Here is a 64,719-nt window from a genome sequence, read left to right on the forward strand (position 1 = left end):
TAATAAAGACACATGGGAATGTATTAGTATCATTTGTTTTTACAACGACCAGACATGGAATCATAAATTGTTATACGTTGGTTTAGGCACTTCTGGGAGAAATAGTAGTAGGCTGCAGGCACTTGAAGAACAATATGCTTTTGGTCCAATAAAGAATGAGGTCACACCCGAACTCAAGGTTTTTTGGCATTGGGGGACAGATAGGGGTTAGGGTTATCTATAGGTAGGACTGTCCTTGGTCAGGTAGGAGCTGTGGTGAAGGCTGGTCTTGACCCGTTTCTCTCGTTGCCGACGGTTACAGAACCAGACCCGGACCACCTCCTTCTCCAGGTGTAGCCCCTCGGCCATACGGACGATCTCCTGAGATGAGGGCTTGATCTTCTCCCCGAAACTACGCTCCAATGCCTCCTTAGCCCCCAGACTACAGGAGGAGAGGGATGCAGTGTTTAAAGAGGGAGGTGGTGTTTGATCAAACAGCTTTCAAGCATCTCTGTAATTGTAATGTGTAGTTAGTTACCTGATGGAAAAATATGTTGTAGGTATCTGATGCAGAAGAGAAAATTGCGAGGGTAGTTACCTGATAGTGGTTCTTCGTTTCCTCTTACGCTCATTCATGCCCATTTTCTCATTAAACAGAGCTGTGGAAAGAACAACATTAAGGTCACATCCTTAGTCATTCATTACTTTAAGGTCATGGCTGTCCCTCTCTCCCAGGGTAAGATCATGGTTTTCCACTCACCCCCGGCCTGCTCTGCTTCATCCAGCCACTTGGCCAGGATGGCCTTTAGCGTGCAGGCGTTCTTGAAGCTCAGCTGCAGGTTCTCAAAGCGACAGATGGTTGTCTGGCTGAACTCTGAGCCATGCACCGCAGCCAGAGCCTCTCCAACGTTAGTTTGGGTGTACCCTTTGAAACAGACACACACACACAGTCAGCCATTACATTGTGGGTGTGCGTGTGTAACTATTTTAAACAGTTCAGGACAGAAAGACAGTAGCTATCTAACTCACCCAGTTTGATCCTGCGGAGTTTGAAGTCGTTGGCAAACTTCTCCAGCTCTCGTATCTGAGGTGAGTCCATGTCGGGGGGGTCATCTGGTGGCCGGCTCCTAAGGCGGAGGTCCTTAGTGCCCCCCAGGGGCGGCTCCTCAGACAGCACGGCAGGGGGCAGTGGGGGGAAACTGTGGCTCAGAGAGCACGACCCCCCACCCAGACCATGCTCTGGAAACTTATACAGACAAGGGGCCAATGAACCTAAATAGATGGAGAAACATCAACTGTGATACCAGCTACAGCCACTAGAGGGGAGTGTAGCTGTGTAAAGGGTGTTGTGTGTGTACCTTGCAGTGTGTTTGCTCCGTTGACCATGTTGGGGTGCGGGACGCTGCAGGTCTGGAGGATTCTGGTCTGAGATATACTGGCAGACAGCATCTCCTGAGCTAGGGAGGAAACCTTTATCATCAGCAGCATCCCCATCATCATCATCCTCACCACCACCATCATCATCATCACCACCACCATCATCACTGACCTGCCATCATGCCGTAAGTGGTCTGTTGGTTGCTATAGTGACAGGGTGTGACGGGGTAGTGCAGGCCGGGGGGACCGTTGCTGAGAGCGTTGCCAAGGGTGGAGGTGGAGAGGTGCATGTGGGAACGCTTGGAGGACTGGAGGAGAGACAGACCTGACGGGACTGGAGAGAGGGTGAGGGAATGAGGGAGAGAGACCTTAGATCAGTTTAGACATGGCTTTTTGCTGTACTTGTGTAATTGTCAATGGGTGCACCTGCTTGTGGAAGAAACTGTATTGAGTGATAGCAATAGAATGGTGGTTGATTTACATTCTTTGTTGTAGAAGCTATAGTGTTGAATTAGCAATAGTGTGGGTTCCTTTCCAATGACAATGGACAGAACATTGGATCCCAGTTAGCAGGTGTGTTCTTCTGGTGAAGTCATTTCTCATGGTGAATGTGGACTGTTAATTTAGCTCTCAAACTGGACAGGCTAATAACACTCCTACTGTCCTCCATACTACAGTAATAATTCTCTACAGACAGACACAGCAGGGAGAAACTGTGAATCTTATAAGAAACTGTGCAGACAATGTTCAGATGCAGTCCAAAATCTTCATCTTCAGCTGTAAAGTAAGATGTGTGTTTGTGTGCGTGTAATAATAATTTGGTGGGTGCTATTTCATGTGTTTTTTCCATTTCCCAACTCTCCCTGAGACCCCCTTCGGAGAGTCAAGTCACGGCCAGTGTCTGCCAACGCGATCCTGGAGCAGTTCGGGTTAAGTGCCTTGCTCAAGGGCACATCGACCAATTTTTCACCTTGTCGGCTCAGGGATTCAAACTAGAAACCTGTCGGTTACTGGCCCAACGCTCTAAACGCTAGGCTACCTGCTACCTGTGCGTGTGTGTGTGCAATCGCGTGCCAGTGTGGGGGTGTTAGTTAATACATCCAGTCTGCAGCCTGGATAGCAGTGGGGGTCACACAAACACCCCACCTACGCTCTACACACACACACACACACACACACAAAACTCTATCCACCTCTGTGGAATCTCTCCAAGGCCAAGAGCTGAAGATGTTCTATCTACAAACATCTAAGAGAGATCTTCAGGGTTCAGCTATAACAGCTCTGCTAATATCCACCCACACACACACAGCAAAAAGACAGCCTTCAACGCAGTTACACCACAGAGAGCAGGGCCCAGCACAACTGTTAGAAGACTGGAAATGGTTCAGAGGGATAGAAAGAATGTGTTATCAGAGGTCAGGCATCAGAGGTTAGGGGTCGGGGTGAGACGTTACCTGCAGACACCATGTTGTGTGTGTGTGTGGAGGAGGGCAGGCAGTCGGCAGCGGAGGCGTGGTGCATGAGGAGGGGCAGGGAGTCTCCTGCTAGGGTGGTGAAGGAGTCCGCGCTGAACGCCTGGCACGACATCACAATGATCTCACAACCTCCTTCTCACCTGGACAGGATCAGGAAGATTGACCTTCTCTGCACTTAGCTGTTCTCAGGTAGACACACAGGTGCTGACTTCTTGTCGTTTCTTCCCTGGACAGGTAAAAGCTGCTGTGCTTGGCTGGTCTCCTCTCCTTCTGCTTCCCATGTGTCTGTCACCTGGCCAGTATCTACTCTGTGTTCCTCCCTGGCCTCCCTGTGAGCCCACCTGAGTGACGCCCGCCTGTCTACTGCAGGTATTTATACCCCACCCTTCTCTGCCCCCCCACCACCGCCACCTCATCCATGTTAATACCCCCACCCAACCCCCCATAGCTGTGGTTGTATCTGACCCTCTGCCTCCAGCCCTCTAGCCAGTGCCGGGAAAAGCCTGGATTAGTAGCAGAGAGAATTGGGTAACTTAATCTTCTCTCTAGGTGGGTCTCTTTCGGTCCCCCCCCCTCTCTCAATCCATTTATTTCTCTCTCTCTGGGTGTCTGTCTCTATTTCCATGCTATTTTTATGATATGGATGGATATTCTGAGCACCAGACTATAGGGAACAGATATTCCCATTTTTCAATTTCAAACTCTATGTTTATGAGAAGAAACTGTGCTAGGGTAACATGTGTAAAGACAGAATAGTCATGAGTGCTGCTGGAAAAAGAAGGCACACTACATACATCAATAGTATCGAACATTCACATCTATAGGTTTAAACTTCATTTATACTTTCTTTATGAGCTTTCTAGCAATGTCCCTCCCTGCAGAACTGAATAATAGACCAAGAAAACTTCTAGCAATACATTTTAATTAATTTAAGCTTTTTTTATGTGATTGACCTGGTTTGTAGTGAAAGAAGCAGAGTGTGTGTTTGTAAGTGTTTGTGTGTGTGTTTGTACTCTAACCATCTGTCTGGCAGGATTAGGAGGGGAATTGGAGAGGATGTGCCTGGCATTGTTTTGGCATTGTGTCTATATTGTGTTAGTATTGTATCAATTAGGTTGGTATTGTGTAAATATTGAACAAATTGGTTGGTATTGAGTGTGTATTGTGTTGGTATTGAGTGTGTATTGTGTTAGTATTGTATCAAATAGGTTGGTATTGGGTGTGTATTGTGTTAGTATTGTATCAAATAGTTTGGTATTGGGTGTGTATTGTGTTAGTATTGTATCAAATAGGTTGGTATTGGGTGTGTATTGTGTTAGTATTGTATCAAATAGGTTGGTATTGGGTGTGTATTGTGTTAGTATTGTATCAAATAGGTTGGTATTGGGTGTGTATTGTGTTAGTATTGTATCAAATAGGTTGGTATTGGGTGTGTATTGTGTTAGTATTGTATCGAATATGTTGGTATTGGGTGTGTATTGTGTTAGTATTGTATCAAATAGGTTGGTATTGGGTGTGTATTGTGTTAGTATTGTATCAAATAGTTTGGTATTGGGTGTGTATTGTGTTAGTATTGTATCAAATAGTTTGGTATTGTGTGGGCTCTATGTGTGTTAACTGTGTTCGCATGAAAGACAACAGAAGTCATCTCTGATTAGTAGTTCATCTGGAGACGCGTGCTTCCGTGAGTTTCTCTCTGGCCCTGAGTCACTCTGCTGGAGAAAGACTTCAGTCCAGCTGTTGTTTTTGTGGTGATTATAGTGAGAGTTAAACCAGTGAAGTCACACTGTTGTTTAAGAGACAATAAGCTGTAGTTGTAGGTGGGCAGCAGGTGAGCTGATGTCACCAACTAGCCAGAAGTCAGAGCATCATGTGGGCACGCTCCAACCTGCCTCACAACACCACAAGGAGTAAAAAGCCATACTGATGTACCCTAATAGATCAAATTGATTTGTAAAGCTTAGAAAACAAGCAGTGAACACACTACAATGCCCTTTTAAACCGTCAGAATTGATAAATCATGGTTTATCCCTATGCCTTTGGCAAGGTGCTTAGTTGCGGTTCAAATGTGTGTGTCTGTCCTCAGCAAGGTGCTTAGCTGTCTAACCATTTCCAGAGTAGCAGGCCCTTTAACCACAGTGAATAGTCTCTGTAATATCCCCTACTGTAAAGATTCATGTCTGGACGGAACGAGCTGGATTCTTGGAGCAGAGAGAGAGAATACTGGTACACAGGAGAGAGGAGAAGCAGGGTAGAGAGAGGGGTTAGGGAGGGTAGAGAGAGGGGTTAGGGGGGTAAGAGAGGGGTTAGGGTGGGTAAAAAGTGGGGTTAGGGAGGGTAGAGAGAGGGGCTAGGGAGGGTAGAGAGAGGGGCTAGGGAGGGTAGAGAGAGGGGCTAGGGAGGATAGAGAGAGGGGTTAGGGAGGGTAGAGAGAGGGGTTAGGGAGGGTAGAGAGAGGGGTTAGGGAGGGTAGAGAGAGGGGTTAGGGAGGGTAGAGAGAGGGGTTAGGGAGGGTAGAGAGAGGGGTTAGGGAGGGTAAAGAGTAGGGTTAGGGAGGGTAGAGAGAAGGGTTAGGGAACGTAAAGAGAGGGGTTAGGGAGAGGTTAGTGAGGGTAAAGAGAGGGGTTAGTGAGGGTAAAGAGAGGGGTTAGTGAGGGTAAAGAGAGGGGTTAGTGAGGGTAAAGAGAGGGGTTAGTGAGGGTAAAGAGAGGGGTTAGTGAGGGTAAAGAGAGGGGTTAGGGAGGGTAAAGAGGGGTTAGGGAGGGTAAAGAGTGGGGTTAGGGAGAGTAGAGAGAGGGGTTAGGAAGGGTAAAAAGTGGGGTTAGGGAGGGTAAAGAGAGGGGTTAGGGAATGTAAGGATATGGGCTAGAAAGGGTAAAGAGAGGGGTTAGGGAGTGTAGAGAGAGGTGTTAGGCAGGGTAAAGAGAGGTGTTAGGCAGGGTAAAGAGTAGGGTCAGGGAGGGTAGAGAGAGGGGTTAGGGAGGGTAGAGAGAGGGATTAGGGAGGGTAATGGGTGGAGTCAGGGTGGGTAGAGAGTGGGGTTAGGGTGGGTAGAGAGAGGGGTTAGGGAGGGTAAAGAGAGGTGTTAGGGATGGTAGAGAGAGGGGTTAGGGAGGGTAGAGAGAGGGGTTAGGGAGGGTAGAGAGAGGTGTTAGGGAGGGGAGAGAGAGGGGTTAGTCTGGGTAAAGAGAGGGGTTAGGGAGGATAGAGAGAGGGGTTAGGGAGGGTAGAGAGGGGTTAGGCAGGGAGGAGAGAGGGGTTAGCCAGGGTAAGTAGAGGGGTTAGGGAGGGCAGAGAGAGGAGTTAGGGAGGGGAGAGAGAGAGAGGGGTTAGGGAGCTGTGAAGAGGAACCTTTCCCATGGTGGAGGAACAAAGACCCTCAACCTAATTAGTGATTGGACCATGAGCCGGCAGGGACCTGTCCCCAGCACCTGCCCTGTTCCGACCCCTCACTGAGACACACACACACAGCCTGATCTACCAGAGCAGTGGGAACAGGACACATCCACGTCTTCTCACAGGTATCACATCATATACACACATGCACCCGTACAGTACTGAGGCCAGGTGATCTGTGGGTAGGTGTGTGTGTGTGTGGTTGTTTGTGTGTGGTTAAGGGTTAAGGATGTTGGTAGCTTTTATACAATTTACAATGAAGTAACATAAAATATTTTCCTGTGACGTTATAATGTCATCTCATACAGTACAGTTATATAACAGTGGAAGCGTACGTAGTTTACATAAAAGTTATACTTTCTTTACGCAAGCAGAACTGAACTGGGACATTAATGTCACCTGAAACTGAAGTGGTTTTTCCTACGAGGCCAAACAGCAGAGTCATGTTTAACTCCTGTTTCCATTATGCAAACCTGAACTATAGCAGAGCGCCTCGCCAACTGATGAATATAGAGAGCTACCCTATGCTTCCATCGTGCAGCATCTGCCCTGAGCGCTCATTGCCTCTGAGCTCTACTGCATAAACACGTAGCACCAGTGCATGAGGCTAATTTCATCAACATATTCAACAAGCTAAAGGTTAGCCTGGATATACAACTCTGCTCCATTCATCTGCTCTCATTTAGTAAATGTCACAGCCAAATGTTTTCCGGCCAAATGAGATTGCATGTTTTTGTTTGTTTGTTTGTCCCCAACTGCACAGATTACAGGAAGTGCATTGGTGGTGATTCCTTGGTCAGTTTACATGGCATTTTACTGGTGTCATATCTGTTGGATTTGTCCTTCTGTCACTATGGTAAGACTTGGACAATAAGAGGAAAAAGGTTCAAATATAGTAGAGCCACATAAAGAAAGTACTGTTTCTGGATAATTATCAATATGAAAATGTAATCTTAGCCTCTTTTTTTTGTATGTGCATCCTGCTACAGTTAGCGCATACTGTAGTTAAACAAACAAGAAGATCAATGCTCTATTGGTTACTGAGAACAGGAAATTCTCTATTACCACAGAAACCTTGTGAGCAAGGAGACGAATCAGTCATAGCCTGCTTTTAAAGAAAATTTCCCCTGGAGAAATGTAGAAAGTTATCAGAATATGACCTACCAGTCCATCAGGGCATATCTCTCTGGTCAATCTGGTTTATTTTATCTCTCTCTTTCTTTTTCTCTTTCCTTTGTAGCTACAGTTCCAGACCTCCCAGACACTGCACCTCATCAGTCTGAACACTCTCTCTGCTCCCTCTGAAATACGGCTCTGGTAGTATATATATATATCTGACTGGTAATATATATTTATCGGACTGGTAAATATATTTATCGGACTCAATGCTGAATGTTTAAAGATACATGTATTTTACTATCAATATACACCAAGAACACACCCGAGTCCCCCCTCTCTCCCTCCATAGTCATAGCTGTCTGGGTACTATACTTTACTGATAGGCTTTCTCTCTGTCGACTACATACACAGATACAGCTAACAATGATATCATGATAATGCAAAGAGTGCAGTGTAGGGTCATATATTTATATACTTTAAAATAAACATGCACAGGAAACTATTTTATCGTTTCAGACTGATTGCTTTCAGCTACCTTTATACCGTCAAAAGAAAATGAAATAACCTCAATCTTTATTTTCACTGAACAATTATGGGGAACTGAAGCAGTGCCTTTCATTTATAGTCATGGCTACGAGAGAGTGTGCACAGAGAAGGCTAGAGAGGCTAGAGAGAGAAAGAAGGCTAGAGAGAGAGAGAGAGAGCCTAGAGAGAAGGCTAGAGAGAGAGAGAGAGAGGGAGCCAGAGAAGACTGGAGAGAGAGAGAGAGAGAGAGAAGGCTAGAGAGAGAGAGAAGGCTAGAGAGAGAGAGAAGGCTAGAGAGAGAGAGGAGGCTAGAGAGAGAGAGAGAAGGCTAGAGAGAGAGAGAGAAGGCTAGAGAGAGAGAGAGAAGGCTAGAGAGAGAGAGAGAGAGAGAAGGCTAGAGAGAGAGAGAGAGAAGGCTAGAGAGAGAGAGAGAAGGCTAGAGAGAGAGAGAGAGAAGGCGAGAGAGAGGAGGCTAGAGAGAGAGAGAGAGAGGAGGCTAGAGAGAGTAGACTAGAGAGAGAGAGAGAGGAGGCTAGAGAGAGAGAGAGAGGAGGCTAGAGAGAGAGAGAGGAGGCTAGAGAGAGAGAGAGAGGAGGCTAGAGAGAGGAGGCTAGAGAGAGAGAGAGAGGAGGCTAGAGAGAGAGAGAGAGAGGAGGCTAGAGAGAGAGAGAGAGAGGAGGCTAGAGAGAGAGAGGGGGGAGGCTAGAGAGAGAGAGAGGAGGCTAGAGAGAGAGAGAGGAGGCTAGAGAGAGAGAGAGGAGGCTAGAGAGAGAGAGAAGGCTAGAGAGAGAGAGAAGGCTAGTGAGAGAGCGAGAGAAGGCTAGTGAGAGAGAGAGAGAAGGCTAGAGAAGGCTAACAAGAGAGATAATTCTAGAGAGAGAGAAGGCTAGTGAGAGAGAGAGAGAGAGAGAGCGAGAGAGAGAAGGCTAGTGAGAGAGAGAGAGAAGGCTAGTGAGAGAGAGAGAGAAGGCTAGAGAAGGCTAACAAGAGAGATAAGGCTAGTGAGAGAGAAGGCTAGTGAGAGAGAGAGAGAAGGGTAGTGAGAGAGAGAATGGTAGTGAGAGAGAGAGAAGGCTAGTGAGAGAGAGAGAGAGAGAGAAGGCTAGAGAGAGAACAGAGAGAGTCTCTAGAGATGGTTTGTATGTACTTTTTAAGAGCTTTCCAGATATGCAGCTGAAACATACCATGGTGTATGTAGTACAGGGGTGGGCAACTCCAGTCCTCGGGGGCCTGATAGTAGATTGTAGCTAAGCAACAGGCGCTCTAGGGAAACTGTGTCCACATGGTGGGCTGGCTGAATGAGCTCCATACTACCCACGATACGCTTGGGGTTTCTGTACGTAGTTATTACAGCAATATGATAGATGGATGGGCAGGTCAAATGTTTTCAAAAGGAACTACAACACCATTCAGAGTGCTCGATATAACAATAGGGGATTCAAGAGCAATCTCCCTACCTGACCACCAGGGGGACACATAACAAAGAGAGAGAGAGACTGTCCTTGCTGCATGTATAGAATGACAACCATGACTAAACAGCCTGATTAGGGAGCTGTCGTTGATCAGTGCCATGCAGGGTCTGGGGTCTGGGGATGGGAGAACTGGGTATTTATACTGCTCAGGCTGAGGATGATGATAAGGGACAGGGCTGTGGTGGGCTCTTTCTAGTGGTCCAGGACTGATACTGTAGAGTCGGGCTCATTCAGACAGAGAACAGGAGATCCAGATCAAACAGACCACTGCTCTTTGTCGCTGATAAAAGACCCACGTCGCTAAGCTACGCGTGTGGGTGGGGGGGAGAGCTCTTGAGCAGAGATGCCAAACTGCATCCAAACCTTCACTTCCATCTTACCATCCATCCATCCATCTATTCATGAGTCATGATTCACCCTCTAAAGGGTAGTTTCGTTTTTGCTGTGAGACGTGGTATGGCTTGTATCAGCTGGTGTCTAACATTATGGTTAAACTGTCATCTGTGTTTGCGAAGTAAGCCACTGTATGAACATGTGAAAATCCCCCTGGATACCTCTAACAGGTCTGTAAACACACATCCCACTGGGCACAAACTGGTTGAATCAATGTTGTTTTCATGTCATTTCAACAACAACAAAAATATAATGTGTTGACGTTGAATCAGAGTGGAAAACTTGTTTGGATTTGCAAAAAGTCAACGTAAAGGAATCTTTTTTTCATCTAACTTTGACTCTAAATCCAATGAGATGGTTACATTTTTGTTGATTTCACTTTGAATTCACATTAGTTGACAATTTTATCAAATGTGGGACAGATTCCCAGTTAATGAGGCTATAGCCACTGCTAATCCAGTTCATTAATATACATTCACCCTATGTAACTATGTATTCCACGGGGTCAGGAAGCTTTTTGAGCTCTGTTTTCTATGGACCAATGTAAGCAGTAGTATTATGTAGCACTATAACATGCAGCCCTTCCCCTCCCAAAGTCCCAGCAGATCACACTTCATACAGCTAACAGTCTGCTACAACCCATGTCTAGTCTGCAACAACCAACTTCCAACCAATTAGCACAGGTCTTTAGTGTGAACACACACGCATGCACACGCAGAAATCCAGGATTGTTTGGTCCCCCGCTGAGATCATAACATAATGAATATGCAGAGTTTCAAAGTTTTAATTAGCTGTGAAACTGTGTCTCCCTGTATGACGTTGGAGAAATACTTTTTACAGACGTCTGTGACTGCCAAGAGATTAAGTGTATTCTATCACCCATGAGCTTCCTGTGTCCGCCAGACTTACTTCCACCTATAACCACACTAATAACTAACACAGATGAACTATAGGAGAGGAAAGGGTGATGTGGTTTATTGTGTATAAAGGAATCACAGCTGGATAACCTGCTAAGATCATTGTGATGTAGGTATCTTGCGTAATCCACATGTCACATCCTGACTGCCTGCTGATCATCACACATGATTCACATGTACTATTGACCTATTAGTCACACACACACACACACACACACACACACACACACACACACACACACACACACACACACACACACACACACACACACACACACACACACACACACACACACACACACACACACACACACACACACACACACAACTTTAATAACTCTACCTACATGTACTGTACATACTACCTCAACTAACCGGTGCCCCCGCACATTGACTCTGTAGCGGCACCCCCCTGTATATATTGTTATTTTTTTACCACTGCTCTTTAATTACTTGTTACTTATATCTCTTATTCTTATCCTCATTTTTTTGAAATTGCACTGTTAGTTAGGGGCTCATAAGTAAGCATTTCACTGTAAGGTGAAATTGTATTCGACGCATGTGACTAATACAATTTGATTTGATACTTGTGTGTCAGGATGTTTAGGCTCTGTGCTCATCTCTGTGGGTGTTAGAGAACATTACCATCCATAGAGTGCTGTTAGTGTAGTCAGACATGAGGGTGAGGTTCCATTTCCCTCTATTATGGACCAGGACCAGCTGGTGTAGACAGTTGCCCTGTGAGACGGAAGGAAGCAGGAAGTGCTGTGCCGTAGTTCTAAATCCCCTCTTTTCCCCCCTCAGAGTCTGATAATCCCACTAGCAGTTATTTCCCTCCGGTAGCAGAATATCTGAGTCATTATCCTGTTGTTACCAGCCTCCACATCTTCTGCTGCTGGTCTCGTCTGCTCTGCCCATGGAAGGGAGGGGAGTGCTTTCTTTGTTAAACCAAGGTTTCCTTGGAATTTACAGTAACATATTGGGTGTCAGTAAGTTACTGTAGAAACAACAGGATATTTTTTTTACAGTGTACTGTAATTCCACCCCACAGAATTCACTATCGTACCCTATGACCATTATTATATATTATAACATATTTTTGAGGCTATATTTGTTGTTACTGTGGGTGAGAATGCTGTACCAATTTAACTCCTATGTGATTATAGTGCCCCATCTATGTAAAAAGTATACGGTACAGATTGGAGTGGAAGCAAGTTTTAAACCTTTAATGGTTGAGTATTTTTGCCATGACCTTTTGTTCTGTTATGCCCTGTAGTTGTTGACAGTGTGGAAGCTCTTGTTAAGGCCTCTAGAAGTGTAAGTGATATAAAACACTAAATATGAATAATATGCTGTAAGTTTTTTTTTTCCCCCCCACTGTTTTTATAAGGAACATTAATGTGTTGAAAATTAAAAATGGTTTTCACAGTCAACTTTCACACAGCACAGCACTGACACACACACACTTACCCCACCAGACATACAACCAGGGGTCTTTTCACAGTCCCCATATCCAGAACGAATTCGAAGGAATCGTATAGTATTATATAGATCCAAGATTGCATGGAACTCCTTTCCATTTCATATTGCTCAAGTGAACAGCAAACCTGGCTTTAATAAACAGATAAAGCAACACCTCCCAGCACAACGCCTCCCCCGATTTTGACCTAAATGTACTGATAAATGCTACTGAATGAAAATACAATATATGAACATAGAAATTATAAATGTAGGTATAGAATAGTAGGTCTGTGTTTTTTCTCTCAGTATTGAGTCAGTACAGAACCTTTTCTTGTTTTACATTTTTCTAGTTCTGTCCTTGAGCTGTTCCTGTCTATTAATGTTCTGTATTATGTCATGTTTCATGCTTTGTGTGGACCCCAGGAAGAGTAGCTGCTGCTATCACAACAGCTAATGGGGATCCTAATAAAATATCAAATACCAATGAATTCCATTCATCCATTGATGAATTCATTGTGAGTACGGTAGCATTTACTTTTTTACAGTATTGTACTGTGTGTCATTACACAGTACTTGCTTTGATACCGTATTTATATTACAGTAGGTGTACTGTAATATGAAATACAGAATTTTACCTGCCACTGAGCTGCCTGTAAGTTACTGTCAAATTCACAGCAACCCCTTTACAGTACACACACACACACACTCACACACACACATGTGGCTTTGCTAACAATTAAACACTTAATTCACTTCCACTTTGTCTCCACAGTGTCTGAATATCTCTTTGTCTATTGACTGACTGACAGTCATGTCTAGAAGCGTTCCAGCTTTTGTCAAATTAATGTCAGATTTGACTTTTCGAAGCAGGTTAGGATAACTTACGCAGCAGGTTAGGAGAAGTAGGTTACGGTTAGGAAAAGGCTTAGTGTTAGGGTTAGATCAAATGCAACAAACGTTCCAATAGTGTACTGTTAAAACAGAGTTTCTTTGGAATTTACGGTAACATACTGTATTATTCTTTTTACAGTAACTTACAGGTAACTGGATCCCTTCTAGCCATGACCTTCACTGAATGTGTCAACACGAATGACTGCTCCTGTCTGTCAGATTACCATATCTCCACCATGGTTCAATCAATATCGTCCTCTTTCCAGCAACAACTCTTCTCCCCAGCAGAGGGAAAAGGGTGACGTCAGTTTCAAGGTTTAAGTTACTATATCCAGCAAATAACTCTAAAACATTCTGTTACATTTTGCAGCTTCTTTGTGCAGCTTTTTTGTGCAGCCTCTATCGTTCACCCCATCATCTGACACAGTCTGGTCCATGTTGGTGGGTTGTTGCCTGGCTGGGTCTGAGTCTGGCTATCAGTGGACTCACTTGCTGGTATAATCACTTGGCTAGGTTCACTTGTTCTCGTTGCCTGAGTCTGGCTATGTGAGAGAACTGGTGTAATGGCTTGGCTGGCTGAGTTGACTGGAGTTGGCCTTCTTCTCTGATTTCCCTTTTGACAGAAATGTGTCGGTTCCTACGCAATGTGTGAGTGTGTGTGTGTGCGTACGTACGCGTGCATGCATGTATGTGTGTGTTTTGGAGCGCAGACTGAGCCAAGCTATTATCCTATTTAGCTACTGAAGTGCGGGCTGCAGAGGTAGTGTCTATTTATATCATAATATTGTCTCTGTGTCATGATGAATTTGGAAAGGAAACAATCACTCTAACTTGTCTATCAATAAATGAATCTGGCCCCATGGCTCAGTTTGGCAACCCTTTAAGCCAATATTTACTAAACTATCTCCAGCCCTGGCTCAGAATGGTCTTTTTATCGATTTATTTCTACATAATCATTACATGTTAGAGTAGACAGGAAAATGTATTTTAAGTCATGTAATTGCATGGATGGCTTACAACATCTGCTTGTGTAGGGGACCAGTGTGGTGTCAGACGAGTGGGCAGGTTTCTAATGGTTGTGGCAGAGACTACTGATGCCACAATAATCATACCAACCCACAACAAATACTACAAAGAGATACATCTGGGTCTAAGGAGATGCCCTATGTAGTGTTTTACATTACTTACGAGTTTAGGACCTGTACACAATGCAGTATAGTTAGCGTAGCATTTTTTCTTATAACGCACCCGGGTTTCTTATAACTCACAGGGTTTCATATAACTCACAGGGTTTCTTATAACTCACAGGGTTTCTTATAACGCACCCGGGTTTCTTATAACGCACAGGATTTCTTATAACTCACAGGGTTTCATATAACTCACAGGGTTTCTTATAACTCACAGGGTTTATTATAACTCACAGGGTTTCATATAACTCACAGGGTTTCATATAACTCACAGGGTTTCTTATAACTCACAGGGTTTCTTATAACTCACAGGGTTTCTTATAACTCACAGGGTTTCTTATAACTCACAGGGTTTCTTATAACTCACAGGGTTTCTTATAACTCACAGGGTTTCATATAACTCACAGGGTTTCTTATAACTCACAGGGTTTCTTATAACTCACAGGGTTTCTTATAACTCACAGGGTTTCATATAACTCACAGGGTTTCTTATAACTCACAGGGTTTCTTATAACGCACCCGGGTTTCATATAACGCACCCGGGTTTCATATAACTCACAGGGTTTCTTATAACTCACAGGGTTTCTTATAACTCACAGGGTTTCTTATAACTCACAGGGTTTCTTATAACTCACAGGGTTATAAGAAAACATGCCTCCCGTGGCCCCTGAGACAGACCGCGGAGGGTTTGCCTGTTGACAGTGTGTCTCCATTTATGAATATTTCAAAAAAATATTTCAAAACAAAATGGGCAATTGTGTAGGTTATTTGAGAATGTTCTGCTACAGTATATAAAACTGTTAAATAAATACTAGTTTATTAATTGTTCATTTTGGAATGCCATGATGTTGTTTTTTCCACCCCACCACCACACTTCATCCACCCTCATCACATCAACTTGTCCCCTGCTGGCTCTTTAGCAACTGAACCTGGGGATGAGGTTACTCATCACATAACACCTTTATTATTTATGAGAAATGAGGAGGCATGTTTGATCTGATTAGTTCCATATGTAGATATGGTTACTGTAAGCCCCATGCTGTTCTAACAGTCAGAGTCACTGACAGGAATGAAAGGGATGGAATATAATGGCAGTTCAGTTCCTTTTTTCAGTATGCCTTTCCTGATGAAACAGTGGCATGTGAAAGGTTATTGTGTGCGTGCGTGCGTGCGTGCGTGCGTGCGTGCGTGCGTGCGTGCGTGCGTGCGTTTGTCAGATGAAAGGATTGCGATTGCAGAGAAGGAATGTTTCCACCCAGGTGGCGCTCATCATCACTATGCAGATCGTCATCTTTACTTAGGTGGTTAGGTAGGTACATACTGTATACACGCACATACAGAAACACACACGAGGTGGCAGGACAGAAAGAGCAGAATCTAAACGGCACCTATCATTAACACATATGGTACATCAGCTAGTGATGCTCAGCAGGTCCTCATCCTTTCACTCATTTAGAAGAGACCAGAGACACAGCTGGAGAGTTGTCCCTTCCACAGCATATCCTACCAAACAACTCAGAATAGCACTCCAATGATATCTACATCTTGTTTTCTGGTATCAAGAGCGTGTTATTTGCATTACTGAGAGCTGTAATGTGTAGTTTTGGACTGCTAGTGACCGTGCCCCGTATTACTGATACTCCTTCAGTCCCGACAGTAGACCTATCTGTCCAGGAATGCCATCTTTCTGATTTAGAAAGACTGCTATACTTATAACATCTCAAGACTTATAAAAAATATATTGATTGTAAAATCCACTCTTTTGGTATTTTTTTAATTAATCAACTGTTGATAAGGCCCAACATCTTTTGCATATCAGCAGTCAAGATTTTGGACTTTCAACAAGCAAAGTGTCACAAGCCACATCATCTTGATGAAGCAAAATGCAGTGGACTAATGAAAAAAAAATACCAAAAGATACACTACATGGCCAAAGGTATGTGGACACCACTTTAGGTTAGTGGATTCGGCTATTTCAGCCACACCCATTGCTGACAGGTGTATAAAATCACAGACACAGCAATTCAACTCCACAGACAAACATTGGCAGTAGAATAGATCGTAATAACAAGCTCAGTGATTTTCAATGTGGCACCGTCATAGGATGCCACCTTTCCAACAAGTCAGTTCGTTCTGCCCTACTAGAGCTGCCTGGTCAACTGCAAGTGCTGTTATTGGGAAGTGAAAACGTCTAGGAGCAGCAACGGCTCAGCCACAAAGTGGTAGGCAAACACAATCTCACAGAATGGGACTGCTAAGTGCTGAAGCGCGTAAAAAGCGTCTGTCCTTGGTTGAAATATTATCTACCGATTTCCAAACTTCCTTTGGAAGCAACATCAGCACAAGAACTGTTCATCAGGAGCTTCATGACATTGGTTTCCATGGCCGAGCATCTGCTCCCAAGCCTAAGATTCCCATGCGCAATGTCAAGAGTCGGCTGGAGTGGTGTGAAGTTCGCCGCCATTGGACTGAAGCGGTGGACATGCTTTCTCTGGAGTGATGAATCTTGCTTCATTATCTGGCAGTCCGACGGACGAATCTGGGTTTGGCAGATGCCAGGAGAACGCTACCTGCTCCAATGATTAGTGCCAACTGTAAAGTTTGGTGGAGGAGGAATAATGCTCTGGGGCTGTTTTACATGGTTCAAACTAGGCCCCTTAGTTCTAGTGAAGGGAAATCTTAACGCTACAGCATACAATGACATTTTTTTACCTATATTTAACTAGGCAAGTCAGATAAGATTTTTTTTAAAACTTTGCCTCCCCCTTTTTCATTTTAACTTTCTGGCATCAGTTTGGGGAAGGCCCTTTTCTGTTTCAGCATGACAATGCCCCTGTGCACAAAGCGAGGTCCGTACAGAAATGGTTTGTCGATCGGTATGACAGAGCGCTGACATCAACCACATTGAACGCCTTTGGGATGAATTGGAACGCCGACTGCGAGCCAGGCCAAATCGGCCAACATCAGTGCCCGAACTCACTAATGCTCTTGTGGCTGAATGGAAGCAAGTCCCCGCAGCAATGTTACAACATCTAGTGAAAAGCCTTCCCAGAAGAGTGGAGGCTGTTATGGCAGCAAAGGGGGGACTAACTCCATATTAATGCCCATGATTTTGGAATGAGATGTTCGATGAGCAGGTGTCCATATCCTTTTGGCCATGTAACGTAGTTGTTGAGTGGATTTTCCCTTAAACAGGAGCTCAGAACACCCACACATTCTGAATAACTGACTGAAGAAGCTCACTGGCAAGTCTGAGTTTTATTACAATTCAAGGAAACTTGTGCAGGGTTTGTTGAGAGGGAATTGAGTTAACTGCATAATTCATCATTGTTGTCTGTCAAAGAGTTCTGAGTCTTTGTAGAAGGAGCCCAGATTGTTTTGGTAGACTTCCTAGACTTTTGCAGTCTCTATGCCCTACTTCGCTGTTCTACGCCCACTCCTTACCCACTGGGCATAGACATTAACTCAAATCCTAGTCCACGTTGGTTCAATGCCATTTCATTGAAATAATGTGGAAACAACATTGATTCAACCAGTGTGTGCTCACTCCTTACTCAATTGGGAGTTATGAATAGAAAATCAAAGATGTAACTGCATTGGACCAGGGGAATTACTGTGTATCCAAACCCAGCAAGGGAGTGTTAGCTTCAGGTTCATCTTTCAGAAAATATTGCCTTTCAGTCACCTGTCTTTTCTTCAGCCACCTCCATGAGCTCTGATTTTATATAGTGCGACTGTTTGTACTGTGTGGAAGGACTGGCGTTGTGTAGGAGTGACATGGTGACACCATGCACCAGTCATAGAACAATGGCCCTTCCCCTGCATGGTCCACAGTGTGATGGTCAGTGTGACAGAGCATATGAGAACAAAGATGAATCTGTGGCATTCTTTAATTTGACCAAAGCACAGCCCATCTAAATCCACACACCACCCATCCAAACAGTGTAAAACCCACTATGCCCGTTCAAACAGTGTAAAACCCACTATGCCCATCCAAACAGTGTAAAACCCACTATGCCCGTCCAAACAGTGTAAAACCCACTATGCCCATCCAAACAGTGTAAAACCCACTATGCCCATCCAAACAGTGTAAAACCCACTATGCCCGTTCAAACAGTGTAAAACCAACAGTGCCCATCCAGAGCCAAGGCATGACAAAAGGTGGATTCAGCTGGCCCTCTAATCAGGGACCAAGACAGACTAAATGTCTCCCCCCTCCTCATCCAGTCCCCATGTCCTTCTATAGCACTTGTTTGGTGTGTGTGTGTATTTTGGAACATATCTGATTACAGATGTGATTGGTCATTCTCTATGAATGGGATGTCTCCATTCGTTTTGTTGACTTTGACATGTCATCTTATTTGTTGCCTTTATCTTAGCTTTGCATTTTGATGGCAATTATAATAAATGCATAGATTCTGCAAGGTGGGCTTGGAGGTTAATCACAGGTTGACTACAACAGTCTATCAAGGCACAAGGCAAGACCAAGATGCAGACATAGGAGGCAGATGGTTGGAGTCTTACAATGTTTAATAATCCAAAGGGGTAGGCAAGAGAATGGTCGTGGACAGGCAAAAAGGTCAAAACCAGATCAGAGTACAGGAGGTACAGAGTGGCAGACAGGCTCGTGGTCAAGGCAGGCAGAATGGTCAGGCAGGCAGGTACAGAGTCCAGAAACAGGCAAGGGTCAAAACCGGGAGGACTGGAAAAAGGAGGATAGCAAAAAGGAGTACGGGGAAAACACGCTGGTTGACTTGACTAAACATACAAGACGAACTGGCACAGAGACAGGAAACACAGGGATAAATACACTGGGGAAAATAAGCGACACCTGGAGGGGGTGGAGACAATCACAGGAACAGGTGAAACAGATCAGGGAGTCTTCATGTTCCATTCAGCTTTATCTCCCCTTCCGCTTCATTTAATACACATACAGTGGGTATCATAAGTATTCACCTCTCTTGGATTTCTTCACATTTTATTGTGTTACAAAGTGGAATTAAAATGGATCAAATGTTATTTTTTGGTCAGTGATCTACACAAAATACTCTGTCAAAGTGGACATCTTTTAAGAAGAATTAAACACAAATATACCTTGATTACCCCTGAGTCAATACATGTTAGAAAGAACGTTGGCAGCGATTACAGCTGTGAGTCTTCTTGGGTAATTCTAAGAGCTTTGCACACCTGGATTGTGCCATTTTTGCTCATTATTCTTTTCAAAATTCTTCAAGCCCTGTCAAGGTGTTGGGGATCATGGCTAGGACAGAAATGTTCAATTCTTGCCGTAGACTTTCAAGCAGATTCAAGTCATAACTGTAACTTGGCAACTCAGGAACATTCACCGTTTATTGGTAGGCAATGTCAGTGTATATTTAGCATTTTGTTGTAGATTATTGTCCTGCTGAAAGATAAATTCCTCTCCCAGTGTCTGGTGTAAAGCAGACACTGGGTTTTCCCCTAGTATTTTGCCTGTGCTTAGCTCCATCCCGTTTCTTTTTATCCTGAAAAACTCCACAGTCTTTGCCGATGTCAAGCATACCGATACCATGCAGCCACCACCATGCTTGAAAATAAGGAGGCAGTTACATAGTGTTGTGTTGGATTTGCCCCAAACATAAGGCTTTCAATTTAGGCCAAAAAGTGTATTCCTTTGCTGTGTTTTTTTTTGCAGTATTACTTTAGTGCCTTGTTGCATACAGGATGCATGTTTGGTATTCTGTATATTTGTATTCTTCTTTTCACTCTGACATTTAAGTCATTTTTGTGGAGTCAGTACAATGTTGTTGAGCCATCCTCAGTTTTCTGTTATCACAGCCATTGAACTAAAATTTAAATTTAAAATAATCAATGGCCTCATGGTGACATCCCTGAGTAGTTTCCATCCTTTCCTGCAGCTCAGATCAGATCAGAAGGATGACTATCTTTGATGTGTCTGGGTGGTTTAATACATAATCCACAGCATAATTATTAACTTGACCATGCTTAAAGAGATATTCAGTATCTGATTTGTTATTGTTAACCATCTACCAATCACTGCCCTACTTTATGAGGCTTCCGAAAAGCTCCCTGGTCTTTGTAGTTGAATCTGTGCTTGAAATTCAATACTTGACTGAGGGACCTTACAGATGTTGTATGTATGGGGGCAGAGGAAGGGGTAGTCAACAATATGTTTTTATTTCACACAGAGTGAGTCCATGCAAGGCCATAGCTATATGAGGACACTGAGGTCCGGAACTATTTTAGAATAAAAATAATAAATACATTTACTGTTGAGAGTTAGAATAGTAGAATACACAAGGTGCCATTTTGAAACTTGGTTGTGCATCAGCAGTTTTCTTCTTGTTATATGTCACTTACTGGCAGTCACTCAGCCCATGTCAGTAAAAAAAAGTGAAATGAATGTGATTGGTAAATCAGTTTAGTTAGTCTAGCCACTTGTAGTAATCATGGCCAAATTACAGACCGGGCATGTGCCCAGGGGGCCCCAATTGATTTTGTTAGTCAGTCTCACTCAGATATTAACATGACCTAAGTCATGGCAATATGTGTAGAATTGCAGGAAATTTGCTTTTAAAACTGCAAAAATGTCTCCCGACCCCATGGCAAAATTGTGTAGAATTGCAGGAAGTTTGTTGTAAAACTGCAACAACAATAAAAAGTATAGTAAAGCAAACATTTATTTACCATTTGTTAATAAAAATACATTTTCTGCTAATTTTCTGCTAACATTTTCTGCTATAACATCATGTTATACGTACAGTTAATTATGTTGCTGAGTAATGCGAGGTAAAGCCCCCATGCAGTCTTTGTATTTTAAAATCATGAAGCTCGTGAATGAGGATTGTTGCAGTTGTGTAGCAAGTATACCAGACAGTGCAGCCAGCACTGAGTGGAATATCTTTTCAACCCTTCCGGGTGGCGCAGTGGTCTAGGGCACTGCATCGCAGCGCTAGCTGCGCCACCAGAGACTCTGGGTTCGCGCCCAGGCTCTGTCGCAGCCGGCCGCGACCGGGAGGTCCGTGGGGCGACGCACAATTGGCCTAGCGTCGTCCGGGTTAGGGAGGGTTTGGCCGGTAGGGATATCCTTGTCTCATCGCGCACCAGCGACTCCTGTGGCAGGCCGGGCACAGTGCGCGCTAACCAAGGGAGCCAGGTGCACGGTGTTTCCTCCGACACATTGGTGTGGCTGGCTTCCGGGTTGGAGGCGCGCTGTGTTAAGAAGCAGTGCGGCTTGGTTGGGTTGTGTTTCGGAGGACGCATGGCTTTCGACCTTCGTCTCTCCCGAGCCCGTACGGGAGTTGTAGCGAAGAGACAAGATAGTAATTACTAGCAATTGGATACCACGAAAATCGGGGAGAAAAGGGCTCAAATGTAAAAAAAGGCGTTGTGGCTGACCAAAAACTGTGAGAAAAAAGCTAGCTAGATAACATGACTAATTATCTATTATCCACATATTATCTCTGTCAGTGACAATTTTAGATAATCTTATCTAGTTAGCAAACAACCCCATGCATGCTAGCTTGAGCAAGTAGCTAGCTAGCTACTTAGCTAACGTTTGCTAACTTAGCTGGCTTGCTAGATAGCAAGCTATATTCCTGTGCTGTGGGTGGACTAGCTAGCAAGCTATATTCCTGTGCTCTGTGTGGAAGCAAACATTTTAGGCTTTTGTTGAAGTTTGGCTAGCTAACTAGCCATGTCGGTGCCGTGCCCATAGAAAGCTTGTCTTTTGTAAGCCTAGCGTTAACGTTACTGTGAGGTGCATTGTTTCACACCATCAGCTGATGTCACAAAGTGCTGTACAGAAACCCAGCCTAAAACCCCAAATAGCAAGCAATGCAGATGTAGAAGCACGGTGGTCCGATAGTCCAGGATTATGAGGAAAAACATTAAGATCCACAATATTTATTCCACGAGACAAAACTAGGCCCAGAGTATGACTGGCAGTGAGTAGGTCCCGGAGACATGTTGGACAAAACTAGAGGTCGACCGATTATGATTTTTCAACACCGATACCGATTATTGGAGGACCAAAAAAAGCCAATGCCGATTTAAAAAAAAATGTATTTGTAATAATGACAATTACAACAATACTGAATGAACACTTATTTTAACTTAATAAAATACATCAATAAAATCAATTTAGCCTCAAATAAATAATGAAACATGTTCAATTTGGTTTAAATAATGCAAAAACAAAGTGTTGGAGAAGAAAGTAAAAGTGCAATATGTGCCATGTAAGAAAGCTAACGTTTAAGTTCCTTGCTCAGAACATGAGAACATATGAAAGCTGGTGGTTCCTTTTAACATGAGTCTTCAATATTCCCAGGTAAGAAGTTTTAGGTTGTAGGTATTATAGGAATTATAGGACTATTTCTCTCTATACGATTTGTATTTCATATACCTTTGACTATTGGATGTTCTTATAGGCATTTTAGTATTGCCAGTGTAACAGTATAGCTTCCATCCCTCTCCTCGCCGCTACCTGGGCTCGAACCAGGAACACATCGACAACAGCCACCCTCGAAGCAGCGTTAACCATGCAGAGCAAGGGGAACAACTACTCCAAGTCTCAGAGCGAGTGACGTTTGAAACGCTATTAGCGCGCACCCCGCTAACTAGCTAGCCATTTCACATCGGTTACACCAGCCTAATCTCGGGAGTTGATAGGCTTGAAGTCATAAACAGCGAAATGCTTGAAGCATTGTGAAGAGCTGCTGGCAAAACGCACTAAATGCTGTTTGAATGAATGCTTACGAGCCTGCTGGTGCCTACCATCGCTCAGTCAGACTGCTCTATCAAATCATAGACTTAATTATAACATAATAACACACAGTAATAGGAGCCTTAGATCATTAATATGGTTGAATCCGGAAACTATAATCTCAAAAACAAGACGTTTATTCTTTCAGTGAAATACGGAACCGTTCCGTATTTTATCTAACGGGTGGCATCCATAAGTCTAAATATTCCTGTTACATTGCACAATCTTCAATGTTATGTCATAATTACGTAAAATTCTGGCAAATTAGTTCGCAATGAGCCAGGCGGCCCAAACTGTTGCATATACCCTGACTCTGCGTGCAATGAACGCAAGAGAAGTGACACAATTTCACCTGGTTAATATTGCCTGCTAACCTGGACTTCTTTTAGGTAAATATGCAGGTTTAAAAATATATACTTCTGTGTATTGATTTTAAGAAAGGCATTGATGTTTATGGTTAGGTACACTTTGGAGCAACGACAGTCCTTTTTCGCGAATGCGCACTGCATCGATTATATGCAACGCAGGACACGCTAGATAAACTAGTAATATCATCAACCATGTGTAGTTATAAGTAGTGATTATGATTGATTGATTGTTTTTTATAAGAAGTTTAATGCTAGCTAGCAACTTACCTTGGCGTCTTACTGCATTCGCGTAACAGGCAGGCTCTTCAGAGCGTTGGACTAGTTAACCGTAAGGTTGCAGGATTGAATCCCTGAGCTGACAAGGTAAAAATCTGTCGTTCTGCCCCTGAACAAGGCAGTTAACCCACCGTTCCTAGGCCATCATTGAAAATAAGAATGTGTTCTTAACTGACTTGCCTAGTTAAATAAAGTTGTAAAAAAGAATCTGCAAAATCGGCGTCCAAAATTACCAATTTCCGATTGTTATGAAAACTTGAAATCGACCCTAATTAATCGGCCATTCCGTTTAATCGGTCGACCTCTAGACAAAACCCACTGAGTCGATGATGGCTCCGAAAGCCTTTTGGAGTGTGTCTGTGGACTTTTCCATGTGAATATTAAAGTCCCCAAAAATGTGGATATTATCTGGACTACAAGGTCCGATAGGAACTCAGTGAGGAACACTATATACGGCCCAGGAGGCCTGTAAAGAGTAGCTATAAAAAGTGATTGAGAAGGCTGATTTCATGACTAGAAGCTCAAAAGACGAGAACACAGTCATTTTTGGGGGGGGTAAATTGAAATTTGCTATTGTAAATGTTAGCAACACCTCCGCCTTTGCGGGATGGGCGGGGATATGGTCACTAGTGGCCTCATTTAACACAGTAAATGAATCAGGTTTAAGCCATGTTTCAGTCAGGCCAATCACATCAAGGTTATGATCAGTGATTAGTTTGTTGACTTTAACTGCCTTGGAAGTGAGGGATCTATTCATTATTTTTTGATTTGCGATTGTTGTTTAGCTCATAGTACTTTGTTCTATATTCCACTTTGTCGTTGTCTATTGTGTCACTCAATGCTAGGCGGTTAAGAAATAATGTAAAGCGCAAAGCATTATTTTTATTCGCCAAACAGCTTAAAACAGATTTATGTTTTTTTCAAGAGTCTCATTCAGTTGCTACTGACGTCAACTTCTGGAGATCTCAGTGGGGTAATGATGTATGTCTCTCTCATGGTTCTGAACTCTCTGCTGGAGTTATTACTCTAAAGAATCATTTCAATGGAAATATTTTGCACTCCGACTGTGACCCTTCTGGTCACTTTCTTTGTCTTGTTATCAACTGTAACAACATCATCATTATTATTACCAACATTTATGGTTACAATTCCAAACTTGAAAATTAACACTTGAATCTTTAGAAAAACGTATTCTCCGTTGCCTAACCAAGTTCCTGAATGCTTTACTTATAGTAGATGGGGATTTTAATATTTCTCAGAATAATAAATTGATAGATGGCCTCCAGGACAGTCCACTTCTATGAATACAAGTTTGAGGCAGTTTATGGAAAGGTTTGATATTATAGATATTTGGAGAGTAAAGTTTCCTAATGACAAGTCTTTCACATGGAGTATTAAGGCATGCTCCAGACAATCACGCGTAGATGTTTGTCTGGTGTCTAAATGTTTTGATTAACAGGGCATTTCTGTTAACATCCTGGCCACTTCCCTTACTGATCATAGAGCTATTTATATTGACATGAAACTTTTATCTCTGATAATGGCCTTGGCAGAGCATCCTACTGGAAGCTTAATAGCTCTATGTCATGCCCTGGCCTTAGTTATCTTTGTTTTCTTTATTATTTTAGTTAGGTCAGGGTGTGACATGGGGGATGTTTGTGTGTTTTTGTCTCGTCTAGGGTGTTTGTATTGTCTAGGGGGTGTTTGTAGAGTTCATGGGGTTGTGTTCATTGTAGGTGTTTATGTAAGTCTATGGTTGCCTAGATTGGTTCTCAATTAGAGACAGCTGTCTATCGTTGTCTCTGATTGGGAGACATATTTAGGCAGCCATAGTCATTAGGTAGGTTGTGGGTGATTGTCTATGTGTAAGTTGCCAGTGTCTGCACTTATTGTTTGTATAGCTTCACGTTCGTCTGTTTGTTGTTTTGATTAGTTTGTATAGTGTTCGTTTCGTTTTCGTCTTCATTAAAGAAGAATGTATTGTTATCACGCTGCGCCTTGGTCCTTAAATGTTACGACGAACATGACACTATATTAAAACATGAATCGGTCATGATGGAGATAAACTATTTAATTACACACATTTGGAACAAAGCTATAAATGACAATTCATACAGTAATAACGTGGAGCTTTTTAAATATGAGGTTGGAAAATATGGAAGTATTCTTGCCAAGACGAGGAGAGCTGAAGAAGAAAGTGTAATTACAAAGATCACCTCTCTTGTTCAAAAGCCTGTTGAAAGTCTCACAGAGGAGGACAAATCTGTTCTGTTTGAGCTACAAGTTGGATGATATGTATAAACTGAAAGCAAAGGGAGCCTTTGTCAGATCTAGGAAGAAGTGGCTAGAGGGTGAACAAAATTCATCTTATTTTTTCACGTTAGAAAAATACCACTCTAAAAATAATACAATTCAACAATTAAATATTAACGGTCTCATCACAGATGATCCCAAATTAATCTCTAACTTTAGTTGCAACTTCTACAGGAATTTACAGTTGAAGTCGGAAGTTTACATACACTTAGGTTTGAGTCATTAAAACTTGTTTTTCAACCATTCCAGAGAAATTTCTTGTTAACAAACTATAGTTTTGGCAAGTCAGTTAGGACATCTACTTTGTGCATGACACAAGTAATCTTTCCAAGAATTGTTTACAGACAGATTATTTCACTTATAATTCACCGTATGACAATTCCAGTGGGTCCGAAGTTTACATACACTAAGTTGACTGTCCCTTTAAACGGCTTGGAAAATTCCAGAAAATGATGTCAAGGCTTTAGAAGCAGCAAAGGACCTTGTGAAGATGTTGTAGGAAACAGGTACAAAAGTATATCGACATAACCTGAAAGGCCGCTCAGCAAGGAAGAAGCCACTGCTCCAAAACCGCCATAAAAAAAGCCACACTCTGGTTTGCAACTGCACACGGGGACAAAGATCGTACTTTTTTGGAGAAATGTCCTCTGGTCTGATGAAACAAAAATAGAACTGTTTGGCCATAATGACCATCATTATGTTTGGAGGAAAAAGGGGGAGGCTTGCAAGCCGAAGAACACCATCCCAACCGTGAAGCCAAGGGGTGGCAGCATCATGTTGTGGTGGTGCTTTGCTGCAGGAGGGACTGGTGGCAGTTCACAAAATAGATAACATCATGAGGCAGGAAAATTATGTGGATATATTGAAGCAACATCTCAAGACATCAGTCAGGAAGTTAAAGCTTGGTCACAAATGGGTCTTCCAAATGGACAATGACCTCAAGCATACTTCCAAAGTTGTGGAAAATGGCTTAAGGACAACAAAGTCAAGGTTTTGGAGTGGCCATCACAAAGCCATGACCTCAATCCTATAGAACATTTGTGGGCAGAACTGAAAAAGCGTGTGCAAGCAAGGAGGCCTACAAACCTGACTCAGTTACACCAGCTCTGTCAGGAGGAATGGGCCAAAATTCACCCAACTTATTGTGGGAAGCTTGTGGAAGGCTACCCTAAATGTTTGAACCAAGTTAAACAATTTAAAGGCAATGCTACCAAATACTAATTGAGTGCATGTAAACTTCTGACCCACTGGGAATGTGACGAAAGAAATGAAAGCTGAAATAAATAATTATCTCTACTATTATTCTGACATTTCACATTCTTAAAATAAAGTGGTGATCCTAACTGACCTAAGACAGGGAATTTCTTCTTGGATTAAATGTCAGGAATTGTGAAAAACTGAGTTTAAATGTATTTGGCTAAGGTGTATGTAAACTTCCGACTTCAACTGTATATAGTTCTAAGTATTGTGAGGTTTGCTCAACTTTTTTTTTTTTTTTACTCTGGGGGATGTGAAATCAATTGGGGAGGCTGAGAGGGAACATTGTGATGACCATATTATAGTTGAAGAGATCATTTATTCTATTGAACACCTTCAAAATAATACGTCTCCTGGGACTGATGGTATATCTGCTGAGTTTTAGAACAGTTCAATTAAATTCAAGCATGGCACTTCTCCTAGATTTGATTTGAAAAGAGGAATTAGGCAGGTTGCCCAATTACACCTCACCTCTTCCTGCTTGCAACCCAATTTCTTACAAGTTCTGGTAAATCCAGCTATATAAAAGGGATCTCTATTGCTGACAGAGATATTGTCATAAGTCAGCTTGCAGATGACACAACGATCTTTTTGAAAGATGCTGACCAGATTCCTAGAGCAATTGATGTGATAAATATATTTTCCAAAGCATCTGGTCTTTGCCTAAACTTTAATAAGTGTGAATTGTTTGCTGTTAAAGACTGTGTGATACCCTCTATATGCAATATTCCAGTCAAGGAAAAAGTAATATACCTTGGGATTACCATATCTAAGGATCAACAGGAAAGATGCTCATTAAATGTAATACCTATTATTGAAAAAAACAAAAAATTTGAACCATTGGTTGCAGAGGGATTTATCCTTGAAAGGTTGAGTATTGCTTTCTAAAGCTGAAGGTATGCAGCCCAGTCCCTATATCTTGACAACAAAATAGGTAAAGTGGTTGACCAGGTGCTTTTCAACTTCATCTGGAAAAATTGTACACATTATATTAGGAAATCTGTCTTTATGAACTCATATGAATATGGTGGTCTCAATTATTTAGATTTTCCTACTTTGAATAATACTTTTAAGATAAATTGGGCTAAACGTTTCTTAAAGAATCCAACTTCAATTTGGAATTTCATCCCGTTTTGGTGGCCTCAATTTTATGTTACTATGTAACTATAACATTGATAAGATTCCTGCAAAATGATCTGCTTTTCATAGACAAGTATTCTTAGTGTGGTTGTTAATCAAAATTTTTCCCTGCATAGGTATTTCATTTGGAACAATAAGGACGTTTTGTATTGAATCAAGTCTTTATTTTTTAAGAACTGGTTCAATAATCATATCCTGCTGGTGAGTTAACTTTTTAATGCAGAAGGATTGTCACTCAATTATGAGGAATTTTTATCTCGTTACAATATCCCTGTAACACCTAGAGAGTTGGCCATAGTCTTTGATGCTATTCCATCTGGAACTCTCATGTTATTTAGAGGTGTAGCCAGACATCACCTTCTTGACCTATCCTCACTTAATCCAGTTGACTCTCCAATAGGGAAAATATGTTTCTCCTTGCTCCCTCAGAACAACAGATCTATACGTGCTTTATTTCAAAGGGATATTGTATCCATTCCTTATGTCACAAGTTACTGGAATACATTGGTCACTAATATCTTTTGGATAAAGTCTGGTTATTACCACACAAACACTTGCTTGTTAACAAGGTCAAAGAGGTCTCTTTCAGAGTGATCCATAAGTATTACCCTGCGAATCATTACCTGAAGAAACTTAAAAAAGACATTAACATTGACTGTACGTTTTGTGTTGAGCATCCAGAAACAGTTTCACATTTATTTTGGCATTGTTTACATGTAAAACAATTATGGAGAGATATTCACAGTTTTATAATTGTTAATATTCTTGATGACTTTTGTTTGTTATGGGAGAATGTGCTGCTCGGTTTCTTAACCATAATAAAGATAAAGAAGAAATATTTTACCTCATAAATCTAATTGTGCTAATGGCAAAATGTCATATTCATAAAGGTAAATGCACTAATAAAATACCACTCTTCTGTGTTTTCTAGAAGGAATTTGAGCAGTACATTAAGACCATTCAACATTCTTCTAATAAGAAAGCTGTTAAAACAAATCAATATGTGTGTTTCTTTTAAGGTCTTTGTATAATCTGTAATGTGTTGTACCCCCTAGCATATATTATCATTCTCTGTTTGTATACTTCTTGTATGTATACAGATTATTCTACATTATATAAAAAAAAGTGAGGGATCCAACATTAAGTAGCCCTATTTTGAGATGTGAGATATCACAATTTCTTTCAATAATGACAGAAATGTAGGTCTTTATTGCGGTGAGATTATTAAGGCGAACACCCCCATGTTTAGTTTTGCCCAACCTAGATCAAGGCACAGACACGGTCTCATTGAGGATAGCTGAGCTGACTACACTGACTGTGCTAATGGCAGACTCCACTAAGCTGGCAGGCTGGCTAACACCTGGCTGTACCCTATCTCACTGTGGAGCTAGAGGAGTTAGAGCCCTGTCTATGTTCATAGATAAAATGAGAGCACCCCTCCAGATTAGGATGGAGTCCGTCACTCCTCAACAGGCCAGGTTTGGTCCTGTTTGTGGGTGATTCCCAGAAAGAGGGCCAATTATCTACAAATTAAATTTTTTGGGAGGGGCAGAAAACAGTTTTCAGCCAGCGATTGAGTTGTGAGACTGCTGTAGAGTGCATCACTCCCCCTAACTGGTAGGGGGCCAGAGACAATTACTGGCGATGCCGACACATCTTTCTAGCTGATTTACACACTGAAGCTATGTTGCGCTTGGTGACCTCTGACTGTTTCATCCTAACATCGTTGGTGCTGACGGGGAATACAATTTCCCTATACTCTCTACATTCGCCAGTTTTAGCTTTAGCCAGCACCATCTTCAGATTAGCCTTTACGTCAGTAGCCCTGCCCCCTGGTAAACAGTGTATGATCGTTGGCAAGCTTATAACTCATGCTTTTGTTGTAGTTCAGTTAATGTATGTTTTTATAGCCTAATTGTTTCTGAGTTAGTGAGCTAGTCTGGATGCAGACCGTTACTTTAACTTTATATTGAAATGAAAGGAGTGTCTCAATTGTTCATCCAATTTTAAAGTGGAACTGACCGCATTTGAACTACTTTGGAGATATGAAACAAACATAACTACTTTGCAGATATGAAACAGACAATCATATCAGTAAAAAATTATCAAATCCCAGTTTATGCTACAAAACCAACTTTATAAGAGGTTTTAATAAGAGGTTATATTTGACTCAACATTCCATGACGTACACAGAGGCATTGTTGGCAGAATAGATGGATGCAGTTCAATATATGATTCATATAATTCACCAATACATTTCTTGGTAGTCCAAAAAATATTATCAGGTTGTAAATCACAGCTGGCCTGGTACATTGTTTGCAGCCTCCATTCGGGATGCATTGTTTGTTTCCATGACAAAATTCTTGGGACAAAACGGATGAATTTATTGTAACTAAGGCTGGGAATGTCAAAACATTCAAAACCATCCTCAGAGTGAGGTGTTCTCTCATTTGTGTCTAGAAGTAGCTAGCTAGCCAACTTTAGCCAGTTAGCTTGGTTGCAGACAAGCCGCAGAGGACAAGTAGGCTACAATTCCTCCTCGTTTATCAGTGTAATTTTGATGGCCAGCTAACTGAAACAGTTTGAGTGTCAAGGTGTGCGCTACTGGTGGAGAAGTCAGGTGCAGGAGAGCAGAGAGTTGTGAACAGGCGCACACTTTATTTAGGCAGAGGCAATAAAACAGACAGACACCACTGCGTCAAAACCTCCAGGCAAAGGTAAAAGTGCAAGGTGCGAAACAGTCACAAAAATGAGCAAATGTTTTACAATAAACATCCTTCGTGAAATTACCACGGAATAACGGGAAAAAACCCAGCCTGGCGGGTACACACGAAACACGTAACAAAACCAATTTCACACAAAGACATGGGGGGAACAGAGGAATAAATACATGCAGTGTGATTAGGGAATGTAAACCAGGTGTGCAGGGAACAAGACAAAACAAATGGAACAATGAAAAAATGAGCGGCGATGGCTAGAAAGCTGGTGACGTCGAACGCCGCCCAAAAAAGGAGAGGAGCCGACTTCTGCGGAAGTCGTGACATTGAAAAGGTTATCTCATGTTCCTTCGTTAGATTTTAGCTAATCTCGCTCTGGCTAGCATTCGTTGTTGATCTTGTGTCACGCCTGCTCCCGCTCTTCCCCCCTGGAGCTTGAGGGCGCCAGGCTGCCCTGCATTACACACTCCTGCCACCATCATTATACACACCTACCTTCCCTCGTCACGCGCATCAGCGATTCATTGGACTCACCTGGACTGTATCACCTGTTTTATTACCTCCCCTATATCTGTCTGTTCCCCAGCTCCGTTCCCCGCTTCTGCATTGATTGTCGTCTGTCTTTGTGTTACCAGTGTGCTGACGCTGTTCCTGTCATGTTCCACGTCTGTTCCAATTAAATGTTGACTCCCCGTACCTGCTTTTCTCCTCCAGTGTCGGTCCTTACATCTTGTTGTTGATGCTATTAACTGAGGGAGAGAGAGCCTACCTTTTCATGGTTGTTTAATCAATAGGACTGTAAAGTCCCAAATTGTCAAATGTATTAAAATGATCTAAAGTCACACTGTTGCAACTGCCTGTAAACACACAGTCCAATTCAAAGTGAATGATGGCAGGCTTTTTTTGCATGAAGGCCTACTGTAGCTCTGATTGGCTATGGTGCACCTGTCTGCGTAGACTCCGGTCCTGGATGAGACAGATGTTTTTATTAGGTTTTATTTCCTGCAGTGTCTATTAATTGTCCAATTGCATTTCCCACTCTATATTGCTATAGAATTTAAAAAAAATGCCTTAGTACACGTTATTCCCAAACATTCTAAGTATGAATGAGAATAGGAAAATGACCAAATTGTTTTTAAAAGTATCATATTCTTCCTGGGGTTTGTATATGAACAGATTTTTTAATAAGATTTCATGTTGCTAAAATGCTGTCAGTTCCACTTTAAACTATCCATTTTGACTTTCTACTTCAATTGTGTTAATGTGGTCTAACACCATACACAAACCGGCCGCGCGCCATCATGCTCAAATTGATTTTGTCCCCCCACACCAAACGCGATCACGACACTCAGGTTGAAATATCAAAACAAACTCTGAACCAATTATATTAATTTGGGGACAGGTCGAAAAGCATTAAACATTTATGGCAATTTAGCTAGCTAGCTTGCAGTTACTAGCTAATTTGTACTATTTAGCTAGCTTGCTGCTGCTAGCTAATTTGTCCTGGGAAATAGATGTCGAGTTGTTTTTTACCTGAAATGCACAAGGTCCTCTACTCCGACAATTAATCCACACATAAAACGGTCGACTGAATTGTTTCTAGTCATCTCTCCTCCTCCCAGGATTTTTCTTCTTTGGACTTTATATGGCGATTGGCATCTAACTTTCATAGTTACTTCGACGACCGACCGAACTCAGTTCATATTTCAATCACCCACGTGGGTATAACCAATGAGGAGATGGCACGTGGGTATCTGCTTCTATAAACCAATGAGGAGATGGGAGAGGCAGGACTTGCACCGCATTCAGGGTCACAAATAGAACTAACTTATATTTTAGCACTTGGCAACGCAGATGCTCGTTGGCGTGCTCGAGCAGTGTGGGTGCCATAATTGAATAACATCTATGTTTGCATTTTTTTTGCGACGCGAGCGGTGTGGTCAGCATGTAAGGCACTGCATCTCAGTGCTAGAGGCTTCACCACAGACCCTGGTTCGATTCCAGGCTGTATCACAACTGGCAGTGATTGGGAGTCCCATAGGGCGGTGCACAATTGGTCCAGCGTTGTTCGGGTTAGGGTTTGGCCGGGGTAGGCCGTCATTGTAAATAAGAATTTGTTCTTAACTGATTTGCCTAGTTAAAAATAAAAATGTATGTTATGTCTTTGTCCCCCATTGCAAGAATACTAGAGGGTGCATGGTCCTGAGAGTGCTTCTCCCACCACCAATAAACCGAATGCAGGTAGCTACATATTGAAATGAAAGTTGTTTCTCAAATGTTCATCCACGTTTATCCATTTTGTCTGTCCCCTAAAAGCTTGCAATGTCTTTGTCCACCAGGTACTAAAAACAACATGATCCTGAGAGGGTTTCTCCCACCACCAGTGTAATGAGTTGGAAAGAAGACTGCCCACCCAAGCATTGATGAGGCCTGAAAGTCATAATGTAGCGTAAGTATACATGTGGAATATTGAATACTATTTCATATGTAATACTGTAAACCAGAGGTGGGAAGTAAATAAATACAAATACTCTCGTTACTATAATTGAGTAACTTTTCCAAGTACTTTCTTTCAAAGTCAGTCATTTTACATCTACTGGGGTAAAATGTAATTGAAAAACAGTACTTCTACTTGAGTAGGCTATTTCAGTACTCTTCCCACCCCTGCTGTAAACTGCACACAAAGTGGCTGGACTTAAAGTCCTGCACACAGCAATAGACTATATATGAGTATAGTTTGTTCTGAGTATTCGCACAATTTGTGTGCTTGTGAGCGCGGGCTTGTGCAAGAGTGTGATGAGTGTCTTGATTATTGTTCAACATTTTATAGTCATATTCTCTAATCCCCAGGCTGGAACCAATATGGCTGAATATCTCTACCAGGTGACCAAAAGAACAAGAGACCCGAAACCTTAGTTCTGACTCTCTGGAACAAATGTATCTACTCCCTGGCATTCACCATCATGAATGGGCAGGCTCTGGAGCAAAAGACATTATGTTGTTGTTTTACACAAATTCCTATTGAAAATTGATACCTGGTAGGGGTTGTGGGTGTAGAGGGTAAAGTGATTCCTTTTATTCAGCCCATTTCCTCAGCTGTAATTGGTAGGGCTGCTGTGATTCTCAAATTATGGATTGTGTTTGTAAAGTTTCTGTTTATTTGTGTATTGCTTATTTGTTTCTTTTGCGTTACTTCATTTTGTAGCTGAAATTAATATATGAAAATAAACATTTGATTTTTTATCTACAATTGGTTATAATTGGCCATATGTAATTTTAAGAATTTCATCAACTGTGTAGTAACATTGATTGATATTGTTTGACATATTTGTAACGTTAGAAAATGAACGGATTCTGTAATAGAGAGAAGGTAGAAAAAAATAACCCAAACATAAAGTAAGAAATAACGTTAACTGCTGGGTCAAAAATACATGAATAACAATAACCCAGCAAAAAAGTTAAAAGCAAGCTGGGTCAAAATCAGTGAAGGAAGGGGAGGACCATCCTCCTCAGTGAATTTCATAAAAATAAAAATAGTGAAACATTAAAAAAAGTTTATGTGTTTAGATAAAACTGCTAAATATATTCACGTCACCAAATAATTGATTAAAATACACTGCTTTGCAATGATGGTCTACAGTAGCCTCAACAGCGCTCTGTAGGGTAGCACCCTGGTGTAGCCGGGGGACAGCTCTAGTGTCTGTCCTCTGGGTACATTGACTTCAATACAAAACCTAGGAAGCACATGGTTCTCACACCCTTCCATAGACTTACAAAGTAATTATGACAATTTCCGGAGGACGTCCTCCAACCTATCGGAGCTCTTGCAGTATGAACTGACATGTTTTCCACCCAATCAAAGGATCAGAAAATGAAGCTAGTACTGAAAGCATAAGCTATAGCCAGCTAGCACTGCAGTGCATAAAATAGGTTGAGTAGTTGACTCAAAGAGAGCAAAAGACAATAGTTGAATAGTTTTGAACAAATTAATTTCTTCAAAAATGAAGGAGAGAGATATTTTATTTTTGTTTTTCACTTTCACCTAGCCTACTTAACTAGCAAATGCAGCTTGCTAGTTTAGACTACTCAAACACCTGGCTCAAACAGAGAGGGATGCAATGTAAGCTAGCTGGCTATGGCTATCCAACACTGGAACTCTTCCAAGTCAAGGTAAGCTTTTGGTTTATTCATTTATTGCCACTGGGACCCGCCGGTGTAACTGCTAAACTTCTTGCTACTGACTGTACACTGTACTGCGTGATTGTAGTGGATTTACTAACATGTTAGTTCTAGTACCTCTGTTGACTATGATGTTAATATGGTGACAACATAGGCTGTGTGTAGCGGTTATGATATGAAGGTTTGGCCTGTAAAGTTTTTTTTGCCTGGTCACAGAAATCTGATGTGTTGTGCACAAGTGAAGGGAAAAGGTGAGAGGAGAGCGCGTAGATGCGAAAAGGAATACAACGATCAAAGGGATCATGCTTTTTTTATGTGGCTGTTACGAAAGTGAACTGTGTTTGCATGTGATCAGGGGTGTATTTATTCTGCCAATTCTGTTGACAAAACGTTTATTAAAAGGAAGAAAACGGAACGAAACAGGGGTAAACATACCTGAATCTGTCCAATAGAAACTCTCGTTTGCAGCTGTTGGACTAATGATTACATCCTAGATCAGCTAGATGCAGGCAGGAGTGTGCAACGCGGTATTGAATGTGTCAATGTCTGTTACCTTCATTACTAAAATGTATCTTCACCTGTGCACCTACGTTGTAAACTTTCATTCATAGACTAGGTAGTAGCAACCTCATGATGGGTGAAGGGAACATGTGAGTATCATGTAGTTGCCTAAACGTATTGATGTTACATTGAGCTGGGTGAATGGAATATGAATGACAGTCATCCAATATGCTGTAATAGAAATAAGGCCACTGGTCAAAATAACCACATTTTTGGGTAAATCAAGTTACCCAATGTGTTTGATCATTCATATAACCCAACAGAGCTGTTTCAAAATAACCCAGTGCTGGAAATGTACTATATATTGGCCCAGCACTTTTTAGAGTGTACTGATTTGTATCACGGGTGACCTGCATGCACAAGCACAGCCTGTGGCACCTTTTCGCGCAGATACCTATAGCTCCATTCCCTGAGCGCTGGTGCACCAGCACTACATTAACTGTAGGTGGACCACCCGTGCGCGCTCCCAATTGCGCATTCGTGTTTGGACGGGTCGGATTTCGGATGGAAGTCGGTAACAGAAAAGGTAATTCACGTCGCTGTGTGGAATTGAGCTATATCCCCTCCTCACCTGCTTTTCCCCGGTCAAACCTTCAAACCGTGGCCAGGGACCAAAACACCGGGAGAAGAGCGGGAGGATGTGACTATTCAACAGATCATCAGATTATCAGACAGTTTTATCGCGGTTGAGAACACAGGTGAGGAGATGACACGTTTTATTCACCGTCTGTTTTTATACTATTGTAGATTAGAAATAATTGCAGGCGTGAACAATTTTGCAACAAACAAATAAGTAGATTTTATTTGTTGGAACCATAATGAATGGTTTGCAGCTGGAACCATTTCCTTCTACAGCATTTGTTTAATTGAAATGACTATTTTTTTGAATAGTGTTTGAATGATAATGATTTCCCTTGTCTCGTTGTCCTGTGTATTGTGAATTTAATGAAGATGGGCTGCTGCATCTTTTCCAATCCATAATGATTTATATAGATTTCCTGTCAGTCTGTTAATAAGATGGTCACTATAGTTGACTAGCAGGGAGAGGAGAAGCTTCACTATCCCTTTTATCTCATCCCCCTTTTCCCTCTTCCCCTTCATATTTTATCCTCCTCTTCTTCATCCCCTGGCCTTTATGTCTCTAATTTAATGATTTATTTGACCCATTCTCTCATGAGAGCAAGCCTTCAGAGCAGTAGTAGACAGACTAGTTGCTATTGATTATGCTGGTCAGCTGAATTGCAACTTCAACAGACATCTTTGCCAGCCGTGAACTTACATGTAGGGCCTATACAATGTGATGATGATTCCCCAAGGAGAGTGGGTAGGGCACAAATCCCCCTTACCGGATGGACCATTAGGGGGGAGGGTCGGTCTTGGGTCAACTTCTACCAAACAAGGTTATTATAGTAAACGAAAACTGAAACTAAAACGAAACATGGAAAAACACTTTCGTAAACTGAAATAAAATAACTAACAAACCTGTTATATATACTGAAACTATATTTGATTCCAAAACAAATTAAAATAATTAATTATATGTTCAGTTTGAGTTTTTATTTTGTATGGGGGAAAACATCTAATGGGGTTTTCAAGCTTCTGAATCTGGCAGGTAAATGCTGCCAGGAGATGGTGATGTTTCAAATAGGGCTAGTTTGTGCATCACTATTACTAGCTATTACTACAGTATTTAACAGGAAATAAATCTGCTACTTTCTGTCCCTAACACTCAAACTAAAACTGAAACTAAATAATGTAAAAACGAAATAGAAATGGCTTATATAACTCAAACAAAAACAACTAGTAAAACAGGTCTGAAAACGAATTGAAAGTAAACTGAATTCCTAACAAAAATGTAAAATCTAATATAAATAAAAACGAATATAAAAACACAAAAATATAATAGATAGGTTTTGGAGTAGACACCCTTTTTCCCCCAATTTTCGCCTTAAATGACATACCCAAATCTAACTGCCTGTAGCTCAGTACCTGAAGCAAGGATATGCATATTATTGATACCATTTGAAATGAAACACTTTGAAGTTTGTGGAAATGTGAAATTAATATAGGAGAATATAACACATTAAAACTGGTAAAAGATAATACAAAGAAAAAAACATGCGTTTTTTTGTTCCATTATCTTTGAAATGCAAGTGAAAGGTCAAAATGTAATATTCCAGGTTAGGCGCAATTTTGATTTTGGCCACTAGATGGCAGCAGTGTATGTGCAAAGTTTTAGACTGATTCAATGAACTATTGTATTTCTGTTCAAAATGTTGTATCAAGACTGCCCAAATGTGCCTAATTGGTTTATTAATACATTTTCAAGTTCATAACTGTGCACTCTCCTCAAACAATAGCATGGTATTATTTCACTGTAATAGCTACTGTAAATTGGACAGTGTAGTTAGATTAACAAGAATTGAAGCTTTCTGCCCATATCCGATATGTCTATGTCCTGAGAAATTGTCTTACAACCTCATGCTAATCACATTAGCCTACGTTAGCTCAACCGTCCCGCGGGGGGGACATCGATCCTGTAGAGGTTTTAATCTCTTCCCTGTCTCTGGTGAAGAGGACCATTAATCTGTAGTCTCTTCTGTTATTACTGAGGAGGAGGAGGAAGCAGGAGGGAGGGGGATCTGAGACAGACCTTGGGCCATTCATCCATCATAAATCCAGACATTAGCAGTTAGGTTTTAATAGTAAAGGGTACAGATGAGTGATCCTCAAACCTAGAGGCAGTATTGAGGATATTGAGTTTTTAAAAGTCACATTGTCTCAGTCAAACCCTGTTGTCTGTCAGAGGAGAGAAAGAAAGAGAAAAACCCCTGCCTCGTTTGTGTGTAGCTTTGATCCTGCAACTACCCACTATAGAAAAACTGTTTCCTGCCTCGTTTGTGTGTAGCTTTGATCCTGCAACTACCCACTATATAAAAACTGTTTCCTGCCTCGTTTGTGTGTAGCTTTGATCCTGCAACTACCCACTACTGGTTGAATCAACATTGTTTCCACACCATTTCAACAACAAAATCTGTGATGATTTTGAATCAACGTGGGAAACTGATTGGATTTGCAAAACGTCATCAACATAAGGGCATTTAGTCTTTCTTCCACCCAATGTTTAACCTAAATCCAATGACATGGTACATTTTTTGTTGATTTTATGATGAATTCACGTTAGTTGACAACTCAACCAAATGTAAATCAAACTAGAAATTGAACTGACATCCGTGCCCAGTGGGTAATGAATGATATTATGCACAAACCCCCTCTGTTCCAGTTATCACAGGCAGACATCAGACGTCTTATTTACAAACACTGATTAGTCTGAAAGCAGAATGTTTAGTCTGGAAGCAGGATGAAACAGTCAAGGGATTCTTCTGTCAGGTGAATAAGAGAGAACAGAAAATACCTTGACAGGTTACATACTCAAACAAATAAAGACTGCTGGAGGAAGATCTTGCAGTCAAATTGAAACGTTTTAGCAACATATCGTCTTGGGATCTACTGTTGAGTTTTTGGTGAAACACACATAGCCGGCCCAACGGTACCTCTATGGTCTCACTATTAAGAGACTGTTAACGTGTTTCGGTCTAAATGACTCCTAGGGTCCTGTGGCAGAAAGCAACACGGTGTGAACACTGATTTCTCCCAGGATCTTATTCCTTTAACACAGATTACAGGGTCTATCTTCTGCCCCTCTGAGATTCCCTTCAGAACACCACCAATTAGCCGTCTGCTCTAAAGCCTTTTTCTTAATATCCACAGCTTCAGAAGGAAATACCTCAATACTTTACATCAATCACTGGGCCAGACCTGGTGGTGTCTCCCACTTAACCCTTAGAATCAGAGCATAGTATCCCTCTCTCTCCCCTATCTTTCCATCAGACCTATGTATATTCTGCTGAGAGGGAAAGATATATTAAACGTTTTCTCCTTTTTCATCCCTGGTCGTCTGCCAAGTCCTTGAGAGAAGTGTCCTGTTCTCTGACAGGGACAGTATGTACACACCTTCATTGCTACAGTACTGTATGTTGAGCTACACTGTTTTATTACCATGGCTGTATTCATCACTGTGGGACAGGCTGCGTCTCCAGAGAAGGAAACAGAGTCATTCTGCACTAAAACAGTCACTCAACTGTTTACAGGCCCTGACTCTCACCCTAATACAGCCACCTTAGACAAGCCCTGTTGTAACTACATGAAGAATATCATGTTAACCTGTAAGCCAGATAATGTGCCTATTCCCAAAAAATCTATTTTCAGGACCACGGAGAGCGCCCTCAACGCCCTGAAGAAATCACCACAGTAGTGGAGAGCGCCACTCTCTGCAAATGGGCTCTCTCTCCACCAATAGTTTCAAGTTTTAATGTCACTTACACAAGTACAGTGAAATACCTTTCTTGCAAGCTCTAAATCCAACAATGCAGTAATCAATATCAATGTAGTACTAACATTTACATAAGGTAGAACAAAAACACAAGAAATTAAAATAAGAAATGAGAAGAACATAAGAAAGTAAGATAAACAGTGTGGCAGCAGTGTAATGGAAGATTATACATAAGTGTGTATGCCTGTGTGTACAGTAAAAATGTGTGTGGATGTTATGAGTGTCAGTGTGTGTGAGTGTGTAGAGTCCTGTGAGTGTGCATAGAGACAGTTCAACATTTTAAATAAATACAAGGGTCAACTCAGTCCATGTAGCCATTGTTGTTAGATATTTAGCAGTCATTTGTCTTGGCGATAGAAACTGTATCAGGAGCCTGTTGGTGTCAGACTTGATGCACTGGTACCGCTTGCCGTGCGGATGCAGAGGGAACAGTCTATGGCTTGGGTGGCTGGAGTCTTGAACGATTTTCTGGCCCTTCCTTTCACATCACTTGATATAGAGGTCCTGGATGGCAGGGAACTGGGCCCCAATGATGTACTGGGCTGTCCGCACCACCCTCTGTAGTGTCAAGTGGTAAAGGGTGGTGCTGTTGCCATACCAAGCAGTGATGCATCCAGTCAAGATGCTTTCAATGGTGCAGCAGTAGATCTTTTTGAGGATTTGAGGGCCCATACCAAAGTTTTTCAACCTCCTGAGGGGGAACAGGCGTTGTTGTTCCTTCTTCACGACTTCGCGTGTGTGTGGACCATTTTAAGTCCTTAGTGATTTGGAAACAGAGAAACTTGAAGCTCTCGACCGAATAGGGAATAAAACCTGATTTATTTTCATCTGCAAGTACTGCTTTGGGACTCCTTATTATACACCACAGGTCCTGTCTCTCATCCTAATAGAGCCCCCTAACCTTAAAAAGGGCCCTGTCTCTCACCCTGATACAGCCCCCTTATACATGGTGCCTCATTACACAATCATACAGTGAGGTGAATAATTAGCAGGATGTGATCCTGCTGAGAGGAGGAAGTATGCATGACACACACATACACACACACACGCATACTGTACACATACACTCCATCCTAAATTAGTTCATTCCTCTGATTATACTCAAATCAACACAGAGTAATTACTGCTTGTCGTGTAGTGTGTGTGTATGTGTGTGTGTTCATCCACAAACATTCCCCACCAACAGAAGCCACTCATCCTTGTCCCTCAGTTCAGCCAGTCAGGGAGATAAGTGTGTCTATAACAGTATTGACCGGTGGTGGCGGTGTATCTGTGTTTGTGTCTGTGTGTGTGTGTGTGTGTTTGACAATCGAAGTAAGAATAATCAAATGCCATATTTGTGTCACCCAGTATCACCTCAGTAGACTGCTGCTGGGTGTCCTGTCTGCTCTGCTCTGTCTCCAGAGCACATTATAGAAGGAGATTACATCCCCACACAGATAGATAGATATATAGATAGGGGGAGACATTTTTTAAAGATTTATGCATTATTGCATACTCCAAGCCTTGGCTGAAATAGGTATTTTGAAATCCAAGTTAAACTGAAACAGGTCTGTTTTAATCCTAGTTCATCTGAAACAAGTCTGTTTATATCCCAGCTCAACTAAAATAGGTCTATTTGAATCCCAGTTAATCTGAAACAGGTCTGTTTAAATTCCAGTTCAACTGAAACAGGTCTGTTTAAATCTCAGTTCAACTGAAACAGGTCTGTTGAAATCCCTGATTCTACCCCCAGCTTGATAAATGAGTCATGCTAAGCTTTGCATCTCCAGGGGGACACGTCACTCTCACAGTCCTAGCGCTTCAATCCACAGATTAACGTTTAAATGGGTGCATTCCAATTACACAGCATCAGGTATCAGTCCCTATCATTTCAATCAACACACACACACACACACACTGAAGCTGTTGGGTTTAAATGAACCACTCTGGTGAGAAACAGTACACACTTAAATACAGTGCATTACTACAGTACAGTACATGCTGTTCCTTGACTTTAGTGTTCTATATTGTGTGTGGATGTGGAGGAACAGACTCACAGACAGGTGATATGCTGATAGACAGGAGAGAGGTTTGGGAGAGATCAATCAACTGTATTTTGTACATCAGCAGATGTCACAAAGTGCTTATAGAGAACCCAACCTAAAACCCCAAACAGCAAGCAATGCAGATGTAGAAGCACAGTGGCTAGGAAAAACTCTCTAGAAAAGCAGGAACCTAGGAAGAAACCTAAAGAGGAACCAGGCTCTGAAAGGTGGCCAGTCCTTTTCTGGCTGTGCCGGGTAGAGATTATAAGAGTACATGGCCGTTAAGGCCAAATCCTTCTTCAAGATGTTCAAATGTTCATAGATGACCAGAAGTGTCAAATAATCATCACAGTGGTTGTAGAGGGAGCAACATGTCAGCACCTCAGGAGTAAATGTCAGTTGGGTTTTCACAGCCCAAAATTCAGAGGTCGAGACAGCAGGTGAGGTAGAGAGAGAGGTAGAGAGCGAGAGAGAGGTAGAGAGCGAGAGAGAGGTAGAGAGCGAGAGAGAGGTAGAGGGAGAGAGAAAGAGGTAGAGAGAGAGAAAAAGAGGTAGAGAGAGAGAATGAAGTAGAGAGAGGGGGAGAGAAAGAAAGAGGTAGAGAGAGAGAGACAATGTTTAACTAGGCAATGTTTTTGATGTGTGATGCAGCTGTGTGTGTTCGTGCATGCGTATGTGTGCAACTAATGATGTCTGAGAGTTTATCTAACTTGAGTTGTGCTTTTCTTCAAATCCATCCTTCACAAAAAGAAAGTCATAGTTGCTATGACAACTGTTCCACCTTGAAACAGGCTTCTCACAGCTAACTGTAGAAATAAAAGGAAATCAGCATGATGAGTGCTTTCAATGTCTTATGAAAGCTATTAAAGGCACTTAGTTTCACTTCTTGATTGATAAACTCTAAAGAAGTTGTAGTTAGAGTACAGAAATACTGTCTTCAGGGACAAGTATACACACACACACACACACACACACACACACACACACACACACACACACACACACACACACACACACACACACACACACACACACACACACACACACACACACACACACAGACAAATGCGCAGACATACACAAAACACACACACACATTGTACTCTCTTTGATCAGTGATTACACCGTGTGTATGCGCGTGTGTGTTTGCATGTGCGCGTGCATGTGATGAGGGTCATGGCTTTGATCAGTGATTGCATCAAGGGTGAGTATGTGTGTGGGTGGTTGGGGGGTGGGGGTTATGAAATCAGCGGCTGGACTCTCATTGTTGATTCTTTCTCTTGTCTCTCTCTCCAGGTGTGTGTGTAACATCATTGTTGAGACCAGAGAGCCTGCTGATCAGAAGCTACTGATACAAGGGTTACTGCTGAAGGTCACACACCAATGAACACACTTTACAGAGGTACACACAGCTTTTACAGTTATGGAGGATTAAGGTTCATTCATCATCTGTCTGGTCTTTCTGAAGTCCTTATCTTCATGGTTTGTGTGTGAGTACGTTTTAAACTCTTAAGCACCGTTCATCTATATACAGCTAGCCTTGGTGTAAACCCTCCCCTCCCCTCCCCTCTAGGATGGACTTCTCTAACTGTACAGAGGGGTTCTTCTCCCTGGGCGATGGGAGTGAAGAGGTTTCTATAATCCCCCCAAGTAAGATCCTCCTCACCTTCACCCTGTCCCTGCTCGCTGTCATGACAACGGCCATCAACTCCCTGGTGATCACAGCCATCATCGTAACCAGGAAGTTGCATCACCCGGCCAACTACCTGATCTGCTCTCTGGCAGTGACAGACCTGCTGGTGGCCATCTTGGTCATGCCCTTCAGCATCCTCTACATACAGAGGTCACAACATAGATTCATTATTGCACAATTGATTGATTTGTCTTGCAGCATAAAGTGTCTTACAGCATTTCAGATGCCATTTATGTTTAAAATACTTATTTTATCAAACTATACACTGAGTGTACAAAACATTAAGAGCACCTTCCTAATATTGAGTTGCAACCCCCCCTTTTGCCCTCAGAACTCACTCAATTCGTTGGAGCATGGACTCTACAAGGTGTCGAAAGCGTTCCACAGGGATGCTGGCCCATGTTGACTCCAATGCTTCCCACGGTTGTTTCAAGTTGGCTGGTCCTTTGGGTGGTGGACCATTCTTGATAGACACGGAAAACTGTTGAGCGTGAAAAACGCAGCAGAGTTGCAGTTCTTGATACAAACCGGTGCGCCTGGCACCTACTACCATACCTTGTTCAAAGGTACTTACATCTTTTGTCTTGCTCATTCACCCTCTGAATGACACATACACAATTCATGTCTCAATTATCTCAAGGCTTAAAAATCATTATTTAACCTGTCTCCTCCCCTTCATCTACACTGATTGAAGTGGATTTAACAAATTACATCAATAAGAGATCATAGCTTTCACCTGGATTCAACTGGCCAGTCTGTCATGGAAAGAGCAGATGTTCTTAATGTTTTGTTCACTCAGTGTACAGTTTGTGAGCATAATAATAAAGTACTTAATAATGAAGTTCAGTAACAAACATAATCACTTTCATTATTCTGTCTGAATCCTCAGGGAGAGCTGGCAGATGGGAGAGGCCGTGTGTTACATGTGGCTGAGTGTTGACATCACCTGCTGCACCTGTTCCATCCTCCACCTGGCAGCCATCGCTCTAGACCGCTACCGGGCCATCACTGACGCCGTGGAGTATTCACACAAACGCACTGGACTCCGAGCTGGGATCACTGTCGGCGTGGTCTGGTTTCTGTCCATCCTCATATCCCTACCCCCTCTCCTGTGGAGGAACCATGGCGGGGAGCCAGAAGAGAACCAGTGTCTGATAACTCACCACCACATCGCCTTTACCCTCTACTCCACCCTGGGAGCCTTCTATATCCCCCTGCTCCTCATCCTCATCCTCTACTATAAGATCTACAGAGCAGCTCAGACTCTGTACCTCCGCAGGGGGGCCAGCAGGGCCAGCCGACACTCCTCCATGGTCAACGGAACCACCCTCCCCTCCTGCCCCCCTGATGGGGGCCCCGACACCCTGAACCTCCAGGAGAAGTCCTACTCAGACCCCCCCACGGAGGGAGACCGCGTGCGCATTACCGTAAAGAGTCCCCACAGCGAGTCGAGGCGGGAGCGTGAGTGTTCGTTGAGACGGCAGCGTATCTCAGGGACCAGGGAGCGACGTGCTGCATCTACGTTAGGACTGATACTGGGGGCCTTCGTGGTCTGCTGGCTGCCTTTCTTCCTGAAGGAGGTGATCGTCAACACGTGTGGCTCCTGCAACACCTCCATAGAGCTGGCTGACTTCCTCACCTGGCTGGGGTACCTCAACTCCCTCATCAACCCTCTCATCTACACTATCTTCAATGAGGACTTTAAGAAGGCCTTCCAGAGACTGGTCAGGTGTAGGCATCGCCTCTGACACGGACGGAGAGGACACACATGCACACACACACACACAAACACGTGCACAGCGTTCAGTTCTGAGTTGTGTTGGGCCCGGGATGGCATCTGATTGCCTGAGATCAGAGACTATCGACAAAAGACTTTAAATTATTAACCGGAGGAAATGACCTTTAAGACTATGTCAAGACTATGAGACACTCCAGCCAGGTCAGTCTAATGGGACTGGCACATTGCTGAGGTCTGGAGGGAAGTTAGGAGGACCTCAGATCCATAAGAGTCTATTTATGGAGAGCCCTGCAATCATCATCTTCTTGTTTGTATGGGTTATTGACGTGGCCGGAATGGTGTTTAATGACATTGAAAGGACAATGTTTAAATGAACAGACTGAAACAGATGAGGCGCTAGGGTGAAACTCTGGATGTACACCATCGGCCTCGATCGTTCCAAGGTCTCAGAAAAGCTTATCATGGTGTTTCTGTCTGTTCTATAACTATCAACCTCCCCAAGCTAGTCTGCTCTGAAATAAAACCTATCAAACAATATTTGTTGTGGTCATTGTTTTTGTTTAACCTACCAAAGTAGTGATTAAAGATATTATGATACTCAGTCAGTGTTATTAATAAACTACAGTATATATTCCACTTATACAGTTCAACTTTGATCTTATATGCGGCATGGGCACTTTATATTCTATGGTCTTTAATACAGAGACCTCTATAGCTGTATAGCTGATTAAGGAGGTAAGAGAGTTATTCCACCCGTAGCACAGCGAACTCTGTTCCAGAACACTCCTAAGCACAGCAGGATAATGAGTGCACAGGAAGTGCTGGAAAACTCGTTATTTTACTCCCACTCATACACTTAGAATAGCACATATTTTCTTTACTGTAGGACCACAGGGCATTTTTTGTGACGCAAATGTAGGGAGATTTGTTTTTTAAATTGATAACAAAATGATAGTTTAAAATGAGAATGTGATACAATGATGCTAGAAAGAGGGGATGGTTTTATTGAACGTGCCTCCCCTCTGAAGGTACAGTCCCATCAAACTGTGGTTCCTACCTCCACACACAGATGGTATCTACAGTATAGCAGGGTAGAGATGAGCTATTCTATGATTCATACAGTATGAATCGTATCTCACCTTTAACCTGCTAAATAGCATCTGTGTGGGGAACTAATACTACAATTTTAAATCATTCTGAGGCAAGGGATAGCTGGTCTTAACAGTATCTGAATGTAGCCTATGCATGTGAGTTTATAAATTGACAGCATGTTGAACAGGTTGATAGATTCATCCCAGCACTGAACACAGAAGGCTACAACAGCAGTGACCGTCCCACAGACAGCACGAGCACAGTGTCAGAATGGTTGTGTAATGGCGCCCTCCTCAGGACGAAAGAAGGTTTTTCAATTCCGGTTTATCAAAAATGCACAGAATTCAAACTAACAACTTGTTGACTGTGATTTTGTTTTGGAGTTTGTTGAACAACCATCCATCTGTGTGAAACCTCAAGATGAGCAACGAATCGTCAGAGAGCGATGTGGACGTTACTATTTAGAAGCTGAAAATAAAATATCTGGAGAGGAAACGGGTTAGTTTGCCTGCTTAGCTTAATTATTTAGCTAGCTGGATCACTCGTTACCAACGGAACAAGCACAACTAGCGAGCTAGCTATCTAGTTATATAAACATACTACTAGGTTTTGCACGTACATGCAGTGACTGAACATACTATAGCTAACTATTGGCATATGATCGCTAGGTCTCTACAGAGCAGAAAGCAGCTGGGCTGAGTGGAAGACACTAACATGTTGAGCAGCAGAGAGTGGTGAAGTCCCCCAGGTCTAGACGAACCACCACCAGGAAGATGAGAGGTTACAACGGAGCTGTTCCAGGCTGTCACCAACCCAGGGGGGAGAGAGGTGAGGCAGCAGCTGTCATCCCCTGTCCTCTCTTCCTCCTGCCCCTCAGTGATGGGACAGTACTACCAGGAGATGCTGCACATTTACGAACAACTACAGGCATAGCGTTTGAGCTAGCAACAGTGGTCGGCCCAGCTCCAGGACAGAAAACACCGCTAGAGCATGAGGAGGTACACACACTTGAAGTGTTGTGTGTGAGTATAGTCAGAACCACACAGTGTTATTCAAACATTTTCAGCAGGGATCCCAGACTTTCTGGGGACCCCATTTTTTTCCCCAAAATGTTTTTGCAACCCCATCCCAAATCTAATAACACAACCTTAAAATTCATTGAATTTTCATCTCTTTTATCAAAATGAAATGAAAACAAATGATTGAAATTATCTTTCTCAAAAACGTTTGTAAATTGGCTCATAGGCCTTAAAATCGGTACATTTAGATTTTTACATCAACAAATAACCTTCGATTCATTGCATTTTCATCTCTTATCAAATGAAAAGAAAAAAAGATATTTCTCAAAAACGTTTGTAAATTGTCCCATAGGCCTAAGTCTGTACTCTAACATTTTTGTCCCCGCACAAAAAAAGGATAATTTAAAAAATTGGCCTCCCCACTGCAGGGTCACGACCCCGACTTTGGATACCACTGCCCCAACCATACATAATAATGATGATGATGACAATGAGTGTTTCTGGTTGTCTCATTCTGCATGGCAGTGTAAGCCCTGCCCATCTCAGGCTGCTGGTATTGCTATTGGACTGAGTTCTAGATGGACAGGCATTTCCTCCAGTAGCAAGGAGACCACTGGACAGCCCAGGGTCAGCAGCACACGTCTCCAGCTGTCTCTCTCGACAGGTGCTCTAAGGTGGGAGGACTGGACTAAGCCAGGGGGTTGGTAGTTGTTTTGGGTTGTTTAGCCATGTGTTTGTGCTGTTATGATGTCCCAGGCTTTGTGTTGATCCTCTGTTTTGAGGTTTATGTTGTGTTGTTGTTTGTATTGTTTTGTTGTTTGTATTGTTTTGTTGATATTGTGTTGTCCTGTCTCTAGGTGTTGCCTCTGTTGGTAGAGCAGCTGCAGCAGGTCTCTGCATCATCAGACCCCTCTGTCACCCTGTCCCTGATCAAGTTTATATAATGGAGCCTGAGAGAGATAGACAACAGCACACAGGTAATACACAACACTACACAATACAACACAACGCCACAAACAATATAAGACCATATTCTCCTCCCAGCTGTGAGAAAGCCTTTGATTTAACGTCCAGTTGAGTTTCAACATTATTTTATTAAATCCTTTGTGTTGGACTGTGTCCTGTGCTGGCCTGGCCAGTATGTGGTTTATTAGTGTGGGGTACATTAGAACAGGCTGTGTGTGTGGCTGGGGAACAGAAATCTCACTGACAGAGGCTCAGACCCTGCTGAATAGAATGGGCCCCAGCATCTCTGTCTGGTTCTCAATGAGAACATGCCCAGCCCAGTGAGTCAACAACCAGCATAGATGCCATCCCGGATCCAACACAACGCAGAACTGAAACGTGTGTGTCTGTGCGTGTGTCTGTGTGTGTTTGTCAGGCAGTGTCAGGGCAGCTATTTGACATGCTTGATGTTTAAACTGGAATCACATGGTGTAGTATTACTGCAACATGTTGAGTTTGAACCAGAAAACAGGCCAGAAACATAATCTCTGTGGATTTAATTACAACGCTGGTCTCCCACTGACTGTGTGTGTGGGTGCATTTGTATTTGTGACTTTGTGTGCTTCTGTGTATGCAGCTCGTGGCTCTGTCGTCCACTCTGCGGCGTCTGGTGAAGAGGTATCCAGGGCCCCGACCCAGCAGCAGGACCCCAGCGGCCCCCTGAAGACCAGGACCCTCCCACCGTGTTGTGGTTTTCCTTTGGATATGAATACAGGTTTATAATATACTGTTTTATTTGTGACTATATAACTCATACTGTAGTACTGTGCTCTCTATGGGGAGCCGTTCAGGTTTCCATTAATCAAACAACCAACCAATCACTTTTTATTTGTATCATGCTTTTCAAAAATACATTGGTAAGCAAGTTTATAGCAGCAACCCAGACCTAAACCCCACAGTGCAAGCTCTCTGCCAGGTTGGCTCAGTTCTATATCTGAATGGACATGAAATTGGTTTGTTCATATTGGAAGAATATTTCTTCTTATTTCTTCAAAATGATGTTATCATGTCAGACAACGGTATCTGGCCCAAAAAGCTTTTAACTGACTATAGAAACATTTCTGAACGAATAAAAAAACTGTCTGCATCAGAGCCATATAATATCTCTTGCCACATTTGCTTACGAAGTTTTCAGGAAACCCAGACCCCTAAATTGGTTTGGACCAGAGAGAGAGAGAGAGGCAGGCAGGCTTTGGGTCAGGGGGTTTCTGGTGTTCCCTGGTGTAACCCTCCAGCCCAGTCCCCCACACCCCTGGCCAAGCCAGTCACAGACTGCACAGTGCTGTGTGTCTGGAGAGCATCATTGACACAGGCCTCATAAACATGTCTTCTCCGTAACCATGGCCCAGTTTCCCAAAAGCATCTTAAGGCTAAGTTCATCCTTTGTTTCTGAAGTTGCACTTGAAAGCGCTTGTTATTTACCAACTGCCTCAGACCACTCCTAGATCAGCTAGGTGCATCGTTAGATCTATTTCCCCTCCTGAGTCACTTTATACATCCGCTAAACATACACTGAACCAAAATATAAACGCAACATGCAACAATTTCAAAGATTTTACTGCGTTACAATTCATATAAGGAAATCATTCAATTGAAATAAATTCATTAGCCCCTAAATTATGGAATTCACATGACTAGGAATATAGATATGCATCTGTTGGTCACAGATACCTTGGATCAGAAAACCAGTCAGTATCTGGTGTGACCACCATTTACCTCATGCAGCACGACACATCTCCTTCGCATCGAGTTGATCAGGCTGTTGATTGTGGCCTGTGGGATGTTGTCCTACTCCTCTTCAATGGCTGTGCAAAGTTGCTGGATATTGGCGGGAACTGGAACACGCTGCCGTACACATCGATCCAGAGCATCCCAAACATGCTCAATGGGTGACATGTCTGGTGAGTATGCAGGCCATTGAAGAACCGGGCCATTTTTCAGCTTCCAGGAATTGTGTACAGATCCTTGCGACATAGGACCGTGCATTATTATGTTGGAACATGAGGTGATTGCGGCGGATTAATGGCACGACAATGGGCCTCAGGATCTCGTCACGGTAAAATGCAATTGTCTTTGTTGTCTGTGGCTTATGCCTGCCCATACCATAACCCCACCTCCACCATGGGGCACTCTGTTCACAACGTTAACATCAGCAAACCACTCGCCCACACGATGCCATACACGCTGCCATCTGCCCTGTACAGTTGAAACAAGGATTCATCTGTGAAGGGCACACTTCTCCAGCATTTGCACACTGAAATCGGTTACGACACCGAAACTGCAGTCAGGTCAAGACCATGGTGAGGACGACGAACATGCAGATGAGTTTCCCTGAGACGGTTTCTGACAGTTTGTGCAGCAATTCTTTGGTTGTTCAAACCCACAGTTTCATCAGCTGTCCGGGTGGCTGGTCTCTGACGATCCCGCATGTGATGAAGCCAGATGTGGAGGTTCTGGGCTAGCATGGTTACGCGTGGTCAGCGGTTGTGAGGCTGGTTGGACGTACTGACAAATTCTCTAAAACGATTTTGGAGGCGGCTTACGGTAGAGAAATTAACATTACATTCTCTGGCAACAGCTCTGGTGGACATTCCTGCAGTCAGCATGCCAATTGCACGGTTCCTCAAAACTTGAGACATCTGTGGCATTGTGTTGTATGACAAAACTGCACATTTTAGAGTGGCCTTTTTATTGTTCCCGGCACAAGGCGCACCTGTGTGCACCTTCCCGGCACAAGGTGCACCAGATATGCCACATCTGTCATGTGGATGGAAATGCTTACAAAGAGGGATGTAAACACTTTGTACAAAACATTGTAGAGAAATAAGCTTTTTATGCCTATGGAACATTTCTGGGATTGTTTATTTCAGCTCATGAAACATGGGACCAACACGAGTGGTAGAGAGAGAGAGAGACGTGAAGGGCAGAGATGTATGAGTCTAGACAAGCAGTTTGTCAGGGCCACATTCAGAGTGTCACCTCCAGTAGGCTTTAAACAGAGCTGTTACTGTTAACTGATCTCAAATGTGTGTTGGATTTGGGCTAAACTTTGAACATTGAGATATTAAAGACATGATAGATCAGACGCAGAGTATATAAAGGAGTGAGATCTGTATAAAGACAGAGTGGCTGTGGAATGTGCTGGGTGGACGGGAGAGAGTCACGAGAGTGCAATAGGTGATACGAGAGGACATCTGTGAATTAGGCGAAGGAGGGGTTGAGGTCAGGAGGTTAGGTCAGATCCCCTGAAGGGAGAAATAATGGTTATATTATCGAACCATAATATGTAAGGATTGGAGAGAAGGTGGGGTGTCTAAAGTGGAGTATATACAGTTGAAGTCTGACGTTTACATACACTTAGAATGGAGTCATTAAAACTTGTTTTTGGCAAGTTGGTTAGGACATCTACTTTGTACATGACACAAGTAATTTTTCCAACAATTGTTTACAGACAGATTATTTCACTTATATTTCACTGTATCACAATTCCAGTGGGTCAGAAGTTTACATACACTAAGTTGACTGTGCCTTTAAACAGCTTGGGAAATTCTAGAAAATGATGTCATGGCTTCAGAAGCTTCTGATAGGCTAATTGACATCATTTGAGTCAATTGGAGGTGTACCTGTGGATATATGTTAAGGCCTACCTTCAAACTCAGTGCCTCTGCTTGACATCATGGGGAAATCAGCCAAGACCTCAGAAAAAAAATTGTAGACCTCCACAAGTCTGGTTCATCCTTGGGAGCAATTTCCAAATGCCTGATGGTACCACGTTCATCTGTACAAACAATAGTACGCAAGTATAAACACCATGGGACCGTGCAGCCGTCATTACGCTCAGGAAGGAGAAACGTTCTGCCTCCTAGAGATGAACGTACATTGGAGCGAAAAGTGCAAATCAATCCCAGAACAACAGCAAAGGACCCTGTGAAGATGCTGGAGGAAACAGGTACAAAAGTATCTATATCCACAGTAAAACAAGTCCTATACCGCTCAGCAAAACCGCCATAAAAAAGCCAGACTACGGTTTGCAACTGCACATGGGTACAAAGGTCGTGCTTTTTGGAGAAATGTCCTCTGGTCTGATGAAACAAAAATAGAACTGTTTGGCCATAATGACCATCGTTATGTTTGGAGGATAAAGGGGGAGGCTTGCAAGCTGAAGAACACCATCCCAACCGTGAAGCACGGGGGTGGCAGCATCATGTTGTGGTGGTGCTTTGCTGCAGGAGGGACTGGTGCACTTCACAAAATAGATGACATCATGAGGCAGGAAAATGATGTGGATATATTGAAGCAACATCTCAAGACATCAGTCAGGAAGTTAAAGCTTGGTTGCAAATGGATCTTCCAAATGGACACTGACCCCAAGCATACTTCCAAAGTTGTGGCAAAATGGCTTAAGGACAACAACGTCAAGGTACTGGAGTGGCCATCACAAAGCCATGACCTCAATCCTATAGAAAATTTGTGGGCAGAACTGAAAAAGCATGTGTGCGCAAGGAGCCATACAAACCTGACTCAGTTACACCAGCTCTGTCAGGAGGAATGGGCCAAAATTCACCCAACTTATTGTAGGAAGCTTGTGGAAAGCTACCCGAAATGTTTGACCCAAGTTAAACAATTTAAAGGCAATGCTACCAAATACTAATTGACTGTAATGTAAACTTCTGACCTACTGGGAATGTGATGAAAGAAAAAAAATGAAAGAAATCATTCTCTCTACTATTATTCTGACATTTTACATTCTTAAAATAAAGTGGTGATCCTAACTGACCTAAGACAAGGAATTTCTACTTGGATTAAATGTCAGGAATTGTGAAAAGTTGAGTTTCAATGTATTTGGCTAAGGTGTACAGTCGCGGCCTAAAGTTTTGAGAATGACACAAATATTAATTTTCACAAAGTCTGCTGCCTCAGTTTGTATGATGGCAATTTGCATGTTCTCCAGAATGTTATGAAGAGTGATCAGATGAATAGCAATTAATTTTAAAGTCCCTCTTTGCCATGCAAATGAACTGAATCCCCCAAAAAACATTTCCACTGCATTTCAGCCCTGCCACAAAAGGACCAGCTAACATCATGTCAGTGATTCTCTCGTTAACACAGGTGTGAGTGTTGACGAGTACAAGGCTGGAGATCACTCTGTCATGCTGATTGAGTTCGAATAACAGACTGGAAGCTTCAGAAGGAGGGTGGTGCTTGGAATCATTGTTCTTCCTCTGTCAATCATGGTTACCCGCAAGGAAACGCATGCCGTCATCATTGCTTTGCACAAAAAGGGCTTCACAGGCAAGGACATTGCTGCCAGTAAGATGGCACCTAAATCAACCATTTATCAGATCATCAAGAACTTCAAGGAGAGCGGTTCAGTTGTTGTGAAGAAGGCTTCAGGGCACCCAAGAAAATCCAGCAAGCGCCAGGACCGTCTCCTAAAGTTGATTCAGCTGCGGGATCGGGGCACCACCAGTACAGAGCTTGCTCAGGAATGGCAACAGGCAGGTGTGAGTGCATCTGCACGCACAGTGAAGCGAAGACTTTTGGAGGATGGCCTGGTGTCAAGAAGGGCAGCAAAGAAGCCACTTCTCTCCAGGAAAAACATCAGGGACAGACTGATATTCTGCAAAAGGTACAGGGATTGGATTGCTGAGGACTGGGGTAAATCTCTGAATCCACTTTCCGATTGTTTGGGGCATCCGGAAAAAGCTTGTCTGGAGAAGACAAGGTGAGCGCTACCATCAGTCCTGTGTCATGCCAACAGTAAAGCATCCTGAGACCATTCATGTGTGGGGTTGCTTCTCAGCCAAGGGAGTGGGCTCACTCACAATTTTGCCTAAGAACACAGCCATGAATAAAGAATGGTACCAACACATCCTCCGAGAGCAACTTCTCCCAACCACCCAGGAACAGTTTGGTGACGAACAATGCCTTTTCCAGCATGATGGAGCAACTTGCCATAAGGCAAAAGTGATAACTAAGTGGCTCGGGGAACAAAACATACATTTTTTGGGTCCATGGCCAGGAAACTCCCCAGACCTTAATCCCATTGAGAACTTGTGGTCAATCCTCAAGAGGCGGGTTGACAAACAAAAACCCATAAATTCTGAATAATTCCAAGCATTGATTATGCAAGAATGGGCTGCCATCAGTCAGGATGTGGCCCAGAAGTTAATTGACAGCATGCCAGGGCGGATTGCAGAGGTCTTGAAAAAGAAGGGTCAACACTGCAAATATTGACTCTTTGCATCAACTTCATGTAATTGTCAATAAAAGCCTTTGACACTTATGAAATGCTTGTAATTATTCTTCAGTATTCTATAGTAACATCTGACAAAAATATCTAAAGACACTGAAGCAGCAAACTTTTAGAAAATTAATATTTGTCATTCTCAAAACCTTTGGCCATGACTGTATGTAAACTTCCGACTTCAACTGTATAGTTGTGATGGTGAGAAATGTTTTTTTTTGTCTGAATACAGCTGTGTCGACCCTTCAGAATTTAACTTGGTTTAGCTTCTCTAGAGTCCGTGAGTTATTTACTCTGAACTTAGAACCTAACATGTTTAAAGCCTATTTCAGACAGAAGATGTGGTATGTTACCTGTAAAAAAATATAAGGCAATATTTTTATTGCCCCCTTTTAAACAGCCCCTTATATTACCAGTTTCTTGCATGCATACCCTTTTACATATCAGTGGGTTAACCCATGGGGGTTGTTTGCAATTCAAATTATGGAAGTGTTAATGAATTGACCTGCAAAAAAGCAGAGAACCATTCACACAGACCCCATACCTGTATTTTGGTTACAGGGTCTGTAAAAATGCATGTTTGTGTATGAAAGGGGTAAGGGTTAAGTGAGCCGCCAGCTTGGATGGGATAAGTGTTGGTAGAAGAGATGGGGGTGGGAGCCTGGTTGGGTTTCAGTGGCAGTGTCCAGGGTGTCTGTGTGGTGTGTCTGTGGGATCTAAGAGCTATTTCTCTCCTCTCCCCCAGCTGACATGCTACTCCCTCCACAGTGACCTGGTGTGTGTGGATGTCAGGGGACTGTTTCTGCAGTATGGGGGAGTGTCTGTCCTCTTAGCCCTGCTCTGAGGGGAAGAAGGGGCTGCAGACCCCCATAGACATCCTACTGCAGCTCAGTGCAGAGTCACGTAAGCATACAGCACACTACTACTCTCACCATGAATCAGTCAGTACAGTCCCATGAGTCCCACGGATTCCCACCATTATGTACTGTCCCTCCATAACAGTACAGTTAGAGTATGCTCTTATTATGTGTTTTACGTTTGACTAATTCATGACTGCTGATTGTGGCAAGGAACCATGTCATTGGTGGATACTGAACAGAGCTGCTGGTGGCGCCGTGCATGCATGAGAGAGACACTGAGCAGAGCTAAGCTCTTGGTCCCCTTAAGTGTAGTGTGGCAGGCAGAGATCACAGCACCCCACCATACATGAGACAGACAGAGGGAGGGAGAGGGCCAGAGCTGGTGATTAGCGTGGTTTACAGGAGAGTAATGAAGTGAGTGTGAGTGAGGCCATGAGGGAAATTTGGGGTTCACACTTGAAGGTCACCATAAAAGCTCCCCTGACACACACACACACCTTGTCCTGCACTACTGTAGGCCTGCTCAATGCCCCCAAGGCAGCCGCCCCAACCCCCTGTACAGTACGGTATGGCTCGGCCCCTTCATTCAGTGCACACCTGAAGGTCAACTCAACTTCCCCTCTGTGGCTGCCCTGTTATACTGTAAGCCTGCCCTGTTTCATTGACACACAAACAGGGGGTCTGGTTCACACCTGCGGGTCACCCTGTCCCCAGTGTCTCCTGTCCTGTCTTACTGTAGGCCTGCTTGGTGTCTGTGCCCAAGGCAAAGCCCCCATATAACTCTCTCAGGGCTCAGGCTATTCTACAGTAATCTAGTCCATGTGTCTTATAGATGGGGGAGAACCAAGGGGAACCCCCCCACCCCCCGTAAATCGGCCTGGACATGGACCATTCCACCACTGACCCATAGTGTTTGAAGTTTCTCTCCTATCTGTCCCACATGGGGCTGAGGGGGCCTGAGGAGAGGAGAGGCTAGGGGCCAGATGTAGGTGTGTGTCTAGCTCCCTGCTACAGTAACAGGGATGGACCTCCTGGGTCTCTGCTACAGTAACAGGGATGGACCTCCTGGGTCTCTGCTACAGTAACAGGGAGGGACCTCCTGGGTCTCTGCTACAGTAACAGGGATGGACCTCCTGGGTCTCTGCTACAGTAACAGGGATGGACCTCCTGGGTCTCTGCTACAGTAACAGGGATGGACCTCCTGGGTCTCTGCTACAGTAACAGGGATGGACCTCCTGGGTCTCTGCTACAGTAACAGGGAGGGACCTCCTGGGTCTCTGCTACAGTAACAGGGAGGGACCTCCTGGGTCTCTGCTACAGTAACAGGGAGGGACCTCCTGGGTCTCTGCTACAGTAACAGGGATGGACCTCCTGGGTCTCTGCTACAGTAACAGGGATGGACCTCCTGGGTCTCTGCTACAGTAACAGGGATGGACCTCCTGGGTCTCTGCCAGTCTGCTACAGTAGCAGACATGTAGCTACAGTAACACTGTGAGACTTTTTCACACACAAATTACTCTATTAGTCCCTTATTCCCCATTGAACTTCTCACAGGGATAATAAAGGTGTTTGAATTTTATCCCCCAGCTCATTTATGTATAGAATGTGTTCTCAGTCAACTGAACTAGGAAAATAAAGGACAATAAGAAATGTGTGGATTGTGAAATATACATGTTTTTTGGCAGTTGTATCTGATGCTGGTTATGAGAGGTACTGTGTTATGTCGGGTCAATGACTTTGGCACGTATTCTACACTTAATGTTGTGATTGTACTCTGTCCAGACTCTTACCATACTGACCTGACTAGATCCATAAGCTCTGTGTTTACTAAACGGAGAGAAATATGCAGCTCACATCTGCTGAGATCTATGCCTCCCTTCTCCTCTCTGTTTCATCTCTCTCTGTTTATGTATCCAGAGGCTAGAGTTAACACTGACAAAATGGACTCTTCTTGAAGTGAAATCATGTAGAATTATTATTGTTGGCTGAGTGGAGTCGAACAGCATCTGTACGACTGCATGACTTCAGCTCGGTTCCTGATCCAGTTTACTGACAGCAGAGACTGGTTATAGTGTGAGTGCTGACTGGTCAGATTGTGGGCGGACTGGGCAGGTTTCACATGAATCTCCAAAAACCTTAACAGTAGTAGACGGTTGGACTGTGTAGGGTAATTCAGTGGAACTGTCTGTCCGTCCATCCGTCTGTATGCTTATCTTAGTGGTTCCCTCTCTGCAGGGTATCTGTATGAGTTCCAGCCTGCGCGCACCACTGAGGACTTCCATACAGCAGCTGTTCTTGTGAATAACCCCAGACTAGAACTTCGTCTTCTGGAGAAACTCTCCATCATCCTCCAGAAACTCCCTAAGATCAGGTGAGACAAACTGATCATGTTCTTCAGTCTGGACTCAGAATCATGATTAGCTGAATCAGGTGTGTTACTGCAGGGTTGGAACAAAAGCCTGAACCCCCAGTAGTAGACCCCAAGTCATTTTGTTGGGAGATGATGTCATGGTTTCCTTTATAGACAGGTTGTCAGTCTGGGTTAAATACTCAGTCATCTAGTTGAGAGTTTTTTTCCCCCGATTTTTATTTCACCTTTATTTAACCAGGTAGGCCAGTTGAGAACAAGTTCTCATTTACAACTGCGACCTGGCCAAGATAAAGCAAAGCAGTGCAACAAAAACAGCAACACAGAGTTACACATAAACAAACTCTACAGTCAATAACACAATAGGAAAATCTATGTACAGTGTGTGCAAATGTAGAAGAATAGGGAGGTAAGGCAATAAATAGGCCATAGAGGCAAAATAATTACAATTTAGCATTAACACTGGAGTGATAGATGTGCAGATGATGATGTGCAAGTAGAGATACTGGGGTGCAAAAGAGCAAGAGGATAAGTAACAATATGCAGATGAGGTAGTTGGGTGTGCTATTTACAGATGGGCCTTGTACAGGTACAGTGATCGGTAAGCTGCTCTGACAGCTGATGCTTAAAGTTAGACAGGGAGATAAGACTCCAGCTTCAGTGATTTTTTTTGCAATTCGTTCCAGTCATTGGCAGCAGATAACTGGAAGGAAAGGCTGCCAAAGGAAGTGTTGGCTTTGGGGATGACTAGTGAAATATACTGTTTAAGTCGGAAGTTTACATACACCTTAGCCAAATACATTTAAACTCAGTTTTTCACAATTCCTGACATTTAATCCAAGTAAAAATTCTCTGTCTTAGGTCAGTTAGGATCACCACTTTATTTTAAGAATGTGAAATGTCAGAATAATAGTAGAGAGAATGTTTTATTTCAGCTTTTATTTCTTTCATCACATTCCCAGTGGGTCAGAAGTTTACATGCACACAATTAGTATTTGGTAGCATTGCCTTTAAATTGCTTAACTTGGGTGGCCTTCCACAAGCTTCCCACAATAATTTGGGTGAATTTTGGCCCATTCCTCCTGGCAGAGCTGGTGTAACTGAGTCAGGTTTGTAGGCCTCCTTGCTCGCACACGCTTTTTCTGTTCTGCCCACACATTTTCTATAGGATTGAGGTCAGGGCTTTGTGATGGCCACTCCAATACCTTGACTTTGTTGTCCTTAAGCCATTTTGCCACAACTTTGAAAGTATGCTTGGGGTCATTGTCTATTTGGAAGACCCATTTGCGACCAAGCTTTAACTTCCTGACTGATGTCTTGAGATGTTGCTTCAATATATCCACATCATTTTCCTGCCTCATGTCATCTATTTTGTGAAGTGCACCAGTCCCTCCTGCAGCAAAGCACCACCACAACATGACGCTGCCACCCCCGTGCTTCACGGTTGGGATGGTGTTCTTCAGCTTGCAAGCCTCCCCCTTTATCCTCCAAACATAACGATGGTCATTATGGCCAAACAGTTCTATTTTTGTTTCATCAGACCAGAGGACAAAAAGTATGATCTTTGTCCCCATGTGCAGTTGCAAACCGTAGTGTGGCTTTTTTATGGCAGTTTTGGAGCAGTGGCTTATTCCTTGCTGAGCGGCCTTTCAGGTTATGTCGATATAGGACTCGTTTTACTGTGGATATAGATACTTTTGTACCTGTTTCCTCCAGCATCTTCACAAGGTCCTTTGCTGTTGTTCTGGGATTGATTTGCACTTTTCGCACCAATGCACGTTCATCTCTAGGAGACAGAATGCGTCTCCTTCCTGAGTTGTATGACGGCTGCGTGGTCCCATGGTGTTTATACTTGCGTACTATTGTTAGTACAGATGAACGTGGTACCTTCAGGCATTTGGAAATTGCTCCCAAGGATGAACCAGACTTGTGGAGGTCTACAATTTTTTTTCTGAGGTCTTGGCTGATTTCTTTAGATTTCCCCATGATGTCAAGTAAAGAGACACTGAGTTTGAAGGTAAGCCTTGAAATACATCCACAGGTACACCTCCAATTGACTCAAATGATGTCAATTAGCCTATCAGAAGCTTCTAAAGCCATGACATAATTTTCTGGGATTTTCCAAGCTGTTTAAAGGCACAGTCAACTTAGTGTATGTAAACTTCTGACCCGCTGGAGTTGTGGTACAGTGAATTATAAGTGAAATAATCTGTAAACAATTGTTGGTCTGTAAACAATTGTTGGAAAAATTACTTGTGTCATGCACAAAGTAGATGTCCTAACCGACTTGCCAAAACTATAGTTTGTTAAAAAGACATTTGTGGAGTGGTTGAAAAACAAGTTTTAATGACTCCAACCTAAGTATGTGAACTTCCGACTTCAACTGTACCTGCTGGAGCGTGTGCTACGTGTGGGTGTTGCTATGGTGACCAGTGAGCTGAGATAAAGCGGGGCTTTACCTAGCATAGACTTATAGATGACCTGGAGCCAGTGGGTTTGGCGACGAATATGTTGTGAGGGCCAGCCAACGAGAGCATACAGGTCGCTGTGGTGGGTAGTATATGGGGCTTTGGTGACAAAACGGATGGCACTGTGTTAGACTACATCCAGTTTGCTGAGTAGAGTGTTGGAGGCATTTTGTAAATGACATCGCCAAAGTCAAGGATCGGTAGGATAGTCAGTTTTACGAGGGTATGTTTGGCAGCATGAGTGAAGGAGGCTTTGTTGCGAAATGGGAAGCCGATTCTAGATTTAATTTTGGATTGGAGATGCTTAATGTGAGTCTGGAAGGAGAGTTTACAGTCTAACCAGACATCTAGGTATTTGTAGTTGTCCACATATTCTAAGTCAGAACCGTCCAGAGTAGTGATGCTAGTCTGGCGGGAGGGAGGGTGCGGGCAGCAATCGGCTGAAGAGCATGCACTTAGTTTTACTAGCATTTAATTGCAGTTGGAGGCCACGGAAGGAGTTGTATGGCTTTGGAGGTTTGTTAGCACAGTGTACAAAGAAGGGCCATATGTATACAGAATGGTGTCGTCTGCGTAGAAGTGGATCAGAGAAAGCAGCAATTGCGACATCATTGATATATACAGAGAAAAGTGGCACTCTGTGGCACCCCCATAGACACTGCCAGAGTCCGGGCAACAGGCCCTCCGATTTGACACACTGAACTCTATCTGAGAAGTAGTTGGTGAACCAGGCGAGGCAGTCATTTGAGAAGCCAAGGCTATTGAGTCTGCCAATAAGAATACTGTGATTGACAGAGTCGAAAGCCTTGGCCAGGTCGACGAAGACGGCTGCACAGTACTGTCTTTTATTGATGGCGGTTATGATATCGTTTAGGACCTTGAACATGGCTGAGGTGCACCCATGAACAGCTCGGAAAACAGTTTGCATAGTGGAGAAGGTACGGTGGGATTCGAAATGGTCGATGATCTGTGTGTTAACTTGGCGTTCGAAGACTTTAGAAAAGGCAGGGCAGGATGGATATAGGTCTATAACAGTTTGGGTCTAGAGTGTCTCCCCCTTTGAGGAGGGGGATGACCGCGGCAGCTTTCCAATCTTTGGGGATCTCAGGCGATACGAAAGAGAGGTTGAATAGGCTAGTCATAGTGGTTGCAACAATTTCGGCTGATCATTTTAGAAAGAGACGGTCCAGATTGTCTAGCCCAGCTGATTTGTATGGATCCAGATTTTGCAGCTCTTTCAGAACATTGGCTGTCTGGATTTGGGTGAAGGAGAAGCGGGGGGGGGGGGGGGGGGGGGGCTTGGCCAAGTTGCTGCAGGGGGTGCTGAGATGTTGGCTGGGGTAGGGGTAGCCAGGTGGAAAGCATGGCCAGCATTAGAAAAATAGAAAAAAAATAGATATGATCAATTATCGTACATTTATCGGTGGTGACAATGTTTCCTATCCTCAGTGCAGTGGGCAGCTGGGAGGAGGTGCTCTTATTCTCCATGGACTTCAGTGTCCCAAACGTTTTGGAATTAGTGCAAATTTCTGTTTGAAAAAGCTAGCCTTAGCTTTCCTAACTGACTGAGTATATTGGTTCATGACTTCCCTGAAAAGTTGCATATCGCGGGGGCTTTTCGATGCTAATGCAGTACGCCACAGGACGTTTTTGTGTTGGTCAAGGGCAGTCAAGTCTAGGGTGAACCAAGGGCTATATCTGTTCTTAGTTCTACATTTTTTGAATGGGGCATGCTTATTTAAGATGGTGAGGAAAGCACATTTAAAGAGCAACCAGGCATCCTCTACTGACGGGATTAGGTCAATATCCTTCCAGGATACCTGGGCCAGGTCGATTAGAAAGGCCTGCTCGCTGAAGTGTTTTAGGGAGCGTTTGACAGTGATGAGTGGTGGTCGTTTGACCGCGGACCCATTACGCACTCAGGCAATGAGGCAATGATTGCTGAGATCCTGGTTGAAGACAGTAGAGGTTTATTTAGAGGGCAAGTTGGTCAGGATTATATCTAAGAGGGTGCCTATAGTTACGGATTTAGGGTTGTACCTGGTAGGTTCCTTGATAATTTGTGTGAGATTGAGGGCATCTAGCTTAGTTTGAAGGATGGCCGGGGTGTTAAGCATATCCCAGTTTAGGTCACCTAACAGTATGAACTCTGAAGATAGATGGGTGGCAATCAATTCACATATGGTGTCCAGGGCACAGCTGGGGGCTGAAGGGGTTCTATAAAAAGCGGCAACGGTGAGAGACTTGTTTCTGGAAAGGTGGATTTTTAAAAGTAGAAGCTTGAATTGTTTGTGCACAGACCTGGATAGTATGACAGAACTCTGCAGGCTATCTTTGCAGTAGATTGAAACTCTGCCCCCTTTGGCAGTTCTATCTTGTCAGAAAATGTTATAGTTAGGGATGGACATTTCTGGATTTTTGGTGGCCTTCCTAAACCAGGATTCAGACATGGCTAGGTCATCCGGGTTGGCGGAGTGTGCTAAAGCAGTGAATAAAGCAAACTTAGGGAGGAGGCTTCTAATGTTAACATGCATGAAACCAAGGCTTTTATGCTTACAGAAATCAACAAATGAGAGCGCCTGGGGAATGGGAGTGGAACTAGGGGCTGCAGGGCCTGGGTTAACCTCTACATCACCAGAGGAATAGAGGAGGAGTAGGATAAGTGTACGGCTAAAGGCTATAAGAACTGGTCGTCTAGTGCGTTCGGAACAGAGAGTAAAAGGCGCAGATTTCTTGGCACGGAGAATAGATTCAAGGCATAATGTATAGACAAGGGTATGGTAGGATGTGAATACAGTGGAGGTAAACCTAGGCATTGAGTGATGATGATGAGAGGTTTTGTCTCTAGAGGCACCATTTAAGCCAGGTGAGGTCACCGCATGTGTGGGGGGTGGAACAAAAGGGCTAGCTAAGGCATATTGAGCAGGGCTGTAGGCTTTACAGTGAAATAAGACAATAATCACTAACCAAAACAGCAATAGACAAGGCATATTGACATTAGCGAGAGGCATGTGTAGCCGAGTGATCATAGGGTCCAGTGAGTAGCTAGGCGAGCTGGAGACACGGAGATTCAGACAGCTAGCGGGCCGTGGCTAGCAGATGGGCCTCCGGGGGACGTCGCAACGGAAGAACCTGTTGAAACCCCCTCGGAACCTGTTGAAAGCCCCTTTACGTCGGCAGACCAGTCGTGATGGATCGGCGGGGCTCCGTGTCGGCTCCGTGTTGGTCCAGGCCAATTGGCAAAATAGGTATTGTAGCCCAAGAATTGGCTGATGGACCTGTTCGACTAGCCGGGAGATGGGCCTAGCTCGAGGCTAGCTCCAGACTAACTGGTGCTTGCTTCGGGACAGAGACGTTAGCCAGAAGTAGCCACTCGGATAGCAGCTAGCTAGCTGCGATGATCCGGTGTAAAGGTTCAGAGCTTGTGGTAGGAATCCGGAGATGTGGTAGAGAAAAAGCAGTCCGATATGCTCTGGGTTGATATCGCGCTGTGCAGACTGGCAGGAAATTGACCGGGCTGAGGCTGGCTGATGTCCGAGTTAATGGTGATGACCGCTAGCAGTGGCTAACTGACTACTAGCTAGTAGCTTGTTAGCTGGCTAGCTTCAGATGGGGGTTCCGGTTCTAAAGTATAAAAATAGCAGATCCGTACCACATTGGGTGAGGCGGGTTGCAGGAGAGTATGTTCAGTCCGTAGATTGAAATTGAGATTAAATATATATGAAAAATATATACGAAGAAAAAGATATATACATGGGACGGGACAAGACAAACAGACGACCGACTGCTACGCCATCTTGGAATTACCACAGAACCTTCCAGCAGAACCTTCAATTTAACCCTGTATAGGACACATAATTACAAGATGCAGTGGATTTATAATATACGTGCTGGTAGGTACACTGTCATTCATAGACCCAGTGTTACATACTGTTTGTATCCCTTTGTTTTCTGGTTTTCACAGGAAGAACAGATGGCTGTTTGAGCTCTGCTCTCTTCATCTGCAGGAGAGGCACAGAACTGCCGGTCCTACATGCACCTT

At 43.2% G+C, this 64,719-nt stretch overlaps 2 protein-coding genes and 1 long non-coding RNA gene across 4 annotated transcripts in view; 2 read left to right on the forward strand and 1 right to left on the reverse strand.

The window, feature by feature from the left end:
• pou1f1 (POU class 1 homeobox 1) overlaps positions 1-3,166 on the reverse strand; it is a 3,414-nt gene extending 248 nt beyond the window's left edge. The window contains exons 1-7 of the mRNA XM_071341300.1: positions 2,811-3,166; positions 1,529-1,690; positions 1,338-1,436; positions 1,009-1,251; positions 740-904; positions 578-638; positions 1-421 (exon numbers count right to left, since the gene is read on the reverse strand). The exon at positions 1-421 is cut by the window's left edge and continues 248 nt beyond it. Of these exons, the coding sequence (XP_071197401.1) occupies positions 214-421; positions 578-638; positions 740-904; positions 1,009-1,251; positions 1,338-1,436; positions 1,529-1,690; positions 2,811-2,943 (1,071 nt within the window). The 5' untranslated portion in view covers positions 2,944-3,166 and the 3' untranslated portion in view covers positions 1-213. The remainder of the gene's footprint in view (positions 422-577; positions 639-739; positions 905-1,008; positions 1,252-1,337; positions 1,437-1,528; positions 1,691-2,810) is intronic.
• Positions 3,167-36,257: 33,091 nt separating this feature from the next.
• On the forward strand, positions 36,258-46,152 carry LOC139538826 (5-hydroxytryptamine receptor 1F-like). Of its 2 annotated transcripts, none has more exons than XM_071341301.1 (4): positions 36,258-36,465; positions 43,484-43,677; positions 43,761-44,030; positions 44,770-46,152. In XM_071341301.1, exons 2-4 carry the CDS (start codon positions 43,571-43,573, stop codon positions 45,626-45,628), a joined length of 1,236 nt encoding a protein of 411 aa, XP_071197402.1. In that variant the 5' UTR covers positions 36,258-36,465; positions 43,484-43,570; the 3' UTR covers positions 45,629-46,152. The 2 variants fall into 2 exon arrangements, with proteins under 2 accessions (XP_071197402.1, XP_071197403.1); XM_071341302.1 differs by having other exon boundaries at positions 43,484-43,589.
• Positions 46,153-46,903: 751 nt separating this feature from the next.
• LOC139538190 (uncharacterized) lies at positions 46,904-49,835 on the forward strand. Its single transcript, XR_011667689.1, has 4 exons — positions 46,904-47,208; positions 47,379-47,538; positions 48,587-48,706; positions 49,312-49,835. It is a non-coding gene; the product is annotated as an uncharacterized lncRNA (long non-coding RNA).
• Positions 49,836-64,719: the final 14,884 nt, after the last annotated feature.

The sequence above is a fragment of the Salvelinus alpinus genome, chromosome 14 (genome assembly GCF_045679555.1).
Source record: "Salvelinus alpinus chromosome 14, SLU_Salpinus.1, whole genome shotgun sequence".
In the NCBI taxonomy this organism is placed as follows: domain Eukaryota; kingdom Metazoa; phylum Chordata; class Actinopteri; order Salmoniformes; family Salmonidae; genus Salvelinus; species Salvelinus alpinus.

Coding starts and splice junctions, on each gene's coding strand:
- LOC139538826 (XM_071341301.1), top strand. CDS start 43,571: ATGAACACACTTTACAGAGGTACACACAGCTTTTACAGTTATGGAGGA. Junction 43,678..43,760: donor CTTATCTTCATGGTTTGTGT/GTGAGTACGTTT, acceptor CCTCCCCTCTAG/GATGGACTTCTCTAACTGTA. Junction 44,031..44,769: donor AGCATCCTCTACATACAGAG/GTCACAACATAG, acceptor CTGAATCCTCAG/GGAGAGCTGGCAGATGGGAG.